Here is a 69,810-nt window from a genome sequence, read left to right on the forward strand (position 1 = left end):
ACCCCCCTGAAGACCCCAATGTCCCACTAACTGAGGAGACTCAACCATAAGGACTGCTGGCACACTCCCAGAGGACCTCAGAGGTGGTGGCTCCCAGCTAAGGCTGGAAAGGCAGCCTCAGCTCAGACGCTTCTGTCCCAGAGGTACCAGGATCCTCTGGAGGAAAAGCCACCGAGAAGAGGAGCCAGTCTAATGTGGATCACACTCGATGAGGAGCCAGAAGGAAAGACCTGACTCTCGGCCATCTCTTAGCTCTGTGACCTCAAGCAGGTCACCTCACTTCTCCGAGCCTCTGTCCCTCGATGATGATTATGAGGATCATCACTAAGAGGATCACCATTCCTGCCCTGCCCAGCTCCCCAGGCTGGTGCGAGACCCATCAGACAACAGACCTGCACTTACTCCGCAGACCATCAAGCACTTAGGCTGAAACTCTGCCCTTGTCGATCACCAATGGACCCTTCACAGATGGGCGGGGCGAGGTGTAGAGGCAGAGGCCTCTCTGGAAGGCGATACCATAAAGAATAGAGAGATCCAGGACCAGGACCCTCCTGCTCCCTCTGCCAAACCCGCCCGCACCTCCTGCCTCCTTCACCTGGTTGGACTTCATGGAAATCCCTGACACTGGTGTTCAGAGTTGAAATTCTGGGCTAGTTGCGTTCAACCCTTGTTCTGTCTCTCACCACAGACCATGCTGGAAGCCATTAACTATTTGTCCTTCACCGGGAGCTGGGGAGCTGGGGAGCTGAGGAGCTGGGAGCTGGGAGCTGGGAGGCAGAGAGTGATCTGTGACAGAGCTGAAGCAGGAGAAGGGGGAAAAGATTCAACGGTGACATTTGTGCCCCCCGAGTTACCCTGGGAGGCCAGCCAGAGAGACATACAATGTCCCCCTTACAACCTCAGCCTTGCCATGCTCAGCCAGACCCCCGCCCCGGTCAGCCTCGTTATCTCTTGGCAGCAGTCAAGTGAGGGGCTGAGGGCTCCGTTGGGCTCCAGAACCAGATTTGTCTGGCTTCTAATCTCAGCTCCCTTTTTCAAGCTGTGCTATTTTAACTAAGTCACTTAACCTCTCTGTGCCTATTTCCTCAGCTATAAACAGAATGATAATCATAACACTTACCTCATAGGGACGCTAGGAGGATTCAATGAGTTAATGCATGCAACGTGCCCCGTTAGCAAAGTGCCTAACACAGAGTAAGCATCCAGCAAGCGTGATACCTGCTGGACATCAGCCACACAAATGAAGGAGGCTGCCTCCAACCGCGGCGAGCTTGCCATCACCGGAGACACTCAAGCTGTGGCTGAATAGCCACCTGTTGGGGAGTCACTGCCAGGACTGCCTGAGTGACCTTTAAAATGCTTCCAACTGTGAGCCCATAAAATCGAGCCCGTGAAACTGTGCCCGTTGCAGTCCTCCTTCCTAACTCGGCCAGGGGGGAAAGAGACGGGTGAGGGGCCACCAGGGTGGCCGGGGGACAGGAACAGAGGAGCAGGCACTGAGAAGGAAGGGGGACTGGCTAGGGAGGTGGCAGCCCACTCTGGCTCCCAGCCCCTGCTCTGTCACCGATTCGCTGTGTAACTTGAGTTACCCCCTGTCCTCTGAGCCTCAGTTGTTCCAGCTGTCAAATGATGCTGTTGAACTATGTGTTCTTTAAGGCCATAGCGAGCTGCAATCACTAAACTCTGACCCTAAGAACGGAGTTGAGGGACGTTCCCACCGCACACACGCCCCGCCCCCACGGGGCTCCCTCTGCATCCCTCACCCCTGCATTGCCCACGAGATGTTCATGAGGGTCAAGGGCATGTCCACTGAGGCTCCCAGCAGAGTTCGCCTTGCCAAGCTCTGGCACAAGGCATCCCCAAGCCCCATCGCCACCTGGGAGGGGGCAGGGTGTCCCTGGGCCTGAGCCCAAGGGTGTCGACAATGGAGAGACCCACCCACACACCCAGTGACCTCCAAAGGATCCCCTGCCAACTCAGCGAGGGACAGAGATGTTTAAAAACCAAAACCTGACCTGGATTCTGTGCGGTCCAATTCTGGCCCTCCGAGAAAGGAGTGCCGGTGATGGGGGCAGGCCTCACCGGCAAGGAAGGGTCGTGGCTGTCGCAGCAGCTGGCAGGGCAGGAAGGAGCCCAGGGGTCAGATACACTGGCTCCCCATGCTGTGCTGGGCGTGCAGAGGACCCAAGCATGTGAGTCACTCACCTGCCAGACCTGCCGGGCGGGAAGGCGGAGGGAGGCCCCAGCAGCCCATAAGGAGGGGCTACACTGAGTCAGGCCTGGCAGGGCTGGGCTGGGCAGGACTGGGCAACCGATCCGTCAACCAGTCGGGAAGAACCAGGAAGTCATGAGGAAAGGAGAAGTGTGAACAAAGGTGGGAGCCTCTAACGAGGGGCGCGAGTAGAAGGGCTGAGGTCTGACAGCTGCTCGCTGGCCCAGGAAAGGCCACGGGGCATGGGTACTGGGGAGGGTTGGAAATTCACCCATGGGCTGAGGCCGTGAGAACATGGAAAAGCACATGTGTTGACACCGCAGTTTCAGGTTTGAATCCCTGCCCTTTACAGCTCATGGCCTCATCTCTCCAAGACTCGGTTTCCCCCTTGTCCCACTGGAGTAATAATAATAGTCCCAAATGACAAGTTTCTCATGAGAATTCCATGAGACTCCATAGGGAAAGGGCTCTGGAGTCTCACCTCCGAAGGGACAGACAATCACAGTGGCTCTGATTTCAAGGACGCCTGTTCAGGAGAGCAGGACAGCACGCTCAGGATAGGCCTGTCTGCGTTCCTACTGACAGCGTTAGTGGCCCCCACGTGTCAGCCAAACATCTGCTGAGCTGATTAAGACCACGAGTATCTGGACATCAGGAAAAAGGCATTTAACTATAAACAATTACCCTGCCCTTCCCGTGTACCCCTGAGAACCCAGGAAGGGGGTTTTGAAGGTAGATCAGCCCCTGCCTGCCCTCAAAATTCCCATAGACAGCAGTTTGCACATGGACACCTGGATTTCACACCAATCCTGGCCTGGGCCCTGCTCCACTTTCTGCTATAGGACACTGGCATTCAAGCCTCAAGTTCCTACATCAGGGGTTAGCAACCTGTGGCCCTCAGGCCAAATCTGGCCCATCGCCTGTTTTTGTTAATAAAGTTTTATTGAAACACAGCTATGCCCATTTGCTTATTGCCCATGGCTACTTTGGAGAGACAAGGGCAGAATAATGACAGAGACTATAAGGTCCACAAAGCCAAAAATATTTGCTCTCTGGTCTTACAGAGAAAGTTTGCTCATCCCTGGTGACAATGATGATGATCATCATCAACATCAACATCAATATCATCATCAACATCAACATCATCATCCTCATCATCATCCTCATCATCCTGGTTTTTGACTCCTACGTGTTTTAACCATTAAAAACCTCTCCATCCATAACCTCATACAAGCCTCTCAACAAGGTTTCCCCCTTTTTGCAGAGAGGGAAACTGAGGCTTCCGAGAGAGAAGTAACTTGCCCACGGTCTCAGTAAGAGTCCATAGCAGATGGATATTTTGAACGAAGGGCTGATGGGAATCAAAGCTTCTGGCCCGACCAGTTACCCAGTGAGCACACAGGCCTGCAGCCCGAAGGGTTTAGCAAGCCCCAGTAGAATACCACGAGAGAGAGTCAACACGCCCCCGACTCCCTGATCCCCACCGGGGAGGCTGCCTCGGTTTGAGGCCACCGTGAGGTGAGAATGCCAAGAGCACAGGAGAATCAAGTGAGACGGTGCGTGTCAGCAGTTAGGCCAGTGTCTGTCCACAGGCAGGGGCCTTCGTCATCGCCGGAGCTTCGTTGTCATTGTTAGTAGAGTGTGATGTGTGAGCGAAGAGGCAGGGAGGTGGAGAAGCGGCCCCTCTGCACACAGAAGTGACAGCAGCAGAAATGCTCCCTTTTAGAGGCCTGGCCAGAGATGGAAGGACACTTCCTCATTCAGGTGAGAGCCCTGGAAAGGAGAGATGCTTACACTACCGCCTCCCTTGCCTTCATTCCAGCACCTTCTCTTAACCCCGGCCAGGGCCGAGGCTGCCACTGCTGGGAGGCTACATACACTCTCCTTCCCAGAGCCCCACCCCAGAAGCCCACTGCCTTGCCCGCCTCACCCGCCCAGAAGGGCCGGCCTGGGCCTTCCACTCCCAGAAGTAGCACCAAAGGTCACGGCAGGAGGAGCCAGAGTTGCACTTGGCCTTCTCTTTGGGAAACCTGGGCCAGCTCCCCATCTTCCGAAGGGTATCGAGACCTCTGGAGTTTCTTCTCCTGCTCTCTGGGTCTTCTTTTCTGAACTTTCCTCCTCTCTCCACCCCACCCTCAAGGCCAGGTGGCAGTGGAGAGATGAATATTAGTTGAGAAGGAGTCACGAGCCCAGAAAAAAATCAGTAAGTTCACTGCCACTTCTTTTTTCCAAACTTTTGGTCGCTCCAAGAGGTTACGAGAGCTAGCATTTTCCATGCCATAACTGGTTGCCTAAGCAACGCTCCGCCGGAGGATGGGGTGCTGCAGGTGGCAGTTTCACCAAGCATTTGGGAAGCACCTGTTTGCCGACCGTGTCTATGCTCACCCACAGCCACTTATCTATTCACTGAGCCAGTGCCCCACGAGCTCCACTCCCCAAGCCTTTCTCTTCGTCTGCTCTGCCGTCTGCAGCAATATGCCAGGCTCTCTGCTAGCTGAGGCTAAACTTTGATGCAGAAACAGTATTTCAGTGCCCACCGTATGCCAGACCCTCTGCCCCGCCCAGTGGAGGGGCTGGGTCCTTTCCACCCTTGTATCCTTACCAATGCCCCATTCCCCAAAATCCAGAACCAAAAGATGCTCGATTAAGATTTGTAGAATGAATGAATCTTCCGAGCTACTCCAGACCAGCATTGCTCTCCCTCGGGGCGACTGACATGCTGGACCAGATACCTTTTGGTGGTGGGGGACAGTAGGCGGGGCATCCTGTGCAATGTAGGATGTTTAGCGGCATCTCTGGTCTCTACCCCCTACATGCCAGCCAGTTGGGTGTTAATCAAAAAATGTCTCCAGACATTACAAAAAGACCTCTTGGCTGCCCCCACCCAGTAGAGAACCCCTCCTCTACAGTCATCAGTTTCATGTGACTCCCATGCCGACTTGCTGAGGAAAGCAGAACGGGTATTAGTTGCCATTTTAACGATAAAAAAAACTGAAGTTTGGTAATAGCAAGAGGTGTGTCCCATGTCACGTAGTGGCTTGAACTCACAAAACAGAAGTTGGAAAAGGAACAAGTTGCTCTAATGAGGGGCCTGAAGGATGAGTGAAGATGCTGGGGCAGAGGCGGGGCTGGACCAGGGGACCATGGGCACCAGCGGTTCTGGAGCAGAAGCTGACTGACAGTCGCACCTCCAGCCAACTGGCCTTCAAGGTAAGCAAGTCCCCAGGCCAGGTCAAGAAGTCAACCTAACCAGGCCCAGGATGACTTGCAGAGGCCCCCATGTTTACACCTCAAAAACAGTAAACCAGAAAACACAAGACATGTGTGCGCGCAGGAATTAACATAGCATCTTTCCATGTTCTCTAATCGAAAAATTCCAGGTAAGTTCATTAAAGTAGAAGTAGTTCCATTTGGAGGTGTCCCAGCTTAGTTTCCCATTGAGGGCAATCCCAGACAATTCCCATTTCCTTTCTGAGAACCACTCTCCACTCCCAAAGATGGATCCCAGCAGCCAGATTGACACCATATGACCCCATGCCACTGTGTGTACAGTCACATTTGCTGCCTCAGAAATTTGGAACTGGAACCCTGCTGATGGCTGGAACTGAGCACTTAAAACTCAAAAGCGGTAGGGTGGCCGCTCTCTGCCATGTGCCCAGAGAGACTAAGAAACCTAGTCCCAGGTCCAAAGAGACAAGACAAGCAAAGATAATGTTGTCGGCATTATTCACAACAGCCAAAAGGCAGAAACAACCCAAATGTCCACAGATGAAAGAATGAATAACCAAATGTGGTACCTCCATAAAGTTGCATATTACACAGCCTTAAAAAGGAAAGGAATTCTGACACATGCTACCACATAGATGAACTTTGAAGACATTATGTTAAGTGAAATAAGCCAGTCACAAAAGGTCACATTACATGACCCACTTCCATGAGGTACTTAGAATAGGCAAATTCATAAAGACAGAGAGTAGAATGGTGGTTACCAGGGGCTGGGGAGGGGACACAGAGGGTTATTGTTTAGTAGGTGCAGCTTCAGTTTGGGATGACGACAAAGTTCTGGAAATGGACGTATTGTTTATTACTAATAGATTTTATATTAGGTATATTTTACCACAATTTAAAAAGAGAGAGACCATGAGTACAGAGACAGGCAGGCAGGCAGGCAGGGTTCCCAGCCCTTGTCCAGTTCCCAGCATCGGCCTCTCACAAGGCCAGGCAGCTCTGAGGTTCTGAGACACCCCGAGTCCTCAGAATATGTTCCCAGGGCAATGGGCTAGCAACTGAAAGAATCTAGAGGGCCTGTCTGGGGACTGTCTTTTCTGGGAGGGCATCGCCCTCTGCCCAGGGCCAGTCCCCAGAAAGGCCCAGTGCCTTGGTACCCCCAGCTTCTCTCCCTGACCCATGAGAGAACCATCTTCCACACATTCATTTTAATCCCACTTTGGTCAGATCCACAGCCCTCCCTCTTAGAAAGTCTTTTTCCACGCTCCCGGCTACACTTTAGTTCTATTTCCCCTTGTTAGCCTTTCCCAGCTCAAACTCACACCCGAAGTCGGCAGTCGTGGGTCCAGAAGATGTGTTCCAAACACCAGACCCACCCTCGGAGAATGAATGTTCTTCCACTGAGCTGCATTCAAAGCTGTGCCTCCGGCTCTGAAGGAATTTGCAAGAGCCATGTTCCCAGAAGAGCCTCCCAAAAGGCGACTTGAAGGGACAATAGTCTCTAACACAGATAAGCACTTGTGAGGTTAGAACAAAATCAAAGAAGGGACATACACAGGTGGGTCGTACCTTGTTTTGCAGACTCCTCGTTGCTTGGGGAGATGCTGCTGACAGCCCAGGTTTCTGCAAGGAAAAGAGGTGACTTTATGTTCATCGACCAAGACTATGTGAATGAATGTCCAGGAACTGGGTGACATACTTTATATAAATGATCTTATTTAATCTCCCGAGCAACTGGAGAGGCAGATCTTATTATGCTCTTTTGAAAGGTGAAGTATCTGAGGCTCAGAGAAGTTAGGTAACTTGCATAAAGCCACACAGCTAGGAAGGAGGAGGATGAGCATTTGAATCTGGGTCTTGTAATTTCCAGGGCCCAGGCTCTTGACTACAGGGCAGCAGGATTGGCACTGCCAATGGCAAGTGGTACTGGAGGCAAGGAGCCCAGATTCTGAGTTTAGGGGGCTCCATTGGCTCCCAACCTCCTAAGCCACCAGCCTGCAGCCTTGAAAGTGTGGATAGTCAAATCCATGGGAGACCGTTGCCAACCAGATGCAGAGTTGAGGCTCCTCCCGCCACATCACCCTCATCGGGCTTTTGCAAACGAGGTTGTGGCCATTTTCCAGGTGGGCCTGCCAGTCTATCTTGGACACAGACACCTTTTGCTCTCATTTGTTTTGAGACTAACTTCCGGGCCAGATCTGGGTATGGCAACCTTCGGGGGAGGGGGCATGCCCCACTCATCACTTCTATTGTTCTTTCCCAGCCCTCCAGCCACAAGGCTTTAAGAGCTCCCGGCCAGGCCTTAACCACAAGACAAATAGTGTAGCCTGAGCCCAGCCAGCTGCCCAGACAAGGTCTGTAATTACAGGAGTGACGGATCCAACAAACCTAAGTTTGAATCCAGCTTCATTAGCAAGCCACGTGAACTCAGTCAAGTCATTTGACTCCTTGACCTCTGTATGAGCATCTGTAAAATGGGGACAGTGGCATCCAGCTACAAAGCTGTCATAAAGAGTGAATGAGAGCCTTTATATAAAGCACTCATTTACATTTGTAGCCATAACCGGCCATTGATATCAACGGAGATCCTGGGGTAGTTATTATCATTTTTATATCAATATACTAGAAAACCTTTCCGATTCCGTGAGCTGGCCTGAAACTTACCTTTGTAACACTTAAGCTTTATTTTTTTTATTTTTTTAAGGCAAGGCAACCTTTGGTTGACCTCACAGATTGCAAGGACCTTGTCAGCTTACAATCCCTTATTTTTTTTATTTATTCTTGTATGCCTACAGCACCTGGTCTTCCTAAGTGGTCTCCCATCCAAGTACTAACCAGGCCCGACCCTGCTTAGCTTCTGAGATCAGACAGGATCAGGCGTGTTCAGGGTGGCCTGGCCGTACATTTGCAGCACTGAAGCTTTAATAAGCAAATTAGTTTGTTTCCTCCAAAGCGGTTATGCGAGAGGCTTTGATGGCTGCAGCAGGCTGTGCTTTCAAGAGTTAATGTTTGGGGGGAAAAAAAGTTAATGTTGCTTCCTCAGAGACTTCCAAACAGGCCTCAGGATCATAGATCAAACCTGGGAGGAAGGGATGTTTGAAAAAAATAAATAATTTCTATTGCCAAGGAAGTTCGTTGACTGGGGCCCCATGACACCCTACCCCTCAACTCTCTAGACAAATGTCAGCCAGCCGGTGACGAGAAGTCGGTGCTACCTGGGCTGTACTGGCCGCGGCTGGGATGCGGAGAGGCCGAGGGAGGGCAAGAAGGAGGATGAGCAAGGCCTGGCCGCTGCAGAACGGGTAGCACCTCTGCGAAGTGGGCAGAGGTGTGGCCTGGGGCTGGGAGGGGGTGGGGCAGGAGTTACCAGGGTCCCCCAGTGTCTCACGGCTTCTGCGCCGTGGCTGAGCAGCAATGAGCAGGGACAATGACGGGAAAGGCAGTGTAACTTCAACTTCCTCATCTCAAAACCAGATGGTAGCGCCCTCCTCGTATGAAGGCGAGGTCCAGGGCGCGCAATGAGCGCCATTCCTAGGATGTGTTGCTGTCATCGCGCCTGTGAGAAGTTCTCCGCCTTTTCCCGTGGACCCTGGGCCTCCTGCCCACCTGCAGCCCAACACGGTGCCACACAGCACAACAGGGGGCCCCTCGGACCAGCAGGTCATTTCGTCAAGACAAGGGATATGTTCAGAAACCTCACCCCGCTCCCTTTTTAAGTCATAGGCCAGCAGCCCCAGGAAGCCTGCTCCTGGAACTCTGTATCCAGTAGCTAGGATGGACTGCACTCAACAATCCACTCTCTCCCCAAGCCCCCAGGAGACCCATGGGACCAGTGACTCGTGAACCTACCTCTTTGGGCTCAGGGAGCACAAAGCAGGAAGGCAAGAAGCCATCCTCGACCTACTAAGTGTCAGGTGCTTCTATAAATCTCTCTACCTCCCAACGCCCCCTTGACGCAGGTGTTATTGGCATCCTCCTTTTCCAGACGAGGAGACTGAGGCCCGGGATGGGGAGGTGCCTTGCCCAGAGTCAAGAACACACGGTCTGCACTCAGGAGTTTGCAGTCAGCCTCAGAAAGCAAGACTTTCACCTGAGAAAAAACTCAGCGGCTCATTGAAATTCTGGGAACTAGAAGATCATGGAACCCAACCCCCTCTTGCACCTGGGCTATCCAAAGTCCAGACTAAGGTCATGGTTTGCCCAAGCTCACAATCTGCTTGGCCACAAAGCCAGGACTGTGCCCTTGTGCCCACAATGCTGCCCTAGGGGATACCGTGAGGCTGGGCCACCCCTCTCCCCCACCTACAAGATAAGCCATCAACAGCCTATGGAGGAGTTTGTGGGGAGGGGCCTGACACAGCTGGAGTGCCCTGGAGGACTCCTTCCTGGGCAGTAGAGGGTGATTATGTCCAGAGAGGCCACCAGTATCCTTTTCCCTTGCCCACTCCTAACCTATGGATGCCGAAGTGTATGGGAGCGCCCCCTGCTGGCCATCAGTAGCACATCCTCCAGGATGATAACAGGAAGCTCCTAGAACTACAGACACTCAAGACTCAGAGTTTTGCCAAGAGGAGTGATGGGGTGCTGGAGGTCCATGCTAACTCGAGCCTCTGCTCGATCCCATGAGGGTTCCACACTTTCTGTCCCAGCTTTTTGGGGCCCCGGGGATGGTCAGATATCTCAAAGAGAGATAGAGTCCATGCCTGAATCTGGGCAGGCTTGTGGCCGGTTGGAGTCAACAGAAGGCAGCAGAAGGGATGCTGCTAGGTCAGAAAAGGCCACATGATCTTGTCTTATTAGCTGGGAACTCACTTTTGGAGCTGCCAGGTAAGACACTGATGATCCTGAGGCTGCTATGACAAGACAGAGCCCTAGCTACACAAGGAGGTCCTCTGTAGGTGCTCTGCTCCCGGCCACAGCTAGCACCACTGCCAGGTGTGTGAGGGAAGATGCTTCCAGGTGATTCCAGTGCCCAGTTGTCCAGTCACCCCAACCTTTAAGTCTCCCAGCAGAGACCCCAGACATTAATAGCAGAGACAAGCTGTCCCCGTTGCACCTTGTCCAAATGCCTGTGTCATGCTATGACATTTGGGGGTGGTTTATTATGCAGCAATGGGTGATCGGAACACCGTCGCCCCCACTGAGTGCCCGAGTGTGGAAAAGGCACTGTTCTGGAAACCAGGTGATTAGTCCTGTGACCTTGAACATGTTCCCAGGCTTCAGATTCCACGGTTGTAGAATTAGACTAACAATGCCTGCTTTGCCCACCTCACAGGCTTGTTGGTGGTGGTGTGTGTGTGTGATCAATCGGATGAACTCAAGGATGTGAAAGCCCTTTATAGCTTAGTGGCTAAAATAAACAGACAGGGCCACATCGCCGAGGCTCCAAACTCAATTCCTTACCAGCAGTGTGACCGTGAACGGGACACTGACCTTCTCTGTGCATCTGTTCCCATTTGTGTAAAATGGGGAGGATAACAGAGGGTTGTAGAGAGGTTTCAATAAGAAAATGCTCATGAAGCACCTAGTGTTCATGGGTTAACAGCGAGAGAGCAGGAAACGTTGGCAATCCCTAGGAACGGCTTTGCCAAAAGCCAGAGCCTGCATCCACTCGGATGGGAGTAAGGAAATCCGAACATCTCTGCTGACCTCAGATCGCACTGGAATCCCCCAGGGAAAGGATGTGTCATGAAACTGGCAGGGGCAGGGGAAATAAAAGTGCAAAACAGACAACTTCTCTGATTTCCGATGGTAACGGATAGGAGTCCCGGACGGCCTTGACTGGCTGGCCCTGTTTACAGAAAGCCTGGTCCGGCCCCCTGCCTTAACTCTGGGCACCCTCCCAAAAGCCCCTTGGTCAGCCTTTTGGGGGAACTTTGAAAGGGAGCCGCACATTCCAAAGCAAGAAAGTGAGTTTTAGAGTCCTGGGTGGCTCTGCCACCAACCTAGTAACACTAGGCAGGTCCCCCAGCTCCACAGAATATTATCCTGTCCATCACACAGATAAAGAAATCGAGGCTCAGAGAGGGTAACCAGTTGGACCATGATCATTTGACTGTAAGTGGCTGTATCAACAAACTATTTCTGCATAGTAAATAAACCCAAATTTGATGGCTTAAAACAATAAACATCTATTATAGTTCATGGTCATCCATGTGGTTCGTCCTGGCAGGACCAAACTAAGTTGATCTCAACCAGACTTGGCTTGCTCATGAGTCTGCTGTCAGCTGGCCTAGGATGGCCTTGCTTACGATTCTCTCCTCCCTGCGGTCACTCATCCCCAGCATGCTAGCACAGGCTCGTGTCACATGACAGTTACAAAGATCCAGGAGTGAGAATGCATAAGTGGGCAAGGCCTCTGAGAGCCTGGCTTGAAAGTCACATGTCCTCACTTCTACCACATTCTATCGATCAAAGCAAAGAGTAGAAAAATAGACTCCACAGTGGGATAAGTAAAGCACGGTGGCCATTTTTGTCACTTATACAGTGGTTGGGCTAGCATTTGAACACAGGCCTGTCACTCACTATTATGGCATACTGTCTCCAGTTATAACTCAAGTCCACAATACTCAGCAAGTTTAGTTTTGAACTCGAGCCTCTTCCCTCTCCAGCTCAGGCCCTTAAACAGTACTCTAAAGATGAGTTACCCCACTGAGAGGTTCAGAAGCACAACTTATTTACATCTATTTGCCTGGCAGCCCACGCATTTATTAGATTTCTATTGTGCCTCTCTTCTGCCAAGCTCAGGGCCATCGTGGGAATTAAATTGACAGCACAAACAGCTGGGGCACACTCAAGACATTGCAGAAACAGAAAGCAAGTTGGAGGGGGCGCTGAAACCCTTGGCTTAGAGGGGCCTTGTTCTCAAGAGGCCAGTGATGAGTATAATCGGTCATTACAACGCTGTCCTCACCCAACTGTCTTCACAGAAATCAGTCGTCAGCCGCAGGGGCAACTCAGAGGGACAGCCCTGGTAGGGGATCCACAAACGGGAGGGTTCTGCAATTCGCATAGCGCCCCCTGGTGTGTGCGCTGAGCACTACTGCAGCTCAGCTGACTATTTCAAGGGTGAAACTGTGATTCTGTTGGCATGCCCCCTCCTCCACCCAAGGCATCCTCTGAGCCACCTGGTCTTGCAAATGTGGATCTTGAACATGTCACTCCACCTCCCAGAGCCTCGGTTTTCTTACCTATAAATTGGATGATGACCTCTCACCATTGCTATGAGGGATCAATGAAGTCACATTCATAAAAGGCTTGGGCCTGATGGGGTTGCTCGGGCAGCTCCCCCTGCTCCTGCAGGCAGAGCTCCACCTTTCCACTCAGACATCAGCATGAACGTCAAGTGACGGGCAGCTGAGGGTCAGGCCCAAGGCTAGTGTTAAGGCGCCTGGCCCAGAAAATATAATCTTCTATTGTTGAACTGAAGATTACACAAAAACCCAATTGGTTTCCATCATTACTAACTACAGCAAGAGTAAAACAGCAATAACATATGAGATGTTCGGTCCCCCCAGCATCACGGTGAGGAAACTGAGGTTCAGAGAGGTTCAGTCACTTGCCCAATGTCACACAGCTGGTAGGAAGTAGGGTCAGGCTTCAAAGCCAGATCATCAGGTCCCAAAACATGGGCATTTGCCCTACATCTAACTCCACTGGATGGAGGCGCTCTACCAGCCTTCCTTGAGAGAGAGAGAGGACAGGTCTTTTTTCTCCATTATGTGGGTGGAAAGAGAGACTGGTGGTCCAAGCTCCATACCCTGACCCCCTCCCTGAGTCTGGCTGCAAGGCTCACCTTGCCACCAACCCCACTGCTGCCCGCTGCCTCCACTCCCCCTCCGAGAGCAGGGCCTGCTCAGGGACCCAGTCTTTGTTTCAGTGGGGTAGGCGAGGGGGCATCCTGGGGGAACCTGGAATTCCCACTCCTGCTATGAGCTGCAGCCAGGCTCAGTGGGGCCAAGTTTCCAGGCGCCACCTGGCACCCCAACTCAGTCCAGAAGCCTCAACCGACACTTCCGGGGAAAAGTTGGGACACAGACCCTTCCCTCACCAAGAGCAATAGCTCTGGTTGGGGTGGGAGGGGGGGGGAGCCCAGGAGAGCAGGGTGGAGCAGCCTTTACTCTGGGCCCACAATCAGCTCTGATGGGACAGTTGAAAACCAGAGCTGGATTACTGTCATCATCACCACATGATAATATGAATAAAGAGAGATGATAACGTAGCGCTGACCACGCACCTGGCACTGTTCTTAGTGTTTTATATAGATTAACCCAATTTTCACAACAGCCCTGAGAGGAGGTAGTTAAAGATAAGGAAACTGAGGCACAAGGAGGTGACATCTCTAGTCCACAGTCGCTCAGCTAGTGAGTGGTGGACATGCTACTCCTGAGCCAGGCTGGGCCAAGCACTTCACTTAGTGATTTTATTCAATACTCACCAACATCCAGGAGACATTGTTATGGCTGGTTTGCAGAAGAGAAAGTTGAGGGTCGAAGGTCAAGTCATAACACCCAAGATCACGCAGTTAGGACTATCTGGGCCCAAGTCCTGGGCTCTTAAACACAGGTGACCTGGTTCTTGAAGAACAAGGGAAGCCTCACCTTTGTCCCAAGCCTCCTGAGAACTGAAGTCCCAGGCTTTTCACGGAAAAGCCTGAATGGACCCAGGCAGGCAGAACCGTGGTGCTGAGGCGCCCTCTGCTGGCCTCACTCAAAAGAACAACAACGGGACCAAGGATGCGGAGATGGATGAAGAAGGCAGGCACCATCCTGCCTTGGGCTCACAGTCTCCTCGCAGGAAATGGACTATTTATGAGAAACACCTGATCAAGGCTGAGAAGTCTTGGAGGGCTTCCTAGAGGAGGTGGTCTGCATTGAGGAATGGGTTTCCTGATTCAAGAGTTCAAGTTACTGAGGCCAAAACAATGTAGGTTGAATTGGAAAGGCCAACTGGCACGGACCACCCTGTTTGTGACAGGAAAAGCCAAGAATATCATCCGGGCTGTACCTTAAAGAATGAAAAAGCATTAGTGGGGCCAGAAAGGTAAGAAGAACCATCCACATACAGGTGCATAGGACAGAACAGGAAATCCCAGGTCAGGGTGGGGAGGGTGGAGAGAGCTGAGCTGAGCAGATAGGAACTGAAGCCACAGCTTCACAGTAGACTCAGCAAAGGTGGAGACAGAGAAATGGTGCTGGGCTGAGAGCCAGGATAGCTGGTAGCATCTTGTCACCTGGGAACTCGTTGGAAATGCAGATTATTGAACAAGCCCCTCCACCCCCGGGTGATGCTAAATTTTGAGCACCACTGTTCGAAGCAATCCCTGAGGATCCTGCTCTCTGCTATCAATTCCCGGCTGTGCCTCTAATGCCCTTCAAAAACCAGGTGAGCTCCGGGGAAGAACCGAGAATCCACATGGCTTTGCTTCATGGTTTTGTGGGTTCCTGGTACCATGCTGACATGTGCTGAGTGATTCACCTACAATCCCTCAACAAGCACTAGCAGCAGCAGCTAAAGATGTTGTAAAGATGAAGAGACTGAGATTCAGCGAGGTGAAGGAACCTGGCCCGGTGTCGCATCATGAGAACTGAGCCCAGGGGCAGGTTCTGGGAACACAGCCCTCACCACTTGATCTCACTGCCTGGCCCTGAACTAGACCCACTGCGTGGTCTTGGCAAGCTCTTCTCTCTCCTGCTCTAGGTTTCCTTGCCCTTGAAATAACAGGGTGCCAAAAAGATCTTATACCCACTTCCAGTTCTAAAAAGAATATAATCCCTAGTACCTGGGACCTTGTAGTCACTTAATTCTTTCATTCGACCACGCGCAGGGTGTAGGGAGACGCAGCTTACAAGGAAATGGGGAGTACACCAGGTAATGGTAAGTGCGAGAAAGAAAAATAAAGCAGTGTGGGGGACAGGTGGGGGTGGTTGTTTCGTCTGGGTCTCCCTGAGAAGGTGACCTCTGAGCAGAGACCTGAGCAAGACGAGGGATCTGAAGAGTCGGGGATAGCAGGGGGCGGACCGGACGGCAGGGACCAAAAGCTCTGAAGACAGGAGTTCAGCCTGCTTATGGGACAGCAAGGAGGCCTTGTGGCTGGAACAGAGTGAGCAGGGGGAGAAGGGAAGGCAGAAAGCACGAGGAGTGTAGGGAAAATTGTGAAAGCCTTTGAGACATAGTGAGTGTCCTGACTAACTAGCTCTTCTCCACCTTTCACGGCCTTTAAGCAACTTACACTCTGCAAATGGCAGAGAGCTGAGAGTCACGCAAATAATTCTCACGTTAAAATGTAAATTGTGTCCTGGGAATGCAATCGATTTAAAGGTTCTACTGCATAGAGACTGAGTGAGAGCAAAACTAGGGTTGCATTTAACTGGACTTAGGGATTTGCCCCATTAGGATGGATGGATGGATGGATGGATGGATGGATGGACGGACGGACGGATGGATAAATAAAATGGAAAGAAGGAAGGGAGAAAGGGAGGGAGGGAGGGAGGAAGGAAGGGGAAGGAAAGAGAAAGGAAGGGAAAGAAAGGGAAGGAACAGGAAGGGAGGGAGAATCTGGCTCATTCAGATCTTCAAATCCAGGGAAGTCCAGAACATTAGACCAGCCAATCGGAATCCAAAGAAGCAAAGAGGCTCAAATGGATCAGCCCTGAGTGGCTCATTGTTTGGTGGGTCAGGCTCATTTCTCTCATCCAACATTAGTCACCATAAGAGAGACCCAAGTTGCGATTTTCTCTTTGGTACTTGTTCGAAGCAACTTCCACTCTATGGTCCTTGCACCATCTGCAAATCTGGATGCGATTTGCTCCCCGCCCCATTCTGACGTTATTATATAGATTTATTAGGGGGTTTCAGGGGGCCAAGTGGGTGTAATGTGCAGGCACAGCAAATAAAGGACATGGAATTTAGTAGTCAAACCTCTTTTCTTTAAAAACTACCGTGTGGTGTGTGTGTGTGTGTGTGTGTGTGTGTGAGAGAGAGAGAGAGAGAGAGAGAGAGAGAGGTGTTCTTTCAGAAAACATCAAACTTTCTAAGAATATTTGCGCCAGTTCAGCGTGAAACGAGGTCATTAAAGGACCTCTCAGGCTTCCTTCTAACCCTTTGGGCCTTATCCTTTCTAGAAACATGCACCGTCCTGGCTCTTAGTGCTGCTTGCACAGAATGATGACCTAACACTAATTCACCCTCACATCTACCTTGGGTGGATGACCTTGACATTTGGTTTTATTTTTCCTAATAACGAGGCTGTTAGGAAACTTCTGTTGCAATCGTGCTCAGCATCATCGTTCAGAGTTAAAACGGAAAATTTGCATTTATGGGGCAGGCCAATGCCAGGCAGACCGCACACTCTTCTGGGGCCTTCCTATCCCTGCATGCATGCGTCGGATCCTCACCACCCAAAGAGGTTTAAGTGACGAGCCTGACGTCACACAGCCATCCGGAGCTGGGCCAGGATCAAATCCCCGTGTCCTACTTCCTTCCCTTCATGTAATTGGATCTTTCTTCGTCAACCAAGACATCAATTACGTGTCGTCACCTTTCACTGTGAGGAGGGAGCCTGGTAACTCTCTCAGTATTCTCCCCCCACCCCCAGGGGTTTATAACAGTGAAAAAAAGCAGTCTCCAAGGCCCCCTCTAGATATGAAACACGTGGCCGTAAAGTGGGCTCCAGTGTAATGATCAAAGCCACACATCTGGTTCTGGTCACTCAGCCCTGTAGGGGCCTCCCTCCGGCCTGCCTTTCCTGCTGCCACAGCTGAAAACAATCTTTCCAGTAACTCAGTGGTTTTTTAGCTTGGCGGGTGGGGAAGGAAATTTGCCCTAGGAACATCTGGCCGTGTCTAGAGAGCATTTTGGTTTTCATAACTGAGAAAGGGGGTGCTTGCTACTGGCATCTAGTGAATGGCGGCCGGGGATGCTCGTAAACCTACAATGCACGGGATGGCCCCACAGACTTACCTGGCCCCAAGTGTCAATGGAGCCTTAAAACCCCTGTATGAGCACAAACTCATGAGTAAGGAAAGATGGCAATTCTCAAGTGTGGAGTGGGGAGGAAAATTCTTTAGCGAAGAGAATATTCCTGAAGGGAAGAAAGCTTATCCACCATGAGAGGCAAAAATGCCTTCCCTCACACCCAAGCCTTGGTCTTTGGGATAGAGAAGCCACTAGATATCTCCTCCTTTACCACTGGGTGCAGAGGTGCCATCTCTAAGGCATGAGTGTGCAGCACGAGACTGGGGCAGGGTTGCGCCATCCACCATCACCTTCCACATCTTCTTTGGGTCACTTACATGTCCCTGATGTAGCTTACAGAAACAGGAAAGCACCAGGGTCCCATCCTTGATGGAAGTTATTCCTACAAGAAGTTGGTCACAGACAGCCTCCTCCAAGGTGACTTCTAACGTCAAAGAAAAATGTTCAAGGGCATTGAGAGGCCGACTTCATTCAAGGGGACGCTCGCAGTGGATGTAAGGACCACTACCATGGAGTCTTACAATGAGAGAGAGAGATTGGGCTCAACTCTGAATATGACAAGGAAAAGAGGGGATTTATATAGCCAAGGAGCCGAGGGAAGAGGGGGAGGGAGGCATGCTCTGCAGTTGTAAAATTACTAGGAGGAAATGTCAGGGATAAGGAAAAATTCTGGGTAAACCAACCTACCAGATTCCTGCTGAAGGGAGAGCAGGGTGATCAGACATCACCTGGGGTGGGAGTAGGAGCGGGAGATGAGGAAGCCTTTCCGATATCAAGGGTGATCTGATATCGAGGTCTTATTCCTCACTTTGCCATCAGCTGGCTGTGTGACCTTGGATCAGTAATCTCCCCTCTCTGGCCCTCACTCTTTTCCCTGTGAAATGTGAGCACTGAGTTGGCAAAGCTGTGAGGGAGGGGATTTCCAGTGTTATTGCCCAAGGGGCCAGCCCCTTGAAGAGCCTATGTAGTCTCAAGGCTTTAAGCAGTATGTCTACACTGAAGCAGATGACTCACGTATGTACGTCTCTGGACCAGCTCTCTCCCCGACTCCAGACTCGGAGAGCCTGCTCTAAGTCTCCACTTGGATGGGTTAAAAATAATAGTAAAAAGAAACAACAAGCCAAAATGGAGTCACTTCTGCTAAGCCACGTTACCAAACTGAAACTGAATAACTAACCTAGTTACAGTTTCAGCCTCCCCTGGGAGTGGGAACTTTAAACCAATCCGTCTGGAAGTTCCAGATCAATACCAAGGAAATAATCTTCATGATAAAACCCCTGCCCTTCCCTTCTCCCCAGAAAGAAGGTGACTAGGCCTCAAAATTACCCTTTCTTTTCTTCTGCTAATAACTCCCCTGCCTCACCCTCCTGCCTAGGAAAACCTTCCATTTTGTACAAGGCCTCTGAGCGAGCCTCCTCCTAGTTCCCAGATGGGATGCAGCCGATTCATGAATCAATTAAGCAATTAATAAAGCCAATTAGATCTTCAAATTTACTCGGTTGAATTTTGTTCTTTACCAGATGTTCAATGGCATCTCATGTCAGCATATCCCACTTTGAGCTCCCAAGTGGTCCCCTTTTTCTATCTGCCACCCCTCCCCGCCAATCCAACCCGCTTCTAGGTGTATCTTCCCCAGATGCTTTGCTGACAATGATTCCATGCTTCCAGCTGTTTAGGCTAAAAGTTGTAGAGTCTTCTTTTTGTTCATCTCCGGTACACCCTCTTGGACTCGGTGCCTTCGGGGCTTCAGCCAAAGCCGAGGGGACCTACCCTACACCCCTCCCTTATTTCTCCCCCTTCATTTCCTCTTCTCCCCACCTCCCCCACTCTGCTCTTGCCACGTCGGCCTCCTTGCTTGTGGATCCTTAAGGATTCAGAACAAGTCACCCCAAGGTGTGCCACTCTGGCATTGCAGATTATTTTGAGCTGGAAACAGTCAAGGTCTGGAAGGTTCAGGAAGAACCTTTGACCCTCCCTCTTACCGCCAGAAAGAATTTAGACAGAGGACTTGTTCCAGGAAGGGCGCTATCATCATTGTCATAGATGACCATATTTTAATATGAACCAGGTGTGACTGACTGGGAGGAATCTAGCAAGGTCCACTAGACCAAAAGCCCTCTGGATGTCCCATTGTTTCAAGATGGCCCAGCATACGCTCATTTATCTAACCAAAACTCTTCTTCTCCCAGCGAATTGCCTTATTTCCCCCTCCTTAGTTCTAAATGACATATGCCGCTCATTTTGTCTTCCTGTCTTCGGAATTTTCATGCTTATGTGAATTCTCCCAGGAGCAGGTATTAAAACGATTTGCTGTATATCATTTGAATTATTCAACCAGCCAAAAGAGCTAAAAGGGAAAAGGGAACATTTCTCACCCCCAGCAGTGAGCTCACGGCTGACTCAGGGCCTTTGCACCTGCTATTTCTTCTGCCCATCGTTTTGCCCTGGGCATCCCCCGTCTCTCGGCTATCCGCTTAGCCAGAATAGCTTTTTCTCAATGAAATCTTCCAGGCCCACCCCATTCACTAATATAAACCTGCCAACGTGGCCCTTTGTCTCCCTTTCCCTGACACAGACGCCACGATTCACTTCTTCATCTCACTTAGTATCTGTCTTCCCTGTCCCCGGCAGCATGGAAACCCCAGGAGGACAGGATCTCAGTCCGGATTGGTCCCTGCTGTGTTTCAATGCCAGGAACAGTACCTGATGCCGGCAGCGCTCGGTGAATGTCTGTGAAAGGAGCACTTCCACAAGGTGGCTCTTGGGAAGAATGGGACGCTAAGGCCGGGATCTGAAGGCAAGCAAGGTCGAAGTAACTGAGCTATTCACCTGAACTCTAAACGAGCGCCTACCTTTTAATTTTGCCCTTCCCCTAGCCCCACATTCCAGCTTCCCGCCCCCCGCCTGCCCCCAACAAAAAATAATTTAAAGATGGGGCCACCCCTCCCCCATTTGTGAAAATGCGTTAGGTCTGTCTCCTTGATCTGGGCCTTGGGCCAATAAACGTCATAAATAAATCAGATGAACCTCCCCCTCCTGGCAGGGGCACCATTAGAGAAAAATTATTCAGCCCGCTCACTCTGCTCCTTGGTATAAATCCCCAGCTGTCTGTGATCTGCTCAGAGTTGAGTTCAGTCTCTCGTAGTTATTTGGGACGGTCTCTCCCCTATTGCAATCGTCTTAAATAACCTTATTTGCAGTTTTTAGCAAGTATCTGATGCGGTTTTTCCTTTTCTTCAACAGCACGCATTGTCATGGTTGGGTGGGTTTTACACATGTATATACGTGCACACACACACACACACACGCACACACACACACACACACCCCTCCTGAAGTAGCCAGCCTCTGGCCTCTGGCCCTCCCCGAACCGTACCTCCCCAGAGCTGGAAAGCCCCTCTGCTGGGCTATTTTTGTATCTCACGTCAGCCTCTCTTATTACCCAGGTCTCCACCCAGTAAAATTACCTGTTCCCTCTACAGTTCCACCTTTACATGGGCAGCTCCGGGGCCCTGGGGACCCACGCCCAACCTGGGGCCAGGCGCTGAGCTGCCCCATGATTTGGCTCGGCATCTGGTGGGTGCCCTCCCCCAGGGAGCAGGAAGGAGAGAAGGGACTGACGGAACTTTCTGGAATGACAGGAATGTTTCCTATGCCGACAGAGGTCTGGCCGACGTGGTCGCGTGACTGACAACGTGAGCTTTTAAAGGAACCGATGGCGTCGTACTTGACAATCGGTGCCTTTCCCTGTGTGTAAATTATACCTCCGTGAAAAATCTGAAGAAAAAAAGAGGGGTGGGGGGGTGGAGTAAAAGAAAGATTCCGTTTTTAAAAGATTGGGATGCGGGAGCAACACGTTTCCTTCCCAGCCAGCCTGAAGGAACTGGAAGGTAGAAAAAGCTCTTTGCGAAAATGACTGAAACTTCTCTTGATGAGAGAGCAGACATAAAATTCACATAGGGGGTCTGGTTTTTGTTTTTCGTTTTTTGTTTTCACCAATCCTGAACAGAGATTGTGGCCGAACTTGCAAATACCTGTGAAGGAGCAAGGGCACACAATCTCTCAGACTTTGCCAAAAGATAACAACTCAACCTTGGGGGTGGGGAGTGACCAGCCCCTGGTAGAATCACTGAGATTCTGGGGCCCATGCCGTTCAAATGAGAGAGTGGATGGTCTGCAGGGACAGAGGACGGACGAATCCCGAAGTCCCCAGCCCTTTCCTGACTTCAGAGGAAATCATTCCAAACCCCACATGCCAAGTCTGCACAAAACGAAACTGCCGGTTTTACCCACAGACAGGTGGCTATGAAGATGGAGGGCTTTAGGATAAGTAATCAGGTCAGAGGTCAGAGGTCAGGGTGAGCTAAAGATTAACCATGTGTAGAGAGGAGGACCCGGGTTCAAGTCCTAGCTCGCCCCACCCCGGGAACTAGCTAAGCTGCTTTGAGAGAAGCGCTCCCTATTTCCCAGATTCATCACCTGTAAGATGAGGAGGATGATGAAAACAGCACCCATCTCATAGTGTTATAATAAGAATTATATAAAATTGTATATAGGCTTATATATATATACACACATATATAAGTAAAGCTTTGGCAGCACCTAGTAAACGTTCTATACGTGCTAGCTGCTATAATAATGATAATAATAAATAATAATAATAATAATAAATTATCATTATTATCTAGGCTTTATCACACACCAACTGTTTGAGCCAAAGCTAATGAATTCACCTCTCTGAGCTTCCCTCTGCAGGAAGTAATGCTCACTCCCAGGAAGGAATAAAATAATGTGTCTTAAGTACTCAAATGTCCCTAGGAAAAAAGCACAAGAAATGGTAGCTCTGATTATGATGACTTCTCAAAACTGCAGGCTTTGTTTGCCAGCTTTCTTTCCAGGCCCCCAAATCCTCCTGCCTTTAGCATTTAGATCCCTCGGGGGCAGGAACTAAATTGTTTTCTCCCAGACCCAGTGCTGGGGGAAAATGAGGTTTAGCAACTGATCCTTGATCTTTGCCTAAAGGTCACCACCAAAACAAAATCGGCCAAAATAGTAACTGGTCATGTTTAAAACAAATAAAGGCCACCAGAGAGGGAAGACTCTGCCTTAGCTGAGTTACTTGCTGGCCTGGCGAGGGCAGCAGAGAAACACACCATGTACGATCTGAAGGGTAGAGTCAGGGGAGTTCTGAAGCTGGAAAAGGGGGTTCACAGCGTCTAGTGGGATGAAGCCTGGAGAACCAGTGCTCCAGAGAGGACCCCATGAGTCCCTAGGTCTGTACGGGGTTGGCTAAAACCAGTCTCACTATTCCTCAGTCAAAAGAGTATCTTCGATTAGGTCCAGTAAGAGTCAGGGGCCCAGCCACCCCAAGTTCATGACCTTTTTACCAGCTTCAGCTCACTGGAGTCTCTTGCAGTGAAACGCAGCAGTTGGGTTTGATGGCACCCAGAAGTGGGGGCTGTCAATGGGAAAAAAAGTTTTACAGAGTGATGGGTCGTTGGACGATCTTTCTTCCCCCCTTTCCTGCACCTTCCTACTCATCCTTTAGCGATCCTCTGTCGTTTACAGATGTTAAACAGACCTTCAAGAAACATCTTTATATTCACTTATCTGAGGTCCTTAGAGCCGTCAGATTCATAGAGAAAGTAGAGTGGTGGCCAGAGGCCAGGGGAGGGAGAGCGGGGAGTTAGTGTTTAATGGGTTCAGATTCCAGTTTGGGAATGCGAAAAAGTTCTGGAGATACACGATGGTGCTGGTTGCAGAACAGTGTGAATGTACCTAAATTGGTTAAAATGGTAACTTTTACGTTATGTATACCACAATTTAAAATTGTTGACGAGAAAAAAGAAACATCATCACAGCAAGGAAGATGAGCTTCGCTGATAGTTGTGAGGAAGTAACTGGCACCACACCAGCCCCCTCCCGTCCCAAACAACCACGAGGCTGGACAGGGTACCTGGAACGACAGTCTGCCAGCATTAAACCACCGGCAGCACAACCCGTGGTCCCCGAGACCCAGAGGAAGGAAACTCGCAAGGTGAGCCTCGCCCTTTGCCCCCCGCCTTCCTGGGAACAGTTTCCCTGAACACCGCACAGGATCTGCAATCCAGGGGGAGTCCAGAAGTTCTGCTGAGCAGAGATCCACCTTTGGGGCAGCAGAAATGTCTGGACTTGGTGGGGCAGGGTGCCACGGAGGCCCTCTCCCTGGCCAAGCCTCTCACCCTCTGTGCCTCAGTTCCCTCCGCCTGTCAAATGGAGTAACCAGAGTACCCACTTCATAGGATCATTGTGAGACTTAAATAAGTTAAAATAGGAAAAAGCATCAAAACCGTTATATGGCACCTGCCAAGGGCCACACTCCTTCACTTCTCGTGCTCAACAAAGATGGGCCAAGTGTAGTTATATGCAGGGTGTTCGGTGTTAGGAATTTAAGATGCATCTGCCAACGACACCGAGAACCATGTAGGGTCCTGCCAGGCACTGCGTGTGGCAGGGTACACAGCATCTCTATTCTTTTGGTGTGCAACTGGCATCGGCATCTTTAAATATATTCATGCTCTTTGCCCCAGTAATTCTACTTCTGGCAATCTAACCTGAATTTAATATTCCTAAATACAAAAAAAAAAAAAGTTCTGTGATTTATTTAATCATCGATTCAGAAATTGCTCTTAACACGTGCACAAAATGGTTTGGGAAGGAGCCCTTCTCTGAGGCAAAGCAAAGTAAGAATTCGTGGCCAAGTGCAAGGAGGCCTGTGTTTCAGGTTGAGGTTCCTGTTTCAAGGAGGACCCTAGGACAGTTTTCCATGCTTCTCTGAGCAGCGCTGCAGGCCAGATAAGGAGCTTCGATGTCCTTGCCCCTGGGTGCATGCCTTTCACATGTCACCTGAAGGAGCCTGAGAAGCGAGGCTCTTGTGGCGGAGGTTTTGCCTGAAGCGTCCCCCTTGGCACAGTCGAGTTGGCAGCTGCAGAGCCAGGGTGTCCCGGCTGAGGGTCACGCCAGGCAAAGCAGATGTGAACGTGGTGCCTCTCCAAAGACCCCGCCCCTTACTCTGAAACCAACACCCACGCCACTCTCAGGGCAACGGCCCAGAGCGTCCTGGGCTGAGCTGGATAGGAGGAAGGCCCTGGCTCCAGGGAACTGGGTTGACTGCGGAGGAGGTAGCAAGCCAGAACCCACCATTGGATGGCGGAGGACCCCAGGGAGCACACTGCACACAGAGGACTCTCCCAGGGAGGTTTCACTGCGTCCCCACGGAAAGCCGTGACAGGGCTGGCCATGGAAAGGGCACAGCCTCTGGAATCCTGCTCACCTCTCCTTCTGCCACACCGTCCTCCCCTGCCCAGAGACACAAAATCTGCCACCTGCTTCCTCGGCATGTCATCTGGATGCCCTCCCATCACCCCGACTCTTGTGCATTAAGTTCAGGTTCCCCTCCTTCTGAAGTAGGAATCAGCAAGCTTTTTCTGCAAAAAGGCCCAGATAGTAAATATTTTAGGCTGTGTGAGCCAAGAGGCCCAGAGATAGTATGTGGAAACTTATATAAGAAGAGAGAAAATAAATTTTTACAAATGCTTTATTGTTTGTTGACAAATTCTAAAATAATAATGTAGGATTTTTTGTAACACAGGTCTACCAATAAGCAGAATGAAATTCTTTTGGAAGGGGATAATATTTTGCTTAACTGGGGCTCCAGTAGAAAAATCACTCTTCACTTGGCTGAATTTGGCCTCTCTCGGTGCCTCTGTTTTTTTCCGGAGATCTTGGGCCGCTTATCACAAACTCCTTCATGTTATTTGTTATTTGTTAGATCTCGTTTTAAAAAGAGGATGACCAGGACTGTTCACCCAAACTCTGCTGCGAATTAGCCTTATCATTTGGGGCATTTCTGCCTCCAACTGCAGCATACTTTACTGAGCAACTATGAGGTTCTGGGTGCTGTACTTAGACCTGGGACACAGCAGTAAACGAGGCAAGGCCGAGCCCTCCCTCTCGAAGCTTTTAGCCTAGTAGAGGCAGCCAGAAAAGCGAAAAAGCAAGCCCCTTGAACTTCCTGAGCCTCAGTTTCCTCTACTGTAAAACAGGCGTGATAATCTGTGACCCATGTCCTCACCAGAGAGCTGTGAGGCCCGAGAGAGAAGACACTTGTGCTTCGCAAACTTTAAAACATTGTACTGACGTGAGCAGTGACACCTACCACCGTCTTATTTTTAGCTGCCTTCTCTTGTCTAAATCAAGAGATTTTGACAACCGACCTTCAGGTCTCATTGCAGTTGGTAGGGACGGCAGAGTGGAGAGAAACGTCTGTGAATGGGGAATCTGGGCCATTACTGACAGGTGAGATTAATTCTGGTACATCTACGTGTGTTGGGGGGCGGCAGGGGGAGTGTTCCCCACACCTCTTGGGTGCTCTGCAACTTCTCCCGCATCCACAGGGTAAGGGGAGAGGGCGGAATGGCTGGAATAGTCTCTCTGGACATCAAAGAGCAGTGTGGTGGGCGGAGGCGATGTTTAAACTGTGGCGCTGTGAAGCACCCTTTCAAGTCCTGGCAGGTCCTTTCCCTTCCCCCTCCGCCCCCTCTTCCAAGTTGCCGGCTCGTAATTGCTCCCCACCAGGGCCCTGCCTGCCTCCCTGCAGGCCCGTGCCCCGGCCAGGGATGTCCTCTGTCCCACTAATGAGCTTCCAGTTACAGGACCTGCTCCTTCTGCAGTGAGAGGCACCCATCTGAGAAGGAGGCCCCCGATGGCAAGAGGAGGTGGGGACTGGCTCACACTGAGGCTGGAACCCCAGAGTTCCTTCTCTGGGGGACTTTCAAGCCGCCTGCTGCACTTCATGTGTCACCCAAGGTCTTAGAACTAGCTGAGAATCAGAGCCGGGGGGACATCTGCATCTCCCAGTTCAATGGTTTTCAAACTATTTTTGCAGTGGAATTTTTTCTTCAAACAAAATCTTGCAGGGATCACAAATGTATAAAGCACAGAGGTGGCAAAGTGCCATGGTTACCTGTCTATGCCCAACAGAGTTAAGACAGTCTTTTCAACAAATGGCAATGGAGTAATTAGATCGTCACAGCCCAAAAATGACCTTGACCTAAACCTCACATCTCATATACAAATTGACTCAGAATGAATCACAGACTTGAGTAAAATGTAAAACATAAAAGTTTTCGAAGAAAGCAAAAAAAAAAAAAAAAGAATGTCTTTGGGACCTAGAGCTAGATCCTAGAATGTCAAAGCACAATCTATAAAAGAAAAAAATGATTAATTGGACTTCATCAAACTTAGAAAATTTTGCTCTGTGAAAAACCTTGTTAAGAGGATGAAAAGACGAGCTACAGGTTGGGAAGAAGTATTTGTAAACCATATACCTTACAAAGGACTCTGAAATATATGAAGAACTCTCAAAACTCAACAGTAAAAAACATCCAACCAAAAAATGGGCATAAAACATGAAGAGACTTTTCACTGAAGAGGAATTGTGAATGGTGAATAAGCACGTGGGAGGATGTTCAATATCACCAGGGAAACACAAATCGAGACCCTTAGGAGACATCACTGCTTACCTATTAAAACAGCTAAAACAAAAACCATGGCGACGACAACAAATGTTAATGAGGACGCAGAGAAACAACCTCTCATGCGTTGCCGGCGGGAATGCAAAGTGGTACAGCCATTCCAGAAAATAGTTTGGTAGTTTCTTTTAAAACACTAAATATACACTCACCTGATGAGCCAGCAATTACACTCTCAGGCATTCATCCCGGAGAAACAAAAACGTATATCCACATAAAAACCTGCATACAAATGTTCAGAGCAGCGTTATTTGTAATAGCCCCAAACTGGAAACAACCAAAATGTCCTTTAATGGGGTGGATAATTCGGTAAAGAGGAACAAACTTCTGCTATGCACGCATGCATGGCAAGTGCCTGGTCCACACCAAGGACCCAACAGATGTTCGTTATTATTTTAAAAAGAAATATGCTCTGGGGGTGGGGGGGCCGAGGCCCAGGAACCTCCAAGGAAGCCTCACTGGAAGACCTCTGATGAGGTTCAGGGCAGCGGAGGCTCAGGAAGTGGGAGGGACCTTGCCCAGGGTCATCCAGCGCTCAAGGAACAGGGCAGCTCAGACCCATTGCTCCCGGCTCCTCACCCTGTGTCTTTTCCCAGTCTTGTCTGTTGCCCCCACCCCATCCATGCAGTCAGAGACATTCACTGCTGCAGTCTGACCTAAGTACTCCCAACACGATTCCAACAATACGTGGACAAGAGTCTTAGCTAATGCAAGCTCTTCTTTCTCAAGAGCTCCTCTGTGCCAGGCTCTGGATTCGAGTTTTGACTCCTCATAAGACTCCTAGGAAGTGAGCTCCATCATGCCCTGATTTTAGCCGTGAGATAACTGAGGCCCAGAGTTGTGCAGGAAGTGGTCCGAGGTCATGGTGTAAGTAGGGCTAGGGCTGTTGTTCTGGCTGGGGGTCTATGGACCCAGGGGCTGCCTTCCTAGGGTCTAGGGTAATAGCCACCCAATAGCACTTACTACGTGCTAGGCACCATTCTAAGACGGGCTCACTTAGTCCACAAAATTAGTCCTCGTGGCAGATTCTATTATCATCATTACCACTCACAGAGGAGGGAACTGAGGCTCAGAGGGGCAATTTAACTTGTCCAAAGCCACACAGCAAGCGGCAGAGCCAGGATTCGAACCCGGGCAGGCCAGTTCCAGGGTCCCTACTCTTCATTTCCCTCCCACGCTGTATCGTGCTCCACCTTTTTCAGCCTCTCTGGCAAGGGCCCTGCCTGCGTTCATGGGATTACATGTGCTCGCCATTGCCCTGTGAGTCACCTGGAAACCCTCTCACTATAAGACTGGCTGTCCTGAGGTGCCTAGCCCCGTTTCGGACACAGAGCATCAGGTAATGATGGTGTGGGAGAACACTTCTGTGTCCAGCCATATTCCTTCCTTCCCTGGAAGGCAGGGAAGGGGAACCAGCCCAAGACTCAGGCGATTTAACGAGGTTTGGTAATAAACGCACTCTTTTGAAAAATGTGTGCATAATAGTAATTATGTAAACTGCCCAGAGGATAAAAAGTAACCAGTGGCTTAGTCGTCAGGGTGGCTCCCGGCAGAGTGGTGGGGAGTCGGCACATGGTCCTCCTCCATTCAGTTCCACTTGGAGACAGCGCACCTTCTCTGGGTCTCACTCTTCCCATTCCTCAAACGAGGGGACTGGATTCCAGCTAGAAAGTGATACTTTCCAGAGCAACCTAATGGACACAAAAGTGACTGTATTTCTCACATATGCACTCGACAGGACAGGCCGAGATCAGGTTCCCACCTGCAAGCTTCCTCCTCCTTTCTTGCCAGCTTCCTGCTTCCTAAGCCCCATCATCACGCTGGTGTTTGATGACAGGTTGCACACCTAGTCACATGTCCAGAGCCAAGAAGTTTTCCATGGATCGGGGCCAGACCTGCGCAATTCAAAGTGTACATTTAAACGGGCTTCCTTTCTTGCCCATCGCCGAACTTCTCCTCGCGGTGGATTTCTCTAGATCGTCAGAGTTCGCGATTCTTCATAGACCAAAGAACATCAGAGGTTGGAGAGGTGTCAGAGGCAGAAAATCCTGGTCTCTCAAACTAAGGTTGTGTGTGAATCACCTTCTTCATTTTTGCAAGATCTACATAACACCTGATTGAGTATCTTGCTTTAAATCGACACCTATTTTAAACTGAAATGAATCATTTTAAAAAGGAAATTATCATTCATTATCGAAAGCATGGATTTGATTGCTATTTATACAAACATTCACGTGTTTCTAGTATGCAATGAAATAAATACGTAGCAACTGCAATTTTTGAAATGTTTGTCTGCGTACCCGTCCAGACTATGTCCAGGTACATGTCTGCGATGTACATCCATGAAGCATGACCACCAAGCATGGCACAGTGTACGTCTACAGAGTGTGTGACTACAGAGTACAACCATCAAGTGTGCTTATAATGCATGGCCACAGTGTGTATTCATGGAGCACGTCCAGAGGCACATCCACAGTGTGCATTCACAGGGAGCACATCCATGGGGCACGTCCATGGTGGGCGTCTGAGGGGCACATCCACGAAGCACAGACCCATCCCTTTCATTTCGCAGTTGCGGGGCCGGGGGCCGGGAGGGCTGCCCACAGCCTAAGCCTAACATCGTGGATGCATATTCTGAGGAGAGGCCCAGGTCTCACGGTCCTGGCAAAAAGAGGGGCAAAAAGAGTGTGGGTGTCAGAATCAGAGTCCCAATCAGTCGCTACCTTGGAACTTACCAGTTGAGCCACCTTGAGCCTCGGAACCTCTCTGAGCCTCAGTTTCCTCATGTTTGTGATGAAGATTAACTGCTGTACCTACAGAGAACACACCTCACAGGGCTGGCACCTCGACAGCACCTGGTCTATAGTCATTTTCTTCCTCCTTCTGCACTTTCCTCAGAGGAGCAGAATGAATGCCCACCTCAGGGCCTTTGCACATGCTGTTGCTACTGCCTGAATTGCTGAGCGAAGAGAGGGAGCTGAGGCTTGTGGATACTACCCCTCTGACTTAGTTAGGGTCAAGGGGCCCGACCTAAGGCCGTCATGAAGTAGGTGACGCACTGGCCTGGGGTGGGTTCTGCACACAGCAGGTACTCAGACCACACTGCGGACTTGCCAGTACCTGTGGTCCAGTCCCAGAAACAGCATAGCCCTGGAGTAGAAGCTTGGCCTTGGCACCGTCCGGCTCCATGCCCAGCATCACTGTTGTCCACACCAGAGAAGGATTATATTTTAAGATGATACCTTTGTATACTCTGGTTTCTCTTAAGATCATACAAATCTTTTGCCTTTTACTAAAAATGGTAACTTTGCTTGAGATTTAAAGCCCATAGAACCACATGTGCTATTGCTATTCGCCCCAAAGAGGCCCCTCTGCTTCAGAACCAAGCCAAGACCCCTGTAGAGACAGCAAGGTAAGGACTAAAAAGGAGGGTTCTAGGAAGAGGGGATATTTAAGAAAACAAAGGCGAGGACAGGTTAGGGAGCAGCGAGGAGAGGTCTAGTGGGGGTCAGTGGAGTAAGTACAGAAATGGCTTGGGTGGAGCCCCAGAAGTCAACAGCAATACATTTAAAGTCTTTGAAAATAGACAAAAGTAACTACTGTCTTGTTATTCTTTACACTATTGTATTTTATCTTTACATTGTTACACCTCATATTAAACCCCAGTGAACAATGAAACAAGTGATTATCGACTCACTAACGGGTACTCAGTTAAGGTGTTCTAATGATTGCACAAGAGGGAAACTGAGGCACAAAGAGGCGGGCTCTGCCAGGCTCAGTGGACATTGTTGAGTGAGTGCCTTCCTTGCCAGTCTCATCAGAGAGGCTTGGAGAGGAAGTGCGATGGGTACTGCGTTGACCTAAAGCCTGTTGCCCAGGTTCTCTGACAGGGGGACAGGACCTTACAATTGAGGGAGCCCTTTCGCAGCCTCTCTAATGTGCCACCCCCGGGAGTAGGCAGGGTGGGAACTGTGAGCCCCACCTCAGAATGGGACCGCATTTGAAGATAGGGTCCTTAAAGACACAAAGTTAAAATGAGGTCACTAGGGTGGGCCCTGATCCAAGGCGGCTGGTGTCCTTAAAGAAGAGGAGATAAGGACACAGACGTGTATGGAGGGGAAACCATGCGATGACACAGGGGAAGACAACCGCCTACAAGCCCAGGAGGGAGGCCTCAGAAGACACAACCCTGCTGACGCCTTGGTCTCAGACTTCTAGCTTCCAGAACTGGGAGAAAACAAATGTTTGCTGTTTAAGCCCCAGTCCACAGCACTTTATTATGGTGGCCCAAACAGACTGATGCAGGGACCGACAGCAGGATCCACACTGCGTGGAGGTGAGAAAGGCTAAATAGGCTTTTCTACGGGGCGCCCATGGCCCAATGCCTGGCACACAATAAGGGCTCAATAAATGCCGGAGCATCTTGGTTCTTTTGAAGAACGCCTTTCCTTCGTCTGGCTGACTCAGTCCGTTTAGTGAAGGTGAAAGTCAGACAGTCCCAGTGTTTGGCACTGCGGAAATTCACGTTAGTTCAGTTTGTTCATTTTCCAAAGGGCCGTCACTGTTTTCTACGACATGATGTGGACTGAAATGCAATGGTTCCCAACCACCAGGGCCATCCGATTATTAAACTGGCTACCCTCCTTCTCACCTTGTCATTAACGTCCGAGGCCAATGACCCAGTTCTGCAGCTGAGACCAAAGCCTTGGTTTTTCTTGTCCATTCAAAGTCTGTTTCTTAACCTCATCAGAAAGTCACCTGGCTTCTCGGCTCCATTACGTAATCAGTGCTGGGCAAGCATCTGTAAGGCCCGCAATTCATTTGTCCTGCTCTTTCTCTAGTCTCAAAACCATATAGCCATACTGCCAACTTTCCCATTCCAGGGGAAAATGGAATCTCTGCAGTGTATGGTTTTTCTATGCAAGATGGGATGCGGGATAGTCTTTAAAAAAATGACTGGAGAGCTATTGATTAGAGATCCGTTCTATAAACTGTGGTTCTATCATAGGCCGGAACACAACATGAATGCAAACATCCTGCAGAATTGGGAGGGACTGGTGGTTACAAACCAACATGCAGACATTGATGGAATTGATTTCGATCCTGTTTTTCCTGGGTCTGAAAAATTAGATTTAACTCCCGAGGCATGCCTGTTTTCATTTCGAATTGCTCCTGGACTCTCTTGTATTAAAGGAGGGATAGAGGGACTGGCAGGGGTGGGTTGCTTGTGAAGGGGTTGCTTGTTCCTTGAAGTGCAGGTGACAGGGACTGCAAAAGTGTAAGCCCTTCAAATCCTCAGGAAGAGAAGCAGATGCATTGGCTCCAGGCGCTTAGCAGAGTAGAGGCTCAGAAAACATTTGTCGAATTTTCTTACATCTTCGTCTTCGTTAGCTAGCATGTGAGTCCTGCTGTCTAGCCTCCTAAACCTCCTCATCCTGCAACTAGATTATGAAGCACTTCCCCAGGGCACAGACAATGATGCTTTCCCTGAGAAAACTGGTATGAGTTGGAGTAGCACTTCTTACACTTTAAGAGACATAAAAATAACCTGGAGGATCTTGATAAAAATGTAGCTTCAGGATCTATAGATCCGGGCTGGCCTGAGATTCTGCATTTCTAACAAACACCCAAATGATGCAGCTTCTGTTGGTCCAGGGACCACGCCAAAGGGGTCCTGAACTGGCCTGTACTCTTCCTGGCTTTTCCATCAGCTAGCTGCTGGCCTTGGGTGGTCTCAGAGTCTCTCTGGGCTTCAATTCTTCCTCTGTTGACTATATAGGTCAACAAACATATACTGACAGCTTACTACAAGTCAGGTCACCTTGGGTGCTTACTGGAAAATCACAAGCCCACAAGGGGCTTGCAGACTGGGGGCTTAAGGTCCAACGATAATACTTAAAGATGCTTTGGTTTCTAAAAGTTCATGACTCAAGGGCAGAAATGAAGTTATACGATCTTCTTCTCCCCAAAATATTTCCAAACACGATGACAAGGATCTCCTACCTGCTAATGTTCTCAGAACCTAGAAATATTAAATCCAGAAGGAGCCCCAAGAGAAATTTAGCCCAAACTTCATCTTGCCATTTAACAGATGAGGGAAACTAGAGAACAGAGGCAGAAAATGTTAAATCCAGAGCAACTTACCAGTTTTCCAGCTATGCTTTCGAAGGTAGTGCTGTTCAATAGAAATAAAATGTGAAGCACAATATTTTATATACGCAATTTCAAATTTTGTGGTAGACACATTGAAAAGAGTAAAAAGAAATGGGTGATATTCATTTTAATACTATGTTAACCTAATATGTCGAAAATATTATTTCAATATGTAATCAAGATAATACAATTATTAACAAAATATTTCATATTTTTTCGTTGTACTAAGGCTTTGAAATCCAGTGTAAGTACGCCTGCAGCACATCTCAACTGGCACTAGCCACATTTCCAGTGCTCAGAAGCCACATGTGGCCAGTGGCTACTACCATGTTGGATGGTGAAGATCTAGGTTGTATCATCCTATCCTAACCCAACTGTACACAGACCATTCAGCCCAATTTTCTGTTGGTCAGTAGCATCATTCCCATGATTAGTGATCATTTTTTTTTTTTATAGATACTAGACCAGAAAATCAATTCTCCAACTGAAGGTGTAATTTTCTGCGGCCAAGTTGAATAGCATGTCATTTCTGGAAGAGACCTTAAAAGTGGGCTAAACTAACTTGATGTATGACTTTGCTGAACACCAGAGAGGCCCGAGAGCCTCCTGCTGGTCCTGGTGATGGCGCACTGGCAAATGGAACCCACATTTCCGTAGTTCTGTGGATGAAGTGTCCACCACCTAGTAAGCATCTAAGAAACTTCAGCCACCTTCTTTCCCTCTTCCTCTTCTGGTTTTGCACCAGACTGGTTTGTCTCCAGGATAGTTGCTCGATTAAAATGAGATACAATGTAGAACACATTTGGGAGGAGGAAATGTCATTTCCAGCTTGCCTGGTAGGTGCACCTCCGCAGGTAACATGTGCTACGTAAGTGGCAGCATGACACACCTAACTGATGAATGTCCGCAGCACACCCATTCAGCCAGGAAAGTCACTCTGGCTTTCCCTAGGAGGCTAGTGGCGAGGAACTGAGGCAGGGAGTTGCAAAAATCACTTTTGCCATTCGACGAGTAGAGCCAGTTCTTGGGTGTTATCCGCAAAGCGCTTTTCTACTGCTGCACAGCCTCAAGAAAAACCAGTTTCAGGAGCACCACACCTAGGATCATATGATGCAATCTGATATTAGCGTCTCATTGCATCAGGGTTTCTGACGCATGTGTCTTTTGCGCTGGCAAAGAGGTTTATAATGGGGAAGGAGAAAAAAAGCAAAAGACTGGCTGGCTGAAATCTAAAGGTACTGTTAGTACTGTTCCTAATTGGCCACACAGGGTGTTTGGAGGATAAATACCCAACCAACCACTGCGGCCTGACAAGCATCAGCATGCTATTTCCTGAAGGGGACTTGATGGCATATTAAGGTGAAATTCTTTTCTAGTTGATTCTATTTGTGTTTCATATCAAAGCATCAAGCTGTAATCTCCTAAATCTTTTTTAATGCAGGTCTATGAAGCCCCTTTCAAAGGGTACTTCTACTCTCTGTCTCGACCATTCTGAACATCTTCGAAATGTACCAGTTGATTCTTCATTTCCAAAGTTCTTTTACATAAGAGCTCTTGGCTCCTGGGACGCACAGACTTTTGACTTTGATCAAATATCTTAGATTTGTACTTCATGGTTTCTCGGTCTTCCTTCAGACATTTGTTGCGTCCTCAATCTTGCTTCTTGATATGATTAAAGAATGAATGAATTGCAAAAATCCTAAAACTCTATCCACCCTCAGGAAGTTGCCTAAAGAAGGAATTTCCTTGTGCAGAGTGCCTAAGAAAAAAGAAGCAAGTAAAAATCTTTGGCAGGAGACCAAGTGATATTGAGATCATAACGTAGGAGGGAGACCAGTAGCTCATCCCCCCATTCCCCCAACTCCCGGGAGGAGCCAACAAGCTCTTCTGGCAAAAATCAGTCCTCAGTGTGGCTGACTAGGCTCTCCGGTAGCCCTTGCCTACTTCTTCAGCTCGAGCCAGAGGGCTCTTCTCACCCAGCCCCACAGGACACTTTTCCTCCCTGGAGGCATGTATCAAGATCCCTGGATTCTCTGTGTACTGTTCCCTCCAGCTGCCCTGGAATAGTCTTCCTGCCTCTGTTCATCTGGTGAGTTTTATCTATCCTGTAGGTCAGTGGTCCCCAGCCTTGTTGGTACCAGAGACTGGTGCTGCCTCCTATGAGAATCTAACACCTGATGTCTGAGGTGAAGCTGAGGCACTGATGCTAGCGCTGGGGAGCGGCTGCAAGTATAGATGAAGCTTTGCTCGCTGGCCCACCATTCACCTCCTGCTGTGCAGCCCGGTTCCTCACCAACAGATACCTGTCTGCACCACGGGGGGTTGGGGACCCCTGCCATAACTTTCTCCAGGGCCGCCTTCCCCGACCCCAGTACAGGATGAATTCCTTTGTCGTGATGGTCCTACAGAGGTATCACTTTGCAATGCTTAAGTGGAAGAGGGAAAAAGCTTTCCTCAACCCTCTTAGGATCTCTCCCTGGGACTGAAAATTATACTGACAGATTGACAGGAGAAAAGGATACAAATTTAAGTGTTACATGACACTAGAGCCTTCGTCAGGAACCGATGACCCAAAGAAATAGACCTGTGTGTTTTTCTGCTGAAGAGTGGACAGTCACGGAGAACTCCAGTGGGTTGAGGAGGAAAATATCTAGACTGGGAGAAACTTATCAAGGCCTGTTTATCGGATTCTTCTTGGTGTCCCTTTGTCCCTGGAGATAAGGGTGCTCCTTTCCTCCTTGTAAGGGCAGGGCACCTCTCACCTGAGGGTTTTATGGCCTATTTCAGGGAAGAAGGGTTAGGGGTCAGTGACCTTCCTGCTTCTGGTATTTTCTTAAAACTCCTTCAGCTTAAAATATTCAATATGCTAAGGTGCCATGTTGAATATTTTGATGAATAACCCATCACTTATTATACGTGTAATTACTTGTCCAAGTGTCTATTTTTCCATTAGACCTTACATTCCACTAGGGCAGAAATCTCGTCCTCTAGCTTTTCATCCCCAAGACCTAGCACTGTGTCTTGCATGTACCAGGGGCTCAGTAAATAGTTTTCAACAGCTGAAAAATTTCCATCAAAACTAGCTTTCAGTGCATCCTTGGCCTCCAAGTTAATTACTAACTCACTAATATAGCAAACTTTTATGTAACTCTACCACGTAGCAGCACCTTGCTATATACTGAGGACACATCCGCAGACCAAAAAAAAAAAAAAAAAAAAAAATACTGCTTCTCTCCGCAAAGGAGAAAAATTATTCAAATTGTATTCATGTTGCATTCCAATCACTCAATTAGGGCACGTCCCTCGTTGGCGGAGGCGTGAGCAAAGTAACTATTTTCCAGCGAGTGTCCTTAGGTGACCTGTCTAGACGTGTCCGGGAAAAACAGTCTAACATTCTCCTAAACCCCAAAGAAATCCCTGACGCTTAGGACGCGCTGCGTAGAAAGCCCGAGGCGCGTTGCGCGGCCTGTGAAACGCGCAGGACCGGGAGTGAAGTCTGGCGGCGTGGCGCCGGGCGCAGGCTCGGGTGGGCCCGGCCGCCCCGCGGGCGCGGGCCGGGCCGCCGCGGGGTCCGCCGGCCGGCAGGGGGCGCGCGCGCCCCAGGCCCCGCGCCGCTCGCCCCGCCGCGCGCTCGCTTGCCGCCCGGCAGCACATGTGTTTCTGTTTTGTGTTGTAGCATTTGTTCTGGAAGCCCGTATTTACATTTTAAGTGTATCTGGTGAGTGGGCTGGAGCCCTTGTCTGGGCCGGGAAAAAAAAAAAGCCCTCCGGTTCGTCTTTTAGTTGCTTCTCTTCTTTTTTTTCTCCGGATTCTCATCACTCCAACCAGGTAGGGGCTGAAAATCAAAACCGACAATGATCAGTTTGCGGGATCTGGGAAAGTTTTTTTTTCTCTCTCTTTATTTCAAGGAGAAAAGGTAAAGAACCTGAAGAAGGGGGGGGTTGGGAACTGAATGAATAAAAGGGGAAGGAAGGCGGATCCACGTGGTTTAATCGGAACAGACAGAGATCCCATTGTTCCAAAATCAATAAAAAAAAAAAAAAAAAGCAGACAGGGCGAAAGCGCAGGGACGCTGGGGGAAAGTAGCCGCGGAGCGGGGCACTTTGCAGCCCGAACCAGAGATCCTCCGGGCCGCACTTTCGGGGAGGGGCCAGGAGAGTTGGGCACCATTAAAGTTTTTATTTTTCGTGTCTGTGCGAGCAGGTGTTTGGGGCTGGGGGCCAGCTTTATTCGACACCCTCCCCCCGCCCGTCGCGGCAGCCCACCCAAAGGGATTCGGCTAATTAGAGCCTGAGGTCGGAACCCCCAGGCTGGGCGGAATTGGGGGCTTGGGCGAGGAGCGGGGAGGTCGGAGAGAATTGCATTTAATTGAGCGGGCTTGGGGAGGGGGACGCGGAGACAAAAGCAGCAGGTGGGGCGGCAGGGGAGCGGGGAGTCCTTTCACCACCGGAGGTGCCAAAGGAGGATCTTTGAAGTGTCCCGAAGCTTTCTCTAATTAGAACCTAGGGGATCGGAGGCTCTTTTTCCTTCCCCTTTACTTTTTTGGGGAGTAGGCTGTAATTGTGATGCGATGTAGGTAAACCTAACTTGAAGATGGGCCGGGGTCTCCATTTTTTTTTCTTTCCTTAAGCGGATTGCAGTCAGCGGCCTGGGCTCCCTTGCGGGATTCCCCGGGGAAGGCGCGCTGGGCCCCGGGAGGGGCGCGATTTCCTCCCGGCTCACCCCCTCTCCGCCCACCCCGCGGCCGCCACTTTGGGGAGGGCAGGGGAGGAAGTGGAGGCCGGTGGCTCTGCTGCGCTCCCCTCCCCCCGCGCAGTTTATAACCCGTCCATTGTGCGCCGCTGCCCCGTGTCTCCTCCAGCGCGACCATGCCCAGGAAGAAGGCGGCGGCGGCGGCCTGGGAGGAGCCGAGCTCGGGCAACGGCACGGCCCGCGCCGGGCCCAGGAAGCGCGGCGGCCCGGCCGGCAGGAAGCGCGAGCGGCCGGAGCGCTGCAGTAGCAGCAGCGGCGGCGGCAGCAGTGGCGACGAGGACGGCCTGGAGCTCGACGGGGCCCCCGGTGGGGGCAAGCGCGCGGCGCGGCCGGCGGCGACCAAGGCGGGCGGCACAGCGGTGGTCATCACCGAGCCCGAGCACACCAAGGAGCGCGTCGTGAGTGAGGGGCCGGGGCGCGGGGGGTGGGGGGGGCGAGGACCGCGGCGCTCCACTGCGTGCGTCCTGGGTGGGGGCGGCGGGACCGACGCAGGCCGCGGGCTGAATCATCGCCGCCGCCACACAACAAAAGGGCGCGGGTGGGCGCGGGCCGGAGGCGGGCGCAGGCGGCTGCATGCCCGACCCCGTGCCGCCCGCCCGCGCGGCCGTTAGTCGTTGGGGCGCGCGACCGGGGCCCCTCGGCGGGGGAAGGGCGGCCGGAGCCCGCGCCTGCCCGCGCGAGGGGGTCATGGCCCCGCCCCCGGCGCCGCTCGAGCTGCCTGCCTCCGCCTCCCCTCCCCCTTCCGCCCCGGGAAGAGAGACTTTTGCAAGTTGTCTCCGGTCGGAGCAGGGAATTCGCGCGCAGGGCGCGAGACCCCGTGCCTTCGGCCACCCTGGGCCTCCTGCGGCTGCCGGTCCGCCCGGGCGTCGCGAGTGAGGGGGTCGCCAGCTCGCTGCGGGGAGCGGCGGTTTGTGCCGGGGCTTTGAGGTTCCCGCCGCCTCGGCTCCGGCGCTCCGGGGGGGCGGGGCCTGGCGGCCGCCGCGCATGCCTCTCACTGCCCTGCGCCGTCTCGCGCCGCCGGGGAGGCGGGGGCGGCCGGGGCGGGGTGCGAGGGCGCATGCTCGGGAGAGCCCTCCCCCTGGAGGTCGGGAAGCCCCCCCTTCGGCTGAGAAGTGTTTTAGGCTTTGTTCACCGCTTGGGGTCCGAAGGCACGAGTGCAGGGTGATGGCTCAGTGCATCCCCCCAGGGCAAGAAGCATCTTCTGTGGTCTGAGTGGGTTTGAATTTGCTCATTAGAGTTGGGCCTTCAAATCTTAATTTAAGATCGTGACCATCTCAACTTACGTATCTGCAAAAACCTTGCAGTCAGAGATCTCAATCTGGGGTCTGCGAGCCTCAAAACCGACAAGTTTAGTAGTGTGGGCCGAGTGCTTGGTAGACACTCAGAACTTTCACCAGATGCTCAGATAACCCCCAAAAAGTAAGAGCTTCCACCTAGGGTCTAGAGTCAGACATCTAGAGAGGGCCTTTGCTCTCCCCAGACGGTGTATAAGGGTTAACAGCACCAGAGTGCTCTTCAGAGGAGCAATGGCAGTGTTTAACTGGTTGAAAATAATGCATTTCTACATCTACTTTATAGATGAGGAAACTGGGGCACAGAGTTTAAGGACCCAGTCCCAGCCCACTTGGGGCCGGATTTCCACACTGCCTAGGTGTTTTCTGATGTCATCCTTATGCCTCTGCACATTGCTGGTGTGAAAGGGCTTGATAACTGCCCCCCCACACACACCCCCGCAGTGAAACGTGAAACGGTCAACATGTTAGATAGTGGAGGATCATGAAGTGAAAGGCAACGTCACTGAAATGTCTTATCTAGGTTTGGGGGCCAGGCCAGTGCCAGTGAAAATGGCCACAGTCTTGAGAAACTGAAGCACAGGAGCTGTTCCTTCGACCAGTCCAGTTCCTCTGTGGGACATTTGCTCTCCTGTCAGTGTGCTACAGAGCCAAAAAGAAAGGGCAGGTGGGCTCTGCCTCTGCTGTGTTCATTCTCCACTGAGTTGACAGCCAGCCCATTAGAGCAGTGAGTTTTGTCAGGAAGTGCTGGGATTCACCCAAGATGGTAGTCACAGAGTGTGCAAAGGGACACCAGGCTTCCCACCAGCTTGGTACAGCTGCTTGTCTGATGGGAATGGCCCTGTTCTTAGTCTTAACTGGGAGATCAGGCAGGCGTCAGTTTACTGTTTTACATCTCACATATGTTTTAAAGTTCCCGAGAGAAATGTGTATATGTACATATTCGTATCTCTACATCCCTTCTCCCACCTCCTTAAAAAACAAAGCTGTTTCCTTTGCACTGGTCAGCCCACCATTCTAGGCTCAGGAGACAGGGTTCGAAAATGATGCTCTTTTATGCCTCGTGGGAAGCGCACATCTCAAGTTGTAGGTTTTTATTAGCACTTGTTGAGTTCGGTCCAGGGTCAAGGCCAGGCCCATGCTGCCCTATTGCCTTCCCACAGGTCTTGGTTGGCACTGTCCCAGTCCTGTGTGGGCCTCCTGTCCAGTATCCTTGGCCCCAGGATCCTGGGCTCCAAGGGAAACACAAGATCTCTGCCTGTTAAGCGTCCTGGGAATCCAGGCTGTTGCCACCGGCCGACAGCAGCCCTTTGCCTGTGTCAAAGAGGCTGTTACTTGAGCGTTTTGCAAGCCTCGCCACTGTTCTGAGCTTCTTGTATGAAAGCGGTGGCCAGGAGTTTGTCTGAAACCGTGTTGCCTTCAGTTAACTTAAAACTGCAGACGTTGGGCTTGTGAAAGAGGAACCTCAGAGACTTGTATGGTTAAGGGGCAAAGCCGCCTCAAGTAAAAGATGTTTTATAACTCTTCTTCTACACCATTCTTAAAAACGTGCTTATGATTTCAGTCTTGGAAAATGCTCTCTCCAAGGACCTCAAGTTCATATATAGTTCTGTCAGATGAGCATGTTGTGATGGTCTAGGGTTGATGCAGCCTGAATTCCCTGTAACTTCGTAACCCTGTAGGTAAAGCAAGCAGCCTGGGCACAATCCTAGAGAACACACTGACTGTCACAAGCTGTCCAGGTCTTTATAGTTTTTCCAGTGATGTGTTGCTGAAGTTTTGTAGACCCATAGACAAATCTGTCCCATCCGAAGGGACCAAGTAAATACAACTGGAAACCAAGCTTGAAGTCTGAGTTGAAAGCTCATTAGGGAATTTTTGTTTGCTGGCGTTCTTCTGAACGGTCTTCCCTCCGCCAAGAGCAACGGTCTTCCCTCCGCCAAGAGCAGCAGTCTTCCAAATGGATGTGTGTTAAAGGTTGACTCTCGGCCTCATAAACATGCTCCTTGCACTTAGGCAATAATTCAAAACTTGCTTTGGACCAGAAATCCCATTTTGTTGATTGAAGAAGCTCAGTGCATCTTTCCGCCGGGGCGGTTCATCTCAGCTTACGTGACCGGGTTGTCAGGAAGGAGCAAGGTGAAGTGAAATCCATTCATTCTGTTGGGGAGACTTTTTTTTCCAGCGTCTCTAGCTTTAGACAGGCAGTATTGCCGACACTGAGCTCATCTAAAAAACAATCTCTTGGGCCATCACTGGGGGCTGGATTCTACCTGGGAGAGTCTCACAGCCCCCACAGCCATCACTGGAGAGCCTCTGCATGGAGCCTCCAGGCATCTGTGGTCTCTCCCACATTGGGGCCTGGTCAGCTATCTGACAGGGACATGCCTGTGACTTAAGTAGTGTTAAGTAGTTTCACTCCTTATTTTAATTTTTTTATTTCATTGACAATAGAGAGAAGAATTAAATTATAGAAAAATAAAGGTCAAGAACCCACAGCATACATTTGTATAGTTAATAGCACTAAAAGAATCAACTACCTCCATCTGACGTATGAGGAACTAAGGCCCGTGACGTTAAAAAACCTGAATTAAGATAACACTTAATGCCCTTCGGTGAGACTCAGTCTGCTGTCACAGCAGCAGACTCAATTTACCAAGGTTCTTTACACCTTGTGTCAGAAAGGTTGGATTTTTGTGTAAATGCTTAGCTGGCTTGATGGGCCGGTGTCCACAAGCCTTTGACCGTTCATGCAGATGCTGGCATCTCCAGGTCACAGAAGAGACCCCTCCCTCCCCAGGGTGCTTGCAACAACTTACGGCAGAGTCCGGTGGAGCTGCAGGTCCTGCAGTGGCCAGTCGGGCTGGTGAACTGCTGCTGTGGTGACTGCACTTCTGTGTTGAGTGCTTAACAGTGACTGTGACACATGGTTCCCTGGAGCCTTCTGTCCACCGGGCAGCCGAGACTGCCAGGGCCTGAAGTGCGTGTCATTCCAGAGCACCACCCCTGCCCCCCTTTTTTTTTTTTTTTTTTTTTTGCCGTTCTCTGGCCTGGCAGCTCATCCCACGGTGTCTTAGTTCTTTCCTATGTCTGCTGCTCCTTCCACAGGGAACTTGACAGAACCCACTGGCCACCATTCATTTGTCTTCGGCAGTAGACCTGTAGAATGTTCTAGCGAGGCCTGCCAGTTAAACAAAGAAGGGGAGATAACCAGGGGAAACTCGGCTTCCATTCAAGTAATCTGAGTCTGGGTGCTGCAGGGGTGGACTACCCTCCAATTAAGGTCGTTCTCTAAATAATTTAAGTGCAGCCAAGTCATTCTCCATTCCTGGCTGTTCATTTCCGCTTCACACACTGACTGCCGGAGGTGTCCTGTAGACCAGCGGTCTCCAACCTTTTTGGTATCAGGGACTGGTGCTCCTACGAGAAATCCGATGCCTGATGATCTCAGGTGGAGCTGAGGGGGTGATGCTAGTGCTAGGGAGTGGCTTCCCTCAATCGCCACTCACTTCCTGCTGTGCAGCCCAGTTCCTAACATGCCACGGACTAGTATTGGTCCAGGGCACAGGGTTTGGGGACCTCTGCTATAGACAGACCATCTTCCTCCAGCCATGTAAATGTGATCAAGCAGCAGCCAGCATGACAGCATCTGTACTGTGGGGTGCCCATGACGTCAGATTTGGGTCACACAGAGGTCCCTAAGAGGAAGTTGATTCATTCATAGTGAAGATGTGTTCATCTTACAAATGATGCACGATGTTGCCAAGTGTCCCGCCAGGGCAGTCACTGCGTAGAGGTTAGAATGACTGGACCCAAAGCCGTTTGGCATTTTTTCCTTTGAGCCTTCCAAGAACAATTCTGTAAACAGAAAGAAACTTCTTTCCTTCTACTGTCCTGGGAGGAGGATGCAGAGGACGAGAGCAGAAGGGAGCTTACTGCCTCCCTTGCCAGTGTGACTGGATAGTTCAGAGGTGAATCTTTGACAATCTATTTTAAAAGTATATTTGGGCATTTCAGAAATGAAGCAAAGTGCCAAGGTATTACAGTGAGTGCCACCCAGAATTGGACAGTGACCTCGAAAATGGCTTATATTCCATTGACAGCCTGAGAGTGTGTGGCTGTAATGACTGTGTTGTGAGGAGGAGGACTGAATCGGTTGCCTGGGAACCACAGCCCCACCGCCCCCCACCGTGTGGCCCAGCCCCAGGTGGTCCCTTGTTCCAGTCACCACTGTTCCCCATCTCATGGGCCAGCAATGAGGATGAGCCCATCCAAGGCCACTGGGGTCAGATCTGCCCCGCCCATGCTGTCCAGTGTCTTCATCCAGTGGAGAAGTTGATCATGGCGCTGGGATGTCTGCCGCACAGAGGCTCTTGGCACAGTGGGTGGCACCTGGAGGAACAGTGGGAAAGTACTGGAGTAATTACTGGGCAGAGGCGACAGGCTCCTAAAGGCTGAAGTCTCTGGAGCGCCACGCTTGTGGGAAAACGTAGACTTGACCCCAAAGGACATCCGGGTGATATGACAGGCCTCTTGAAAATACCTGTGGATGGGAGGAATGTCATTTGGCTTGTTTATGTATGTATGTTTTGCAAAACATGTTTTAAAGAGAAAGGATAAAAATGAGCCTGAGCATAACAAGTGAGTGGCTGGGGCAGGGCTGGGATTAGCACACTGAAGTGGTGAGTACCTCGGGCCTTTGCCCACTGGCTAACAGTGAATTATTTTTGTTTCCCGCTGTTGTTGGACAGACTTAGAAAGCTGGACACAGCATTTCAAGCTAATTCTTCTTTTTCCCTCTTTCTCTCTGTAGAAACTTGAAGGGTCTAAGTGCAAAGGGCAGCTTTTGATTTTTGGGGCAACCAACTGGGACTTGATTGGTCGAAAAGAAGTGCCTAAACAACAAGGTATGAGAAACAGTTTCTAAAAATATAAAAGCTACTATTTATTGAGTGCTTCCTATATATTGGGTATCCTATGTAATTCTGGTGACCATCCACCAGGTAGGTATTCTTGTCATTTACAAGAATGTTTAGAAAGGCCAGGTAACTTGCCCAGAGTCACACAGCCTCTCTAATGATGGAACCGGATTTGAACCCTGGTCTTTTATGAGTCTCTCACTTCACAATTCTGCTTTGAAAAAACCAATTCCATTAAGATCGGAACAATTGAAATAGTAGCCTCAGTCGACGCCTTTTCTCCATCTTCCTTTCTCATGTCACTTATCTTCATTAAAACGAAGAGGCTGGTCCTGTGGGATGTCAGAATGTCCTAGACATTTGTCACACGTCACATGTCAAACTGTTAGACATTTCAGAAGAGTCCACATTCTTTTGCAAGCTGCCAAATTGTTGCAGGAGCCGGTTTGACAGCGCAAGTAACAGTCTGGAGAGTGGGGGTAGCAGAGAAGTTCTAAGAAGTAACTTTAGTCCCCAAATGCTTTTAGAAAATTGATGTCGTTCCTCTAGAGAATACCGCCCATCCCGGAGAAGGGAGGCTGGCACAGCGCCACACTTTATGGTTTCTTGATTTCATTTGGAAAGATTCCCAAAGTGCTTTCCAGCATTGCCCTGTGAGCAAATATTTGCGCCCTGACACTCCCGGGGGCCTCGAGAAGGCCAGTGGAGAGCATCCTTTTCCATAAAAACGGCAGGAGTTGTAGCAGCGCCCGCTTGGGGTCCAGCTGAGTTAGAATTGGGTCTGAGCCATTTCCTCCCACTGTGGAAAAAGGGCCCAGACTTAGGGCCCGAGTCTGCCTGGCAGCTGCCGTCTCCAGGAAACCCCTCCTGGCATGTGATGACCTAGTCTGCCAGCCCTGTGGCATCTCCTCTCAAAGCTGCTCTTCACATGAGTGGCCCACTCCCGGTCACAGACACCCGGCCTCAGAAAGGGGAAGTAAATTCTAGTGGAAAGTGGCAGCAGAGGCTGAGTTGACTCCCGTGGGTGTAGGGTGAGGCTCAGAAGGTAGCGAAGCCTCCTTGTGAGTTAAAGATGGCTCCCATGCTGCAGTCGAAGAAATTCTGCCCTTATCGGGCCCATTTTTAGAGTGCCTTTTGGTCTTCTCTCATTCCTACCTTTGCTTCCCTGATTTTTCTCCCTCTGAATGAAATTTTACGTGTGCGTGTATATATATGTAATACATATACACACGTATGTATGTACACACACACATACTTTTTTTTTTTTAATATTAACGGTATTTTTAAATATCTCTCGGCCCTTCGTGACCTAGCCAGTACACGTTAAGGGAAGGGAGGCAGGATTTGTTTTTCCGCTTGTGCCAAACGTGAAAGGAAGGACGACTTCCCCTCCCACCCTAATCTCCCCCAATCTCTGGCCATCTTTGAAGCGTACCTTCTCTCAGCGAGGGCTGGGAGAGCCCTTGCGTGCACATCGCCGTGGATCTTATAAAACTGGCAGCATGACAGGGACGCCTTGCTTGTTTGCAGGATACCACAGGGGTTCACGCTCCCTCTCTGATTAGACCAGGCCGCGGGAGTTCACGACTGCAGCCTGGCCGAGGGACCGGGGAATGTTGCCGGCCTTTTGATTTGACTTGGATCACTCTGCCAGGGTTCTTCAGGAGGCCAGGAAAAAGCCTGCCTCTCCCGGGCTGAGGACATCATGGGCACTGGTGTTCATAAGCTTCTAGAAGGAAGATGCTTCGGCAAATCAGCATCCCCCTACCCATGAGACGGGTCCACTTAGCCAAGCTGGGTCAACCATAGGATCTGTACCTCCACGGTGTCCATGTTCTTCACACAGACAACACACATCACTCATGCTAGCATTCGTTTGGATTTTGTGATAACAAGCAGGCCTTGGGTTTTTCTTAAAGAAGTTAATAAAACCTATGAAGTCTTTCATTTTTGGTTTCCCTGTTCCCAAGAAGTTGTTGGTTTTTCTGTCCACCTCCTGGTAGTAGACAAGTGTTCTCAGGTGGAGAAGCTCAGGGCTGTTGCTGTGTGTAACATTGACTTGTAGTCCTGAATCCGGGCTGCCCTCCTTTGCCTGACGGGCCCCTTGTCACTAAGTGAGAGGACGAGGTTGGCGTCCTTTGTTGATGGGGCATGGGCATGGGCAGGGTGGGGGTGACCCTGAACAATTTTACAGATTCTTCTCCATGGAGCCAGGAAATTGATGGAGAAGTCAGCCTTTCAATCAGTTCCCACATCCAAATCAACCTGACACAATTGAGTTGGCAGTGGCTAGCATTTCATAGCAGTCACCAGAAGCCTAGAAACACGCTCATATTTCTGTCCTCGAGAGCCCCAAGTTGAAAATATTAAGCAAAAAATTGGCCATGCCCCATCCACTAATAGGACAAAGTGGGGATTTTGGAGAAGGCAGCTCTTTCTTCCTCCCGTGCTCCTAGTGATGTCACTGAGTGCTCACCATGCGCCAGGCATGGGTGAGGCCCCGGATGGTCAGTGCGGAGGCATGCGAATTCAGTAGGGCATGTGCTGCGACAGATTTGTGGGGTGCCGGGGTATGGCGAGCAAAGAGTTAAAAGGGGGACATGACAGGGAGGGCTTCCTGGAGGAGGAGTGCTTGACCTGAGGTTTTAAGAACAAGCAGGTCAGGGAGGTGCATTCTGGGGCAGTGAATACATGGGCAAAGGCAAGGGATCATGACCTGACCAACACGGGGGGACCCCTGAGAAAAGAGCAAACCAAATGGTGGGAGATTGGTTGGGGAAGGGGCAGAGGTGCCACGTGGGGCCCTCACGCCAAGGCCCTGAAGAACTGCAGGGCAGGCAGTGTCTAGTGGATGGGGGCACATGGAGCCCGCACCAAGGGAGCCTGGTAGCAGGGGAGAGGGCGAGGGAGACTCGAGTCCGCTGCCGGCTTTTCTGGGTTAGACCCCGACCCCGACAGGGCTGCAGGAGAGGCACCCAGCCTCTTAGCCACCTGGAGGTGGGCATGCTCAGTAGCCGTTGAGTGTGAGTCCGAGGTCCACATGGGTTGGGGCCAGAGAAGGAGGTGGAACATCAGCGCCTGCGTGGCCACTGCCTGGGTGTGCACCAGCTGGGGTGGTCTGCTGGGGATGCTCCATCATGTTGAGGGTGCAACATAGCACAGTGGATCCTTTGGTCTAGTGACTTTTTCGGAGTGCTCTTCACCCACCCATCACTGCGGCCATCTGATTTGCATATTTCTCTTTGCAGCTGCCTACCGCAATCTTGGTCAGAATTTGTGGGGGCCCCACAGATATGGGTGCCTGTCGGGGGTCCGGGTGCGGACGGTGGTTTCGGGGTCGTGTGCAGCCCACAGCCTTCTCATCACCACTGAAGGGAAGCTGTGGAGCTGGGGTAAGTACCGAGCTTGGGCTGAGAGCTCAGGCTGAGTTCTGGGGTGACCCATGGAGCCATTCCCCCATGGGGCTGACTTCTTTCTCACGTGCCTTCCCTCTAAGGCAGGGCTCCCTTATTCGCAGCCCACATTTCCTCTCCCCGATTCCCACTAGAGTCTCATCTGTACCCTCCAGATACATCACCTTCCTCCACTTTCCTGCCATTTTTTGTCTCTGCATAGCCCCCTAATTCTTTGCATCCTCCTCTTTAAGCGACTTTTCCCCGCACATTCTGCTAGAATCTGTTTTTTTCTGATATCACGGTGCCTAGAACTAAATTCCCTGTTTTAGGCCCGCCGTCTTGTTCCGCAGCGCGGCGCAATGTGAGCCCTCTGTTCTCGCCACTGTAAATGCCCCTGGCTTTTATGGGGGCCACATCGTGACATCAGCCCCTGGGTCTCCGCAGTCCCGTTCCTCTGTTTGTGGGATCACACAGGTCTGCAGGTTTCGTAGCTCGTTGTCTGTTCTGTTTGTTTCTTCATATTGTTCCCCAGTTTACTTTTTCCGAATTTGCATTCCCTGCTGCTGGATGTCCTCACTTGGGTACTTGGCAGGTCCCTGTCCTTACCCTTTTGCTCCCTTCCATTTCAGTGTCCCCTGCAGAGGGCTTCCGTGCATTGCTGCCCATTTCCCTTCCAGATCATTAATCCAGGTATCAGCTAAGGCTCAGTTTAGCCCCACACCCTCCTGGGATCTATCGGCCGCTTCCTACAGCTGGATGTGTTGGCATTTGTCCCTGCCCTTTGTTTCTGGTCCTTTGGCTAGCTTTTAGCCCATATGACTGCATTTTTATTTCGGTCTGTTTGAACCATTTTTTTTTGCAATTTCATGAGCTGCTGTACCAAAGTCCAAATATATTAACATCTGTTGTCTTCCCTGCACCCTGCTAATTTTGTAATTCATTTGAAAAAAAAAAAAGCTAACAAGTGTGTCTGGCCCAAATTTATACTTCATAGTCTCTTGATGACATGCTGACATTGCCTCGATTTTCATTTTCTCCTGATTGGCACAGAGCTGTGTCCCTCCCCGCCGGCACCCCTCCCACTTAGCGTTCCAGCGCCGAACACAGCAGCCTCTGTCAGAGTGCCGAACTTGAAATGCCTTATTTCCGGTCTCTACTGAATCTCACTTCCGTGGTGCTTCTAAAAATGTCCCCTGCGCTGACCCTGTGGGCAGGGGATGGTTCTAAAGGCTGTCCTTCTAACATGGCCCCGGGGCAGAGACATGGCCCCGTGAGCAGACTTGGTGCTGCAGGGGTGGCCGGCCAGTGGGAATGTCACGGGTCCACTGTTAGTAGTCACTCTGAAAGCTGAGGGGCCTTGTCCAGAGTCCGGAAGCATTAGCGCTACAGCACATCACTCACGAGAGTCTGTACCTGCCAGCCGCTCAGGTACCGAAAAACCGCACCCAGCACTTGTTCTGTGTTTAAAGTGACTTTCGCAGTGAACTTGGGTATCTAGCGTCTGCCTCTACTGCCAGAGGACTGAAATCAAAGTACACGTCCAGGTGTGGTTTTCCTCAGGCAACCAGAGGCCATTCGCTTCTCAGGCCCTCTCCAGGACGATGGGTGCTCGTCTTTGTGGTTCTGCTCGCCAGGTTTCCCATGATCTAATGATCAAAGTTTTGTTGTTGGAGAAGGGTACAGCGACTCTCTCCTTGAATCGCCCTGACTTTCCGGCCTTGTAAAATTTTCCCAAAATGCTCAGTAGCGAGTATGGTTTTTTGGTCAGCTAGAGGGACTTGCAAGCGGCCCGTTGACTTATTTTGCTTTGGAACTATTGTAGCCTGTGTTGAAACTAGGGAAGGCTTCGGGGCATCCAGGCTCCTTCTGGCCCCCGCACCTCGCCATGCCCGCTCTGAAGCTGAGGGGCTTTGCCAGAGGGCCTCTGTGTTGCAGGGGACTCGGCAGCCGGGGTCACCACCTCAGGCCTCACTGCCACCTGACCCCACAGCCAGTGCAGCTCCAGAGGGAGGGCTTGTGTTTGGAGCATGTCTGGCATTTGTCTGTCCCTCGGGTTGCTAAGGGCTCTGTGAAGGGTGGTCCGTTGGGGGTGGGCTTGGCACTGTTTAGTGAGCATTGTTTATAGGGCAGTAAAAGGAAGAGGAATGACAGGCAAAAACCAAATGGTCCACAGCAGGTGCCCAGAGCACTGAGGTAATTAAATTCTTGTGAGGCAGGTGTTGAAACGGTTGCTGTCTTAAAATACATCTCGTAGTGAAGGGAATGAGGGAATCGTGGTCTGGCAGGTACCGTGAGAAGTGAGAACTGAGTTTCCATGAGCCCTTCTGCTTGTGACTGACGTCCAGGCCGAACGGAGCGTTTTGGCCACTCCCCTTGGTCGTAGAGAGCTGCGGGACGTCCCTATGGCGGGTCCCAGCTGGTGACCCAGAAAAGAGGGTCAGAGAAGTTGACGTAGGCGGCTGGAGGCTGGCTGCCGGTGGAGACGGACATCTCTGGGGACAGTGCCGTGTATCTTATCCTGGTCACCCGACCCAGTGAGGCAGGCCTCAGAAAGCCAGCCATTGCCTGAAAAGCCAGAGCTTTCACCTTGTTCTCTTGTTTTAGAGGGTACCTTCTAGGAGACCCAGATTTGTCTGCATTTGAAAGGGATCCCACTTGCTCCATGAGGCTGCCCTGGCCGCCCTCTCTGCCTCCCACTTTATCTTGCTCTTGGTCTGCAGGTCGAAATGAGAAGGGACAGCTGGGACATGGCGACACCAAGAGAGTTGAAGCCCCCAGGCTCATCGAGGGTCTCAGCCACGAAGTGATTGTGTCAGCAGCCTGTGGGCGGAACCACACCCTGGCCTTGACAGGTGAGGAATGGCTGGTTTCTTAACGTGGCAAGAGGCCAATTGGTCCACTTTGGGTGGTGGGTTAGTCTTGGCCCTGTGACTCGGTTACAATCAGAAAGATGCCCCAGTGAGCCTGGGTGGGTGCTTCTGGAAGGCCTTGAGAGCCTCATAGGCCGGGGAGGCTGTGAGGAGGGGAGGGCAGGGCAGGGCGTTGGGCCTCTCTGCTGGGAAGTGGTTTTGCTCCGAGCCATGAGGCATCCGCTCCAGCACCTTTTGGAACACTGTCTTATTTACATTCTTTTTGGCAAAGGAGCTGTTTGTATCATTTTGGAGCCTTTGGTTCCAAATCTGGTTCAAAACCCTCAGTATTATTTTTCCTTTTGTGATATCGTTCTTTCCTTCCAGAAACAGGCTCCGTGTTTGCATTTGGAGAGAACAAGATGGGGCAGCTGGGCCTCGGCAACCAGACAGACGCGGTCCCAAGTCCTGCACAGGTACCACGCTCCCTACTCGGCCTTGACAGCCTTTTGTTTCTCTTTGCGCTTGTGCTCGATTTCCTAGGTTGAGATTGTACGTCTCTCTTGATCCCTTGTAAAAATGGAGTCTAGCTGGTTTGGGTGGAATTCACATGCTATAGTCTTTAAAACAGGTTTCACAGTTGAAAAATATCCTGAAAGAAGTTTTACTTTCTGGATTAAATAATTTGTCACAGAGGCCTTGTTTTAAGCCAATTCTATCCCAAAGAAAGTGAGGAATGTTATATGGATGTGATTTGTCATTATCTGCAAATACTTTGAGATTCGACCTTGTATGAAGGTAAAAGTCGCCTGCCAGGTACTTAGAACACAAATAGGAGCTTGGTGGTTTCTTCGTCCTAAAAAACCTACAATAAGTTTGAGGGTGGGATTTATACCTAAAAAGTGAACTAATATAAGGCAGCAAAATGCTAATAAGTGTGTGTGATGAGTGGTTTCATGATGGAGGGAATCAGATTTCTTGATCTTAAAAGAGATTGGCCAAGCCGATCTGTGGTTTGAGGATTTTTGAAGTATTCTCGTTTTGTCAGCCATTTGTCCTACAGTGGAATGTCAGGTTTCTAGAGAAGCAAGGACCAGTGGACAGGGTCTGAGATTCCCTCCCCATCTCCAGTTCCATCGCTGATTTCCACGGTGCTGCTACTTCGTACCCTCTGCTGCTTGTCGGGGCGTTTCCCAGGCTGAGCAGTGTGCAATAAATAGCACATTTTCTAATTGCTCAGATTTGTTTCCAGATCCCATGTTAAGTTATTCAGGGCCTTTGCTGTCTTCTAACTTACCTATTTTGAAACGTTTTATTTTTTGTTCACATCTACAGTTAACACCATTGGTCAAGTATCTCTATAGACATAATGGAGAACGTATGACAGTTCATTTTATTGGTCCACAGTAACACTTATAAAAACTTTTATAAGTTGACGCTGAACCTAGTAACTAAACCGAGATTTGAGGGTTGTTAGTTTGTTTTCTTTAACCCTCCTGCCCACACCGGTCAGCATAATTCAACGCTCACTGGGCACCAGGACTTGCAAGGCACAGTGTCAGGCATCGTGATTTAGGTTTACAAAGACCTGCGATACAGTTTACCTGTCTTTGATCCTGACTCTACTGGGAAGTTATGGGGGTCAACAGAGTGTTTCTTTATATTCTAAGCTTTTGCCTTCAGAATTATTGAGTCCATTAAATTTCTTTTGTAGCCTAGTAATTGTTTCAACACTAACCTACAGAGAGGTAGAGACGTTTTAATCATTGTTTTTAAAAAAAAAATGTCTGAAAGTCTCCCGTCTTGTCTTTTCAGATAATGTACAATGGCCAGCCAATTACCAAAGTGGCCTGTGGGGCTGAATTCAGTATGATAATGGACTGCAAAGGAAACCTCTATTCCTTTGGGTGCCCTGAATATGGTCAGCTGGGTATGGAAGTATATTTTTTAAAAGCTCTGTAATCTAACTGTATATTTAGAACCAGAAGTCAGTACTGGGCTGACATGTGTTAGAAGTGTGAGTAATTGATCACAGATAATAGCCTTGGGCCATTAAGTAGGTCTTACGTTTGGTGGAACAGCATGTCACAACTCACAGGGTCGTGGATTTGCCTTAAAGAAAAAGTCGGGGCTCCAGTGTGACAAAAGATTCTTTTCTGCTTTGGGAGTTTGTTCATACATAAAAGGATTCGAAGTGGAAAAAAGAAATCAAACCACCTTCATTTAATCTCATATTGAAAGATTCACCTTTATCAAAAGTGAGGAAATTACACGAGATTAAGTTTGTTCTAGAAACCCTGGTCTGGCAGTTATTTTCAGTACATACGTGAGGAGAACCACATGTAAAAAACAAAAACAAAAAACGCCACATTTAAAAGTGACTGGGATCCCTTCCCGTTTTCATCCCTAAACAGAATGTGCTCATCCAAAAACGTACCTCACTGAATAGAAAAGAAAAACTCAGAAAGTTATTCTCCGTAAGTGGAAAATGTCTCTCGATCTTGCATTTGTGCAAGGTCTCCATTTTCTTTTCCCATCTGACACCAAAGTGTTTTTCCCCTTCCTGGCGCCTTCCCGCCCGCCACCCCATCCCCTTCCGAGTAGGAGGTGAGGTGTGGGCGCCCTCTGCTGGCTCCTCGCTGCATGCCACTCCGGATCCGTGGCTGCCCCCGGATCTGGGTTGCCGGGGCTCCGCGTCATTGGAAGCCGGCAGATGGAAGACGATATAAATAGAACGAGGAGCATCTCGCTGGCCTTAGACTTTAGGGAACAGTGACTTTGTGAAACTAAATATACCTCAAGTCAGAAGTGAATAAGAAAGAACAGCTCCTTACGCACATTCAGTGCTGGTTGCCAAGGAGTTGCCAGAGACTGTTGGAGAAACGGTTTCCATAGTCACAGGCCCTCATGCTGTCCGCGGCCCCGTGCAAAACATGGGAAGTGCGTTTCTGGTCTACTTCCGGAAACACGTGGCTCCCCTGCTGCCTGTGGCTGCCCCAGATCTACCAACAAGCACCTCGTCCTAGCAAGTTGAAAATCAGATGACCTTGGTAACAATAACGGCTGACACCCAGCAGTTACTGTATACCAGTCACCATTTAAGTACTTTGCATGGAGTCTTACTGCTTAGTTTATACTCATTGAAGGTATTGAGACATTGGCTTTTGGTTTATATCGGTAGGATCCATTATTATTCACTCGCCAGCTTACTTTCAAACCTGTTTTCAATCTCTGCTCAAATCCAGAGATCCCTTTCAGAACTGGAACATGCGTGTGACGTTGGAGAAATGACTCGCCAGCACACACACTCACCCCTACTCTTCCTCACGCTGCATTTACTGGGTCAGGCAAGGCAAGGAGAGAAAGTGCCACTGAACTCTCATGTTCTCCCAACCGTAATGATATATTTAGGTTACTGGTAATGCATAAAAACACAAGTCTGAGGTCGTATGTTGCACTTTCGTCCATTGTTGGCCCATCCAGGGCTCTTCATAGAGGCCCCCAAATAGGGTGCAGACCATTCCTTTGGACTAGTAGCTTTCAGCTTCGTTGCGTGCAGCCCACAGTAAGAAGTACATTCTACAATGCAACCCAATCTGAACGTAGAACTGTAAAGGATTCTCACAAAATAACGTTCTTATAAGCAGCATCCTTTGGCGTTTTTTATTCTATTCATTTTTTAAAAACAACTGGTTTCAACCCACAAATTCGATTTCATGATCCACTAATTGGGTTGTGCCTCAGATGGGAGAACACTGCCTTGGTTGACAAAGGGGCCTGTTGAGGCCTGGCCACCCAGGTCGGGGCAGGTGCTTGGCCTGTCGCCGTAATGAGTGGTGCTCCGCCGCGGCCGCTGTTGACCGCTGGCTCTGGTCGCTGCAGGACACAACTCAGACGGGAAGTTCATCGCCCGGGCACAGCGGATAGAGTACGACTGCGAGCTGGTGCCCCGGCGAGTGGCCATCTTCATCGAGAAGACGAAAGACGGACAGATCTTGCCAGTCCCAAACGTGGTCGTGCGCGACGTGGCCTGCGGCGCTAACCACACGGTGAGCTCGAGTGTTTTTCTTGCTGCGTGTGCAGGGTGTGGATGTGTCAATAGCTGTCTTCATGTCTTGCACAGACATTTTGGGTTGGGATCATATAGTAAGCAGTTTTCCACTTTTTTATGGCTTTTGTCTAATGGAACAACATGGGTGTCCTTCTAGCTGGATAGATAACATCCTGGACTAGAGGTGTCGAATGGTTTTTAATCGTCAAGGTGCATGGATCTCTCTGCATCTTAGTTGTCTCCTCGCAGTCATTTCGCTGAGACCGCCTGTGAGTCAAACGTGATTCTCTTCTCTGTTGAAAGAGCATGGTCCTGGGAGTCCAGAGACCAAGCTGGTCTCCTGGTGGCGGCTGACTGGCTGAGTGATCTCGGCACGGCTCCTTCCCCTGGGGTCATCTTCTCCGTCGGTTGCACAGTGACTCAGGCTAGCAAGTCTAAAAGCTGATTTTCATTTCTATAGTCTTGTCAGGGGAGGTGAAGTCAGATTTTGTTGAGGGTTCTTAGATCAAGTTGTAATAGGTTGAACCTTCACGTGATCCAAACAGTAAGCATCAAAGATGCTGAGAAGAAAAGAAGATGGGTTTTAAATTGTTGAAACGTCAGTGCTCTGTGCGTCAGGGACCAGGTGGCGACCACCTGCATGTTCGTGGGGGCGTCTAAAGACAAGGCAGGCAGGCTTTGTCTCGGCTCTCTGCAGTTCAGCCAGTATTATCACAGGAAGTGGAAGCATCGGCTTGCTCTGCAGACAACTCTCGTGCTTCCGATGAGGGAGGTACTTGTGACTTTAATAATTAAGAACAGAAAAGAGTGTCCGTGGCAGAGAAAACAACACGTGTCTTCGGGTTGCTGCACCTGCTGCTGTCACCTCGCCCCTTAGGTGGTAGGACAGATCCCTACAGTGTTTCAGCCCCTTGGCCGTTAGCTGCTGCACCAGGTCCCCTCCTGTTGGCAGGCCTGTCCCCACCCTGTGTTTTCTTTCCCGCAGCTGGTCCTGGACTCCCAGAAGCGCGTCTTCTCCTGGGGCTTCGGCGGCTACGGCCGGCTGGGCCACGCTGAGCAGAAGGACGAGATGGTCCCCCGCCTGGTGAAGCTGTTTGACTTTCCCGGGCGCGGGGCGTCCCAGATCTACGCCGGCTATACCTGCTCCTTCGCCGTCAGTGAAGTGGGTCAGTGGTTTCTCCATCTGGGTCTCAGGAGGAAGGTGTCCAGAACCATGTGTGGTTTTCCCTCCCTGGCAGTGTTCCGTGGGAGCCACGTAGCCATTGTCAGTGTTCCCAAGACCAAGAGCCTTGATTTCATTGGCTTCTTCCCAGTGTTCTTTCCAACAGAACACCCCTTCGTTGTCACCGGTGCTGAGCATCTTGCATGATGGTCCCTATCCACCTGCCTTTCTCGTTGATGGTACTGAAGATGAGACTTTAGTTCTTGAGATGGCAGCTCACGGAAGGACCATGTTTGTCTTTCTCTAGGTGGTCTGTTTTTCTGGGGGGCCACCAACACGTCCCGTGAATCTACCATGTACCCAAAGGCCGTGCAGGACCTCTGTGGCTGGAGAATCCGGAGCCTGGCTTGTGGGTACGTGACTGTTTCCTGGTGAGCCGGATGGTGAGGTGTCTCTCCCCGCCTAGGGAGTGTGGGACACGCATGGGAGGTGCCTCTCCCTTCAGGGTTCTGTCCCCTTCAGGGCATCAGACGCACCAAATCCCAGAGAGGGACTCGTCAAGAGGGTTGACAGGTCTTAGAACAGATGACTCTCGTTCCACTGCCTTCATGGAAAGAAAGTCATTTTGAAGGTTTGGTGTGCTTCGCTCATATTATAGGCTCAAAATTATATTTAGTTGGAACTATGGTGGGATTTGTTACTCAGATGCTGGAATGGAGAAATGATCTCTGAGTCAGTGACTTTTCGTTTTACTTTGAGGACACTTGGTAAGCTCTCTGGAGTTTGAGGAGTTAACGGCTAGATTGTGGGGTTAACGGTTGTGGGGTGGGTGGCTTTATAATCTTTTGAAATCTCCACCCTCGCCTGAGTGGTTATCAAGTTCCACCCCCTTCAGAACGAGCTCCCACTTCACCCTGATTCAGTCGCTCCTTTTCCCAATGTGTGTGTTCACCCAAAAGTGATCCCCCCGCTCCCCAAGAGCCCTGGAACCTGGAGTGATGAGGAGACGGGAAAGTCCGGGCCCTGTGGTTCCTGGGTCTGGGGCTCGGGCTGCCGGACCTGGTGGTGACCGCCTCTGCCTGTTTGCAGGAAGAGCAGCATCATCGTGGCTGCGGACGAGAGCACGATCAGCTGGGGCCCGTCACCCACCTTTGGGGAACTGGTAAGCTGGTGTGGCAGGGGGCGGGACCCAGCTCGTGCTCGCTGAAACTGAGCCTGAAAAGCTCATAGACCGTAGAAAGTGTCTTTTATCCTTGTTGTGTTAAGATCCATAACATTCCCCAGTCTTTGGGTACATGAGCTTCTAAGACTATTCTGTGCCCACAAATTCAGTGGACCTCCGAATGACACAAGTTTGAACTGCGTGGGCCCACTTAGACACAGGTTTTTTTCAATTTCCTGCAGATCTATTGACCCACACAGTTCAATCCTGTGTACATGGGTTGATCCCACAGTTGAGAATCTGCGTACGCAGAGGGCCGACTGGTTACACGCAGACTTTCAGCTGCAGGTGGATCAGTGCCCCCGACCCTGCGTCGTTCCTGGGTCCCCTGTAACTGCGCGTCCTTTCTGTCCACATTGTAACATGGAAATCGAGAAGTTCCAGATCTCGTTTCCTCCCCTTGCATTCTGTAAGCCACGGTCGTGCAGTGAGGGTGATGGGAACGGGCACGGTCACTCCTCCATCTCCAGGGGGTGCAGACGCCGTGCCCAGTGGTGAGCCTGCTTCGAATCTGCTTTTCCTCCCAGGTCCTCGAAGCGTTTCTAAAAGCTCAGTAAGCAGCCTCTGCTGCTCCACGTAGCAGTGTGCCATCAGGCCAGCTCCAGGTCATTTGGGGACATTCTTTTCTCATTTTCCTAAATAAATTTAAGTCTGTGTTCCCTGCTTTTTATCTCAGTCACATGAGTGATTACAGCCGATGGCCCTTGGTTTCTCACGCATACTTGGCCTTCCCCAACCAAATGTCTCTGATTCTCGGGTTCTGGTGCTGGGTGAGCCCTTAACTTTTAATTTCTTCGTCAAGAAGAACAGCTTGGCAGTGGCGCCCGTCCTGACGGTCCGCCCGTTCTGGTTGCGATTTGATCCTCACCTTGGCTCTTGTGTTTCCTGCTGGGAAGGCGGTCTGTCTCCCTTTCCTCCTGTCGCGGGCGGGACCCGGCGGGGTGCCAAGGCGAGGGAAGGGCGGGCTTGATCCCGCGAGCAGTCTCGAGGACAGCTGGGCCGAACGTATCTTTTCCTGGGTGCTCTGCACCCGCTTCCGGTCCGGCAGCTTCTGAGGGGGATCCACGTGCAACAGACGCTGAGGACGGCCCCTTCGGAGGCGGGCCCGTGCAGAACCTCGAGAGACCTGAGGATCGGGCCGTTTTGATGGACTGTTCTTAGAGGGTGTTTTGGGGGCCTATCAGAACTAGATTCTGAATATCAACTTTAAAAAAAGAAGGGAATCAAGAACTTTTGGGGCCACCTCTCGGGAATGAGAAGATGGCGTGGCCGTTAGGGGAACCACTCGCTGTAGGGGAAGGAGTAATGCTTCCGTACCCACCCTGTAGGCCCCTCTGAGCCGAGCCGAGGGGTCTGCTGGCCTGGCAATCGCCCGTTCCCACACCTTTGCACGTGACTCCCCCAGGCAGCCCTTGACCAGTCCCTTTTATCTCTGGTGTCATTACCATAACAGATGATGGCTATTCGGTCTCCAGACCACAGGGTAGGCGGGTAGATGGCCACCGTTCTTTGTGACCTTGTAACCCTGAAGGGCTGCAGTTGCCATTTCTTCCTGGGCTCATGATGGTGTCACCTCACCAGTGCCACTCCCCAGAAGGTACCCGTCATCACATAAATCCTCATAGGTTATAATTTAGCATCTTGGTCTTGCTCGCGTTACGAACTGGTCACTTGTGGGCAGCAGCTTTGGTGGGTGACTACTCTGACCTGGCCTGCCTCAGTGTCTGAGCGGGAGCTCGGTCACGGAGGGCCCCACAGCCTCTGGCTGTGGCTCCAGTTAGCGGGTTGCCTTTGTCCTGTTTCGGATCGTGCCGTAGCGACCTCAGTTCCCTGAGCATCTCCTTGCTTGCCTCTTCAGGGCTATGGGGACCACAAGCCCAAGTCTTCCACCGCAGCTCAGGAGGTGAAGACATTGGACGGCGTTTTCACAGAGCAGGTGAGCAAGGACCTGTGCCAGTGGGAAGCAGAAGGCGCTGGTAGCAGAGAGAAAATGTGATTTGTACCTCACTTTGCCTGTTTGTGGTCTTTGCATGCTGCCTGTGCTAAGAGTCTTCTGATGACCCCCAGCCATGAGCAGGAGCACGCACAGGGGCACGCGGGCCGGGCTCTAGAGCAAGTGGCTCTCCTGCCTGCCTTGTACCTGCCCTTAAGACTACATACACACCCTTGGGGAAGTGGGGTCGGTGACGAGGTGTGAGCTCCGCTGTTACGTCCAGTAGGCTGCCACCCGTGTCTGCCAAGATGGGATTGTCGTCCAGAGAGGCACAGGGAATGGGAAGCATGACCCGCATGTCCCCCACCAGCCCCTGCTGACAGTAGCGGTGAAGCCCTGCTCAGTGGCCTCCTTCCGTCTCTCCCCGTGGCAGCCCGGAAGGCTTTGGTTGGCACGGTGTTGGGGACGGGTCACACTGAGACTACTGGCCTTAAGTACAGCGGTTTTATGTACTTTTCAGGAGTCTTCCATTTCTCTCCATGTGGACCCAGTTTGCCAGCCTAGCTGACTCACGTCCTGTTGTCTGCCTTGTGCTTGTCTGCTGCGCACTAAGTGACACGCCTGTGCGCTGAAGTGCCCTCGCACACCCAACGCTGATTTGTTCCCCCAGGTTGCCATGGGCTACTCACACTCCTTGGTCATCGCGAGAGATGAAAGTGAGACCGAGAAAGAGAAGATCAAGAAACTGCCAGAGTACAACCCCCGCACCCTCTGACCGTCCCGGAGTCTCCACTCCACCTTTCGTGGCAGCTGTCATTTCCATGTGCACTGGGACGGGAAGTCAGAACGAGGAATTTAAACGAGCAGAAGTCGACCGAAGGTGCATTTTTGTTAGGCTCCCTGAGGTTCCGTTTTATAAGTGATCCAACGTCAACTACCTTTTCTGTACGCTTTCCAAAGTGTTTTTTCTCTCTAAATGTTTAATTAAAATATTTGCTCATAGTTGACTTAACCATTCCTACAAAAGAGGCAGAAACTTTGAGCAATCTAGGTTTTTTTTAAGTTTTCCTTCCCCACCCCCCCCCTCCTAAATCTACTTCTCAAAACTCCACTTTACAGTCATAATTAGCATTGTGATCCGGGTGGGTGCTACCTGGGAGAGGAGTCCCCATTTACTCAAAAAAAAAAAAACCAACGTTCCTTACGGGAACCGGCAGCGTCTAGGTAAAGAGCGTCCCTAGGGGTGGATCTCCAAGCAGAATCACGCCCGCGTGCTTTGGAAGCATTTGGGTCGTTGCTTCCCGCTTTTTCTTGTAGACTGGCTGAGCCCAGCCTTTGGTCTGTCCTCCCCTTGGCTGCTCGTAAGCCCTACTGCCTTTTGGCTGTGACGTTATCAGAATCTGCCGTTTCCCCCCTGGTGGGGGCTCTGGGGTCCGCATTTAGCCATTTATATCCATTTTAGCTGTAAAGAAGTCCAGGTGAAAATCAGGTGGTCGTGGACTCGGTGGGGACTTGAGGGATGGGCAGCTGTGGGGACAGTGTATGTGGTTTGAGAACCGGCTCTAAGGCTCCTGCGGAGCCGGGGGCCACCTCGCCAGCACTCGCCATTAGAGATTGATCAGCCAGCAGCAGGAAGTGCATTCTGGTGTCCTTGCAAGGAAGGACCAGCTCTCATGTACCAGCCTTCATCACCTCCGTGCTTCCGTCCTTCTCTCCCCTCCACCCCGGCTGGATCCTGCTGGAATGACCCAGTGTCTCTGAGACCCGGGTTCCAGTTCTGCTAAGTCTTCTAGTCACATTTGCTTGGCTGTGGTACCAAATAGTTGGGATTATGAAGAAGTCCCTCTTCCCCGCGTGTCAGCACAGATGCTGTGACTGCCACCCAACTCCCTGCCAAGTGCCCTCTGCCCGAGCTCGTCCCCAGCACCGCACTGCTCTGCATGAGTTACGAGGTGCCTTTCCCGGAACCCTCCCCTCACTTGGACCCAAGAGAGGCGACAGCTTTAGGCTGGGGCTCTTGGTTTTGAGAGGGTCTGGACTGGTTTGGGTGCTTTAAAATAGATTTTGTAGTTCAGTGGTGCTTATGGGGGAGATGGGTTAGAACTTCAGAGTGAGACTTGGGTGGATGAGAAAGTTGAATATTGAGTTGGGTTGTTTTGTTTTGTTTTGTTTTTTTGCTTTTCTATTGTTACCACTTGTCATTGTCTTGATGTTAAAATGCCAAAAATGATCCAGTTGTTGCTTTTTCCCCTACTCCTCTCCCGTTCCTTCTTACAGTGGCTTCTGCCTTTGCAGGGCATGTAACAGTCTATCCTGGCCAGTCCCAAGGCCTGTGTGAGGAGACCGGCCTGCATCCTTCTAAGGTTTAGTCTGACTTCATGCTCATCTCTGCTGTCCTGTGTTCAATCAGTAGTCCAGGGAAGAAGCTTCTGCTACTTCAGAGCTTCTGCTATACTAACCTGATTTGTCCAAATCACCCCAAAACCACCATCTCTCACTCGAGCTTCCGTATGTGCAGCCCATCAGTTTTCCTGGTCAAGTCTTTTTCCTGTAATGGGGTTAGGCATGTATGTATATGCTCCTTGAACCCAAACAGCCTCCCTTGGGTCGTGCAGTCACAAAGAGGGTGCACGGAGCATTCGCCTGGGTCCTGGCCTTTGCAGGAGCTGCCCTTGGCGAAGCAGGGCCTCGATCTTCCAACGGACTAATCTGAAACCCACCGCCAGCCTTTTCTAGAACCCCTCGCCAGGGACTGGAGCAGGAAAGGGGGTGTACCTTGGGGTGTACCTTACGAGCGAAGACTGCTCTCTCGTCTCCCACAATCACTCCTTTTGGCTTAGAGTTTTAAAATGAACTTCCTAATGGGGAAAACCCTTCAGAACAAGGAGTCGAGGGTGGTGGTCCCGCACTCTGAGAGAAAGGGGCAGAGTGACCTGAGCTGGGAGTGCTGTGCACTGGGCCCTTGGGGCATCTGCTGTGCCTTCCAGCTCAGGAAGGAGAGTTTGGAAGAAGAGGCGTAGGGTGAAGGGGATCCAAGAAGAGGTTGTGATTTGGTGAAGGTGCCTGGTTTAGTGCTGTAATTGTCTTATTTTTTTTATATATATATTTCTTGGAGTAAACATTTTAAATAAACGACATCATTGTTTACTCTGTTTTGGCTTTTGCGCTTCCTTTGCAGAACTTAGCACCTCCGTTTTTCCCAGCTCTCTGCTCATGTGCATCCTGCCTGCCGCCCAGGCCGAGGCTCCCACTAAAGGGGGCTGTCCCAGGATGAGCCCCAGGGGTGGGGATCCGTCCTTTCAGCTTCTCGGCTTAAGCCATACTGGGGCTGGGAGGTGAGTGGAGCTCCCAATTCTGTCCCTTGAAGTGTGTGACCCCTGGGCAGGGTCAGCACCTCACTTGCCCCAAAGTTTTTTATACACATCACACTGAGGCTTTGAGGATGAGGTCAGGCGTGGAAGGCCCCAGAACAGTGATAGGCTTTGTGTGCCCAGAAACATCTGTTGTCGTTCTCCACCTTCCCCCAACTTCGAAAGGGAGCGCTGTGGTCAATAGAGCATGGTCACAAATGTGACCTTCAGTCTGCACTGGCCTATCATGGGCAGTGTGCTGAGCTCCCACCAGGGGGCGCCAAGAAGCCAGTTGTGTGTTTATTAGAGGCCCCGTGCATTTTCCATCCTGCCCAGGCTGAGCTACACTGCACAGGCCACCAGCATTTAAACACTGGTGACCTCTTTCTGGAGTCTCAGATGCTGGCTGCTTTGTGTCGTCAGACCCGCCCCTCGCATTGTCCCTATTCCAAGCACCTTGACTGCTTGGAGCCTCCCGCTGGTGCCAAGGGGACTGGAGGAGGGCGGCAGCGGTTATGAGGGCTTCTCAGAATCATTTGGTTTAATAGCATCTCTGTGCCATTAACGCTGGGGGGCGGGGGGGTACGCAGACATGGAAATAAGTCGTTTTAGGTCTCAGTGGGCATTTCTTCTTAGATACCAGGCTTGACAAGTCTACCCGAGCCTACCCCAGCTGTGCCTTGCCCCTCAGAGGCTATACCTGCAGACCCCAAGGGGACCAGAGCCTCTACCTGCTGAAGCCAGCTGCTCATGAGGCACCTACCACCCCTCCTTGGGCAGGCCCAAGGGGGAGCCCTCTTCATTACCCCATTCTGGACTATCGCATGCTGCTCAAACGTCTAGACCCAGTTTCAGGTGCTCTAAGGAATTTGAATAATTTCGCACTACAAAGACATTAAAAGATGAGAACAACTCGGCACAAGCCAGGTCCCCTGTCTGCACACGTGAGGCAGCCTGACCTCGGCTGTCCCAGCAGCTCAGCTCTTCGTCCTTAGCTGCCACCCCTTTCCCCCAAATGAGGCGGCCACTGCCCAGATGCATTCACAACCACTAGAGCTTTAATGGGTAGCTGGTAACCACCTCTCAGCTGTAGACAATTTCCGTCTTTTTCCAAGAGCTTCAAGCTGGTAGCATTTGCCACCCCTCTAGGTACTGAGGATGGGGGAACAGGGTAAGGAAGGGGCATGGTGTCTCGACTCCAGCCCCCCAAATAGGGCAAAGAACGCTGTCGCGTGGTGGGTGGCGACAGGCCATTCGTGCTGGGGCAGGGCTGGCGGTGCTAGGCCTGAGTCTGAGGCACCATCCTCCACCATTTAAAGGCAAAGGGCACCCGGCGGATGTTGGCACAGGCGCAGAAGTCTCCAATTTCAGTCAGGTAGCAGTCAAAGTCATTAATGAAGGTGCACTTGAAGCCCAGGGGCTCCAGCAACCGGCTGATCTCTTCTTCCAGGCAGCAGGTGCCTTTGATCTGGGGCCCAAAAGGCTTGGGGATGCCCAAGTTCTTGCCCATCACAATCACCCGCAGCTGTCGGAGAGACAGATGGGCAAGGCCTGGACAGGCTGGAGCCAAGGAAGAGTGCCCCATCCCTCTAAGAAGTGCTGTCAGGTTCAATGCAAGGGAAAACCCAGTTGCCTCTGGTTGGACTAGACCAGGAATAGCAAGCACACACCAGCAACCTTCTCCAGGCCTGTGCTGCAACCATCACTAAGCAGCCTTGGCCAGTCCAACTCCTGCTTGACCCTCCAGTGGCCCCCACGTGATTCTTAATGGCAAGACTGAAATCCCGCCTGGCCAAGGTCTGGCTTTGCCAACTTCCCCGGTTCCTTCCTCTACTGTATTTCTCATTCTGGCCTTGAGTCTTGTGCCATCATCTTGCTTTCCTCTCTTGGAGAGCTCTTCCTTCCATCCCTAGCTTTGTCAGTTGACTGCTGTCCATTTTTCATTTTTCAACTCTAGTGTTTCTTTCTCCAAGGAGCTTCTACCACCACTGCCCTGACCTATTCCCAGGGCTGAGGACAGAGTCCTGCTTCATGCCCAGAGGGCCACACAGGTCTTGTCAAATTAAAAGATGCCCATGTGTCAATGGTGAAAGGGCCTGTGTCTTTGGGCCTCAGGGAAGAAGTCTGCAAGTGTTTGAAGGAACTGATGAGCTCAAATGTCTCAATTCATTCTTAGGGCCCACGTGGTGGGTCACGGTTGCGTGAGAAAGGTCAGGTATAGGCCTAGCAGGAGTCTCCTATATACACGCACACACCCCAATTTCTCACCTATGCTACATAGGAAGAGTGTTAACTGTGAGCACTTCTGTGGCCCAGATGCTACTGCCCTGGTCATGGGCTCCCTGGACAGGAAGACCCCATCTCAGGGAGCTTCCCCGTGGCCTCAGCCAGCAGAGGCCTTGGCCTTCTCCACTCTGCCGGTAGCACAGCATCGCTGTCTGTGAGGTGGGCCATGTAGTGATGACCCCTGAGGTTGGGGATTAGCCCCAGGGCCCAGCCCATGGTCTCTACTTGGCAAGTCGCCCATCCTGGGCCCCACCCACTGTTCCCCCAAGGGGTCCTCCCACCACCTCACTTCCTCTCGGACATCCTCACAGGCTATGCCCCCACTTCTCATCCAGCACCATGTATATCAAGGGACCAGCCAGAGCTGGCTAAACAGCCCTACCCAGGGGGACATCCAGCCCGTCCCTGTGCTCCTCACCAGGTTGGGGAAATACGGCCTCGCGTAGAGTTTCTTGGTCTGCTGGCTGGAGGGGACGTTCGTCAGCTGCTCCAAGCAGAAGAGCTGTGGGACGTCAATGATGTCCCTCTCCACCAGGCCCAGCTCCCTCCTCAGGACGTCACGGTTCAGGTTAATGCACTTCTATGGGGTGGGAAGGGCCAGGAGAGCAAGTTTATTAGGAACCGAGGGTAATGGCGTGAAGCCGCTCCCATCTCTCCATCACTCGCTGTGTGCTGGAGCCTTACGTAGCATACCAGCTCTCAGAGTGGGCACAGGTCCCTTTTTCTGAGGGAAAGTCGGGGGGACTCAGAGCAAAGGCCTAGTCTCAAGAGGCCAGAATCTCATGGCCAGTCAATGGCTGGAGCAGCTACTAGGCCTGATTCTACTGTAGCATGTTTCCCCTTTGGCCCTCATTCCTGGCCGGAGTGGGGGCCCCGGGCAAGGAGAGGGGACTGGCAAGGATAAGTTCTCAGACCCAGGTACTCTGCTTCCTCCCTTAGGGACAGGAGCAGTGGTCCCCACTCACCCCTTCCCTGCTCAGACCGGCTAATAATGCAGGTGCCCAAGCACTTCCCTGGTCTGACACAGGGCTCACCACCACTGCACACCCAGAATACTGTCCCCCGGGCTCAGAGGTACTGTTTTGACCCCATACTTGGCCGGCTCCTACCCTGTGGTGCCAGGAGGCCTGCCCCGTTTTTGCAGGGGTCAGGGCACCAGTGCGCTGTGGCACAGAATGCACCTTGGCTAGGAGCCGTTAGGACCCCGTGGGCAAAGCGGTTGTGTGCTGAATGTGTGACCCTGGGCAGGTCATCGCCCCTTCCCTCCAGGCCTTGGCTTCCCTACTAGAGGTTAGGCGACCTCTCCAGCCCTTGTGCTTCTCACAGCCAGTGATCCACGTTTCAGAGAGCCGAGATGCTGGCTGATTCTGGACATCGAGCTGACGGGCCTGAGCCCTGAGAAGACCCTGGTCTGTTTCTAAGTCTCTGGTACAAAGAGCTTAGAGAAGTCAGAGATGGGGCTCCTCTGCCAGGAGGATGCTGAGCTACAGCCCTTTTCTGGTCAGACATAGACACCTTGAGTAGCACAGTGAGTAAAGCATGAACTTGAGAACCTCATAGGTTCAAACCCCAGTCCCCCAACTCATCAACAGGTGAGTGACCTTACCGAGCCCCACTCTCAGACACAAGATGGATTTTACTTCACAGGGTTGTTTCAAGGATTATAGTTAAGGTATCCTGCATGATACTTGGGCATAGTAGTTGCTCAATTAGGAACTCATTTAGATTGTCAGTGCCTCACCCCCCACTTTCCGGAGAAGGTCCCCCATATCCTTGGCCCCTACCTCCACATAGTCGTTCTGCTTTCTCATGTTTTCATCAGCCAGAAGTTGATTGATGGTCTTGGCCTCCCTCCCTGGAGGAAGAAGAGCAGCAAAGCGGGCAGCATTGTCCAGGATGGCCGACTGGGCAGGTTTTTGGGCCAGTGACTAGGGCAGGTGGCCTGACTAGTCTCCAGGGACCCACCTAGGTCAAAGGTCACATCTGGGGACTGAACAGGGCCCATGAAAGCCCAGGCGGGACATTAACTGCCACCAGCTGCTCTATCTCTGGTAGGAGAGAGGCAGCAGCCTAGGACAGGTTAGCAGATGCCTTCAGCCCCACTCACCTCTCACCTGCATTCTGTGACCTGTACAACCTGCCTACTTTCTACCTGTGATTGTGACCAGGTTATTCAGCTTTCCTTTAGTCGCCTCGTATTTACAACGGGGATGGCCGAGTCAGCTGAGGGAACAGCGTAGCATGTAGTATATGATGTGGTCCATGCTCAGTGCATGTCACTTTCTGTAAGCACTTCTAAAACTGTGAGATTCCCAGGGCCCACCCCGAAGGCTGACTGAGGAGGTCTGGAGTAGAGCCAAAATCCTACATTTCTAACAAGCTGCTGGCCCTCAGACCACACTGAGCAGCGAGGGTCTAGAGAACTCAACACCCCCTCCCATTTAGAACACCTGCATTTAGAACAGAAATGCTATACAATCTCTGCTGGTCCACTTATGTTTTCCTTAAGGGTAACCGGAAACCGCTGAAGTCCCACTGCTCAGGGACTTAGCATTCCCTGAATAGTTCCAGACACTAGTGTTAGCATCTGGTGTTCCCCACGCAAGGAGCCATCCATATGCTAATTGAGTCACGTACATTCTAGCAGCCTCTCAGCCATCCCAGAACTTCTGGCTCATCTGCCCGTGTTGTCCTAGCACCACCAGAATAGCCTTGACCTAGAACAAGGTGTTCTAATATGGTACACATTATGCTTTCATGCTTCTCTGGGACCCTTTCTACCAGGAAGAACAAAGTGAAACCACTCTAGAAAGGACATCTGGGGACGAAGGGACGGGTCTCGCCATCCTGTCACGAGGGTTCCCTTACTGTTAGAAAGGAGTTGACTCTTCCTCACATCTTCAAACAGAGGCATGTCTCCGTAGCCTTCCTTCTGTTTCTCCTGGAAGAGTTTGTAGCAGGAGCTGGGGCTGGCCAGGAGAAGCCGGAAGCCCTGGGAGACAGAACTAGCATCAGACTCCAGCTTCCCCTCCAGAAGCTTCCAAGGATCTCCAAAAGAAGATGGGAGACACCCTCTCCAGTCCCCCACACAGACCTTTTCGCCCTCACTCTTGTCCCGGGTGGGGACAAAGCACATGAACTCGTCCACGTGGCCGGTCATCAGCCAATCTGAGAAGAGTTCCACGGGGGCCTGGACTTGCTGGGCGTAGAGGAAGTCCTGGAGGGCCTTGCTCATGTCCCGGCTCTCTTTGCTTAAGGGGAGATGGAAGGGACAGCCTTTGAACCGCCACAGCCCAGGCTGGCCACCAACAATCCAAGCATCAGGCTACCTTCAGGCACCTGACTGTTCCACCCACTGGGCTCAAGGGGCTGGTCCCCAGGGGACGGGGTGGTTATTAAGAATCCCTCACTCTGGCCAACTCAGGACTGAGCCCAGTGATTCCAGACAAAGACTGAACCCTGGGACACGAGTTAGATTAATGGTCACACGTCTTGTGGGAGTGACATCCTGCTGGGTCAATAGGTTAGCCAAATTCAGCATGCTTCAATTCAAAACCTGGAATCACCAAAGATTGAATCATTTGTCTACTTTTCCTTCCTTTAGTCTCCTACGTGAATCAGAAGACTCAAATATCCTTGAGAGTTTGAGGAATGGTCCAGAGCAAATGACCAGCTGGGTCCCATGGGAGTCAGGTAGAGCCAGGTGAACTACCAGGATCTCTTTTTTTTTTAAAGACATCTCACCATCATCTGGCCTCTGGCCTCACCTGGGGTAAAAGCTGCTGCCAATAAGGATCCTGCCTAGAGGATATTCTTTCCCTTCGACCTTGACAGGTGGGGACACCATCAGGTTCCCAATGGAATCTATGCTGGCCACCCTGTGGTCCTTGGTGCACTGGATCACGTAGCCAACTCCAGGGCTCTGGAATGAGACCCGGCCAGCAGGGGTGTTAGAGGGGTGGGCTTTAAGCCTCAGTCATACCCCAAACCAGACTCTCACAGACTCCCAGACCCTCTTCCCCGAGAGGCCGCCCGGGCCCTCTCCCTTAGTGCCCCATCACTTCTGGGCAGGCACCAGGCCTGAGAGGTTGGACCCAGTTCAGATCGGCCGAACCGAGCCCCCCACCAGTGAGTATTTCATGGGGAAATCTTCAAGCTTGAGGACCCGAGGGGTGTCGAGGACCAAGGAAATGGTCTTGTGAGGAGCCTGGGTGTAGCAGAAGGCCATCTCATCCTGGAAGAGACAGGAAAAGAAGTTTTGAAGTCTTCTCTCCATCGGCTGCTTTCCAGGCTATATCCGGGCTTGCCAGCCACGATACTCCCTATACCCAGGCCACCTCCAGACAGGGAGTGCAAGAAGAACCCCCTTCTTCCTCCCAACTCCTGCTCAGCCCTCGAAACTCAGCTCAGGTATGTCCTATCCTTAGGGGCTTTTCCCTCACCCGTTCGTTACCCTGCTGGTTAAGTTTAAAATGCGGATCACCTAGATTCTTCTCTCGTCTCCTGCACCCAATCCATGAGCAAGCCTTCTTGGCTTTATTCCCGAAATACGTTGAGTGAAACCCTGTGTGGTTCCGTTCAGAGAAGCCACCCGAGTTCCTGCGTGCCTTCCGGCCAGTTTCTCCTTTCCTATTCTTGCCCCTTACTGAGACCTACTCTTTCTCAGCTGGAGGGGTCTTTTCAAACCTAAATCGGATCATTCGTACCCCTGATTCATGCCATCCAGTGTCACCCCGTCTTGCTCTAGATGTGTTTCTATTCCTTACCTTGGCTTAAGAGGTCCCCCCCACCCCGCCACACACCTTGTGGTCCAGCCCAGACCCGCCTCTGACCTCCCGGATCTGGCCACACCAGCCTTCCAGTCTTCAAATCCTCCATACTCACCCCACGTGACGATCTTCAGAAAGAGGTTCCTGTGCCTACAGGGCTCCTGCTTCTAATCCGTCCCCCAACCCCAGCCTTTGCTCCTCATTTTCTGAATTGCAAGATTTTTCTGACCACCCAACACCTGCTTTGGTCTAGTAAGTCTACATCATCTCATCTTCTTGCTTTCACGGCACCTAGAACTCTGTCCATCACTGCTGGAGCAGGGCAGGATCAGTCCCATTCGTTTTTATCTCCAGTCCTTAGAATGGTGCCCAGCACGTGGTAATCACTCAGCTATTTGTGGAGAATAGCGCACCAGGGGACTTCCTGCTCTGCCAGGGTCAGGCTGGACGCTGGAGTGGAGCGGTGCCCTGGCTCTGACAGCCTAAACCTGAAGGCGCCGGACGCTTCGGATGCTTAGGAGTTAAGGTTAGGTGTTCTATGATCTTGAACCATTCTGGAATGGGAGGAAGTTGGACTCTAAGCTCTATTCCTTGGTGGCTATGATTTAGGTAAGTTGTTTCATCTGAGCCTCTACTAAAGTCATCAAAACAAAGACGCCTCTACTTAGGCTTAGCTTTTCTGGGAAGCG

General features: G+C 51.0%; 2 protein-coding genes and 1 pseudogene across 4 annotated transcripts in view; 1 reads left to right on the forward strand and 2 right to left on the reverse strand.

Moving 5' to 3' along the window:
* Positions 1 to 8,226: 8,226 nt before the first annotated feature.
* LOC120585937 (uncharacterized) lies at positions 8,227 to 8,345 on the reverse strand (annotated as a pseudogene).
* A 28,421-nt stretch (positions 8,346 to 36,766) lies between these two features.
* RCC2 (regulator of chromosome condensation 2) lies at positions 36,767 to 59,907 on the forward strand. Of its 3 annotated transcripts, none has more exons than XM_039842085.1 (13): positions 36,768 to 36,969; positions 38,003 to 38,291; positions 43,999 to 44,092; positions 47,353 to 47,496; positions 50,220 to 50,351; positions 50,736 to 50,824; positions 52,164 to 52,278; positions 54,231 to 54,397; positions 55,385 to 55,565; positions 55,869 to 55,974; positions 56,651 to 56,723; positions 58,642 to 58,719; positions 59,387 to 59,587. In XM_039842085.1, the coding sequence occupies exons 2-13, from the start codon at positions 38,010 to 38,012 to the stop codon at positions 59,489 to 59,491; spliced, it is 1,566 nt and encodes a 521-aa protein (XP_039698019.1). In that variant the 5' UTR covers positions 36,768 to 36,969; positions 38,003 to 38,009; the 3' UTR covers positions 59,492 to 59,587. The 3 variants fall into 3 exon arrangements, with proteins under 3 accessions (XP_039698021.1, XP_039698019.1, XP_039698020.1); XM_039842086.1 differs by lacking the exon at positions 36,768 to 36,969 and adding an exon at positions 37,238 to 37,436; XM_039842087.1 differs by lacking the exon at positions 47,353 to 47,496 and having other exon boundaries at positions 36,767 to 36,969; positions 59,387 to 59,907.
* Positions 59,908 to 63,345: 3,438 nt separating this feature from the next.
* PADI6 (peptidyl arginine deiminase 6) overlaps positions 63,346 to 69,810 on the reverse strand; it is a 21,627-nt gene continuing 15,162 nt past the window's right edge. The window contains exons 10-16 of the mRNA XM_039842088.1: positions 68,479 to 68,586; positions 68,120 to 68,274; positions 67,447 to 67,603; positions 67,221 to 67,344; positions 66,137 to 66,207; positions 64,771 to 64,932; positions 63,346 to 63,591 (exon numbers count right to left, since the gene is read on the reverse strand). Of these exons, the coding sequence (XP_039698022.1) occupies positions 63,346 to 63,591; positions 64,771 to 64,932; positions 66,137 to 66,207; positions 67,221 to 67,344; positions 67,447 to 67,603; positions 68,120 to 68,274; positions 68,479 to 68,586 (1,023 nt within the window). The remainder of the gene's footprint in view (positions 63,592 to 64,770; positions 64,933 to 66,136; positions 66,208 to 67,220; positions 67,345 to 67,446; positions 67,604 to 68,119; positions 68,275 to 68,478; positions 68,587 to 69,810) is intronic.

Source organism: Pteropus medius, unplaced genomic scaffold (assembly GCF_902729225.1).
Source record: "Pteropus medius unplaced genomic scaffold, Ma_sr-lr_union100, whole genome shotgun sequence".
Classification (NCBI taxonomy): domain Eukaryota; kingdom Metazoa; phylum Chordata; class Mammalia; order Chiroptera; family Pteropodidae; genus Pteropus; species Pteropus medius.

Bases quoted from the DNA above. Each gene is read 5' to 3' on its own strand.
- RCC2 (XM_039842085.1), top strand. From the start codon at position 38,010: ATGCCCAGGAAGAAGGCGGCGGCGGCGGCCTGGGAGGAGCCGAGCTCG. The intron at 52,279-54,230 runs GTATGGAAGTAT...TGGTCGCTGCAG, and splicing joins CCCTGAATATGGTCAGCTGG to GACACAACTCAGACGGGAAG. The intron at 55,566-55,868 runs GTCAGTGGTTTC...GTCTTTCTCTAG, and splicing joins CTTCGCCGTCAGTGAAGTGG to GTGGTCTGTTTTTCTGGGGG.